The 72,089-nt window shown below is 35.6% G+C and overlaps 4 protein-coding genes, 1 long non-coding RNA gene and 1 pseudogene across 6 annotated transcripts; 3 read left to right on the forward strand and 3 right to left on the reverse strand.

Annotated features, from left to right (window-relative positions):
- Positions 1–6,602: 6,602 nt before the first annotated feature.
- On the reverse strand, positions 6,603–12,799 carry HB-7 (homeobox-7). Its single transcript, XM_086640262.1, has 12 exons — positions 12,578–12,799; positions 12,192–12,392; positions 11,891–12,066; positions 11,586–11,703; positions 10,883–11,071; positions 9,929–10,405; positions 9,660–9,761; positions 9,311–9,529; positions 9,061–9,229; positions 8,410–8,678; positions 8,182–8,277; positions 6,603–7,846 (listed from the first exon to the last, which is right to left on the reverse strand). The coding sequence occupies exons 2-12, from the start codon at positions 12,357–12,359 to the stop codon at positions 7,346–7,348; spliced, it is 2,484 nt and encodes an 827-aa protein (XP_086496388.1). The 5' UTR covers positions 12,360–12,392; positions 12,578–12,799; the 3' UTR covers positions 6,603–7,345.
- Positions 12,800–21,386: 8,587 nt separating this feature from the next.
- Positions 21,387–24,957, forward strand: LOC147536655 (Plastid-lipid associated protein PAP / fibrillin family protein). The gene is made up of 3 exons (XM_086641547.1): positions 21,387–22,083; positions 24,034–24,229; positions 24,470–24,957. Exons 1-3 carry the CDS (start codon positions 21,527–21,529, stop codon positions 24,779–24,781), a joined length of 1,065 nt encoding a protein of 354 aa, XP_086497673.1. The 5' UTR covers positions 21,387–21,526; the 3' UTR covers positions 24,782–24,957.
- Positions 24,958–32,824: 7,867 nt separating this feature from the next.
- LOC147536656 (binding partner of ACD11 1 pseudogene) lies at positions 32,825–33,707 on the reverse strand (annotated as a pseudogene).
- Positions 33,708–36,244: 2,537 nt separating this feature from the next.
- On the forward strand, positions 36,245–40,091 carry LOC147536657 (syntaxin-22-like). 2 transcript variants are annotated; one of them, XM_086640265.1, is made up of 7 exons: positions 36,245–36,868; positions 37,509–37,602; positions 37,835–37,974; positions 38,241–38,318; positions 38,909–39,066; positions 39,156–39,256; positions 39,690–40,091. In XM_086640265.1, the coding sequence occupies exons 1-7, from the start codon at positions 36,681–36,683 to the stop codon at positions 39,753–39,755; spliced, it is 825 nt and encodes a 274-aa protein (XP_086496391.1). In that variant the 5' UTR covers positions 36,245–36,680; the 3' UTR covers positions 39,756–40,091. The 2 variants fall into 2 exon arrangements, with proteins under 2 accessions (XP_086496391.1, XP_086496392.1); XM_086640266.1 differs by having other exon boundaries at positions 38,244–38,318.
- Positions 40,092–40,604: 513 nt separating this feature from the next.
- LOC147536658 (phosphatidylinositol-glycan biosynthesis class X-like protein) lies at positions 40,605–43,161 on the reverse strand. The gene is made up of 5 exons (XM_086640264.1): positions 43,081–43,161; positions 42,602–42,686; positions 41,893–42,265; positions 41,634–41,800; positions 40,605–40,967 (listed from the first exon to the last, which is right to left on the reverse strand). Exons 2-5 carry the CDS (start codon positions 42,677–42,679, stop codon positions 40,683–40,685), a joined length of 903 nt encoding a protein of 300 aa, XP_086496390.1. The 5' UTR covers positions 42,680–42,686; positions 43,081–43,161; the 3' UTR covers positions 40,605–40,682.
- Positions 43,162–52,442: 9,281 nt separating this feature from the next.
- Positions 52,443–56,256, forward strand: LOC147536659 (uncharacterized). The gene is made up of 3 exons (XR_015225962.1): positions 52,443–52,657; positions 55,564–55,666; positions 56,159–56,256. It is a non-coding gene; the product is annotated as an uncharacterized LOC147536659 (long non-coding RNA).
- Positions 56,257–72,089: the final 15,833 nt, after the last annotated feature.

A 72,089-nucleotide genomic window follows, 5' to 3' on the forward strand; every position in this document is an offset into this window, starting at 1 on the left:
GGAGAAGGATCATATGGATCGTGTACCGTATGCTAGTGCAGTTGGCAGTTTGATGTACGCTATGGTGTGTACTCGTCCGGATATTTCACAGGCGGTCAGTGTGGTTAGTAGGTTTATGGCAAACCCGGGGAAGACACATTGGGAAGCTGTGAAGTGGGTCTTGAGGTACTTAAAGGGTACAGTTAATACGGGTTTGTGCTTTGGTGGAGACACATGTCAGGTAAGCGGTTATGTTGACTCGGATTATGCTGGCGATCTAGATAGAAGACGATCTACTACTGGTTATGTATTTAAGGTACATGGTGCTCCAGTTAGTTGGCGATCGATGTTACAATCTACAGTTGCGTTATCTACTACGGAGGCCGAGTATATGGCTATGGCCGAAGGTGTGAAGGAAGCACTGTGGTTGTGGGGTCTTCTGGATGATCTAGGGATTAAGCAGGAGTGCGTAGAGGTATGGTGTGATAGTCAAAGTGCGATCCACTTGGCGAAGAATCAGGTTCATCATGCTCGCACTAAGCATATCGATGTCAGGTATCACTTTGTACGAGATGTCATAGAGGAAGGTGATGTTTCTCTCATGAAGGTACACACAGATGAGAATCCCGCGGACATGTTGACTAAAGTGGTGACGTGTAGCAAGTTTCAGCATTGTCTGGAATTGCTGCAAATGGGCTCGTGTTAAGTTGCCCGAAAGGGCGTAATGGCGACAAGGTAATCTTTATGTGAAGGGTTGGTAGAACTACGGTAGGCTTGATCCTGTAAAAGGGTACGTAGGCAGCCATTGTCTGGAATTGCTGCAAATCGGCTCGTGTTAAGTTGCCCGAAAGGGCGTAATGGCGACAAGGTAATCTTTATGTGAAGGGTTGGTAGAACTACGGTAGGCTTGATCCTGTAAAAGGGTACGTAGGCAGCCATGGTCATATGGTGCAGTCGGATGAAGTTACAAGAAGCAGATATATCTTACAAGGAGTATCCTGGTGTTCGTCCAAAATTTGAAGTGTATCAAATTGTGTACGAGGTGGAGAATTGTGAGAGGCGGTTTAGGTGACTTGTGGCGGTTTGTCCAATGGCGGTTTATGGAGCCAATTTGTGGCAGTTTCTAATTGTGAATTGGATTCACAAATTGGACCCGGCTTATATTATTATAAATAGGGGGTTAAGGGCCAATGTATACACACCAACACAAGCAACAACAACTCTTCTTTAGAGAGAGCTAAAGAGAGAGAGCAAGTGAGAGAGAAATTTGTTCATAGTTTTGAGCGGTGTTCTCGATTTTCGAAGATCTAGTATAGAAGGTTAAATTCTATACGGTACCATCTTGGGACGAACTTGCGGGTTGTGTTAGTCGTCTTCATCTATCCTTCAATAAAGATTTCTTGTTCGCCCGAGGACGTAGGCTTTAAAGCCGAACCTCGTTAAATTCTGTTCGCATATTTGGTTTTGACTTAGTTTTTCGATTAATCTTCATAATCGGATCAATTTCTAGGATAGGTTCGATAGCTTCCGCGACTTTTAGTTCTAACATGAACTAAATATTTCGCTAATTGATATATGATAAAAATGCATCACATCTAAATACAACACATAAAAGTTTGAAATCCATATTCCAATCAGGTTTAGCTAGGGGTGGTCACTTTTAATCACACATCAACCTACATTAATATAAGATAGGACAGTTTTATAGGCAATATCTTTTCTTGTTAAGGACAATCTTACTCAAGACAATCCCATAACTATCACAGTTTGGTTAAAGGTGTGAAAGTTCATGTGCGATGATAGATTAGAAGATACAAACTAAAATAAAGAACATAATAGTTTACGTGGCTCGATCGGAGGATCACGAACTACATTTACGAAGAAAGTCATTAATAGTTGTATTATATTATCTCCACAATCGTGGGATTGATTTGTTACAACTCGATAGACTCAATGTAACTCAATGATCTAAAATACATAGAGGTCACTTCTATTTATAGAGTGACTTGGTTATCTTAGTTTCCTAGGACTCTATCTAGGATAAATACAAGATAACTAAATAATATATGTTAAATCTTCATATATCTTGGACGCTTGATATTTGATATCTTCGGATCTCGATCCTTACAGTCTAATAAAAGACAACTTCAGAAAAAGAAAAGAAAAATCACATTGTTGGGTCCACGGGATTTAGACCCAAAATAAAATTCAAAAAGGGATTAAGGTCCAATCTTCCCAGAAAATAGGATTTTAGTCCTTTTCCCTTTTGGAAGAAACATTGTTAGATACATTATGTGTTATGTATGACACACATAAAAAAAATGAAACAAAATATGAAACTCACGTTATTTATGAAACAAAACAAGAATCAATAAACAGAAAAATACTGTGCCTTTGACATCTAGACATACTTTAACTATACTAAATGTATTTTGTTGTAGAAATATACGTAATTGATACTAAATAACGTGTATATTGTGAAAGGTTATAATGGGTTCTATGATTAAATAAAAATGATAGAGATCTGTTTTTTCTATAGAGATGGGGGAATTTGGACTAAATATCCATTATAATTATTATTTAGGCTTAAAATCCTATATTAATATTATGGTGGACTAAATGTGTGTTTAGGTGTAAATTTTTGGACTAGGAGCCCAAAAATTATTTGTTGAAATACTCAAATATCCTAGATTTGATTTTTTTTTTTTTTATATATATATATTTGTTCCAAAGCTTGATTCTTCTGGTCGGGGACCTCATGAAGTTTCATTGAACTCCTTGCCACAGACAATTTTAGTCCAGATTTGAATGAGAAGTTCTTGAATTTTCGAGGTCCAAGTCGGTCACACCGGCTAACCCGATTTTTGTGGACGCAGTTGGTGTATTCGTGTCGATTTTCCTCCACTAAATCAATATGAGTTCACTGTTTTATTTGTTGGCACACTTCTGGCATCTTTAGAGTACCTTTGATTAAGGAGGGAATTGTGGAACTTACACGGGTGGTATATCTGAAGGAATCTAGCAAGATAAGAACGAAATCAATGGTGAAATGAGGAAGAAAACAATTCTACTTATAGAGATTTTGGGGTTTGAATTTGATGATGTCTAAATTTGGTTGTAGGTTATCACTCAGGATAAAGAGACTATTCATTGAATCTTAAACAACTCCTCACGAACTGGGGGGCGAAACCTTACTCGGAAATCTCTCTGATGCTCAAGTCAGTACGACGTTCTGGTAGTTAAATTAAATGAGTATGAAGTTCCAAGTTTACGAAATGGATCTTCGATTGATTGCTTGAGAATTATCTTGTGATTCTATCTGTTTGAGGCGAGTTTGTTGCTTTATATAGGTTTGTTTAATCGACTATTAATAAGTAGCGTTGATGAGGCGGCGATAACCAACTGTCTTGAAGTAAAATTATTATTTCGTAGTCGTAAGATATTGAGATTCATTCTTTGAGTTTATCCCGTATATTTAATAGATTTAAGTTCCCTTATTTAAAGAAATTTGATATTTTGGATAGATCGTGTTATCGATTTTGTGTATTTGACCGTGAAGTTTCTTCCCAAGGGATCCTTGTACCCCAAGTTGTTTAAATACTTAAGATCTTTGCTGCCTAGAATCCTGGATCAAATTTGGGTTTAAATTGGGGAAGTATCAGTCACGCTTCTCCCGTCACTTATTTTGGGATTAAGGTATCGACCCCACTTGCGCATACCTCCTTTCTCTTTACCAAAATCCAAGGTATACCCAATTGTATTTAGAGCCAAAGCAGGGCTTAGGCGCTTGAGACACTTGTACCAACCCCCGTTCCCGAACTTCAGTGATAGAGCTCTTTCGGATTTACCTTCCTAATGACTTGATACGGGTTGATCCGTTGGGTTTGTCTTGTCTTGACTTATTGACATAGTCAACTGATGACCAATTTCTGTATCATAAGAATTGAACTTATTGGGATTCATTGCGATAAATGTAAAATTGTCCCGAGGATTGGGGGTTTGAATTGATCATCTTGATATTCGTTGCTATAAATGCAAATTTGTCCCGAAAATAACATCTTGAATTACCCATTCAATTTCTCCAGATAATTCAGCTTCTTGGAGTTGAAATCGTTGGGCTTAAACCGATTTTCTCTACGAAATTCGGCGTGACCCCACCAATTTCAACTTCCTAACTTATACTATGTAATTGAAAAATTCAATTTGGTCAGGTGTGATTAAATTTTTTAAACAAAATTGGTGGTAGCAGACCGAATACAAGCTCATGCTCCAATTTTTTTTTCAAATAACCTACAATATACCTCATCGAACATGATACAGTGTGTTCGGGAATGTTCATATAACTATTTGGAGATTGAATCATGTCCAAAATTGATTTGGTAGAGTATTTTGACGTTACCCTTTTTTTTAGAACTTCCTTTATTCCGCGTTGGTTTACAAAGAATGCACTTTGTAAACCTTGATGATTTCGGTGAGATGACGATGATGTTCAGGGGTTTGTGTTTTGGGAGATTTAGGGATTGAGATAGTTTTGAGAGAAATAGAAGAAGTGGGTGATAAACACCAATAAAGTTGAAGGGTATTGCCTTCACCATGCTTGGTCAACTTGTTTTAACAAAATTTTTGTTGAAAATCACATTGTCTTTAACAAGAAATAACATTGCTTATAAAACTTCCTATCAAATATTACCCATCGAGATGATTGACCTCCCATTATAGGCTTTGTTGAGGCCAGGAGGGGCATGCCCCATTGGTCTCAATTGTTTACTACTTTCAAACTTTTTATGGTGAATAACTAATCCAACAATTTTTTGTGTAGCTACACCACAACAAAATGGTAAACTGGAACTAAGTAATGAACCTACTATTGCTATTGTTCGTACTCTATTAATGTAGACGAATGTTCCAAAAATTTATTAGGAGACATTTGTTACGACTGCAGTTTACTTTTTAAATCATATGTCTTCTCGTGTTTTGACTTTTGCATGGTAAATCTCGACATCAACTTTTACTTCCTGATGATGAGATATTTTTCATTATTCGTAAATTGTGTCTGCATTGTTCATAACATGATGCATAGTCTCATGTCCTAGTCGTGATTAACTCGATCCTCGTGCATATAAATGTATTTTCTTAGGATTGGTACTAAAAAATTTTCATTTGTTATAGCCTTGCATTGAAACAGAATTTTGTTAGTACATATGTTTTATTTTTTGAACACGTGTCTTACTTTTCGAGAGAATGTAATTTCTTAGACACCATTCCTCGTCATAATGTAGTTGTCTCTCATCTTACTTTTGAACCGATTTTTTTTCCTCTGGTGACACCCAAACTCCACCACCCTCACCCGATATCATATCTACTCGTCGTCCATTATAAGTAGTTTCTCCTTCTCATGAGACCAGTGACACCATATCATCTCCTTCACCATTGTCTTCTGTGTCCAAGGATCTGCATCTCCTTACTAAATCCGATCTACATAGTGTTCTTTGTATTTGTTCCAAATAACCAATATCTCTTTATGTTTCTCTAGATATAATTTTTCCATCTTCTCATGTTTTTGTACCTAGTTGTCTTCTGTTTATGTTCCTAATTAGTGTTACAAAGAGGCTCTTGAGCACCCTTGTTGGAGAAGGCTATGCAGGATGAAATAAACACATTGAATTTGAATCACACTTGGTCTCTCGTCTCACGACCAACTGGTGCCATGGTTGTCACTGGGTATTACTCTGAAGCATAAACCAGATGCAACAGTTAGTTGTTTGAAAGCACGTTTGGTTGCAAAAGGATTCACTTAAACTTATGAAGTTGATTATAACGAAACACTTTCCCCCATGGCTAAGTTAAATTCCATCTGATTTCTCATTTCCTAGTTGCCAATATATAGTAGCCCCTTCATTAGCTTGATGTGGAGAATGTCTTCTTCATAGAGATCTTATAGAGACTTTATATATGGCGCAGCGTCCCGGTTTTGAGTCCTCTAGTCTAGTGACTTGGTTTGTCACCTGAAGAAAGTCATCTATAGTTACTTCTCATGGAATGATTTGAAGCCTTACTGACACTCACTTTTAGAATATAAGACACGTCGAGGTATTGTTATTTTACTCGTGTAAATAGATGATATTGTATTCACAAAAAACTGATGAAGAAGGAACTCTAATTTTAAAAAAATCATCTTGGCACTCACTTTTGTACCAAAGACTTGTGTAAACTCAATACTTTTTTGGTATCGAAGTTACTTGCTCAAAGCTCGGTACTAACTTGTCACAAGGGAAGTATATTTTGGACCTCCTAGGGAGCCGTTTACTTAGATTGAAACCCATTAACACTCGTACATATCAAAATTCAAAACTTATGTCCTTAAGCTGGGAAGATTCTTGAAGATCATGAAATGGATCGACGACTTGTTGGCAAGCTTATCTATGTTACTATTAAACAGTTGGATATCTCCTATATATATTGTTAGCGTAATTAGCCAATTTATGGATACTCCTTGTGTTTCTCCTTGGCCGTAGTTTATGATCATCGGAATATAAAAGGGCACACGGATCTTAGATTTAAAATACTGAACTTTTTTCTAGATTTCTTCTTGTTCATGATTTCTTTCAATTTTAACTCAAATCTAAAACAAAAACCAACTGTTTATAATCAATAAAAAGAAGATTGAAAGTCTTTAATTGTTTCATAACAACATTAACATAGATATTAAGTGTCACAACTTAACTTCTAGCAAGAACAAGAACAAGAACAAGAACAAAAGAACTAACAAGGGTAGTACTTAAACAAACAGAAGTCAATTCCCGAACCACCACCCTCTTATCTACCAAGGATCATAATTGGTGCGCTCTTGACTCCTTCCATTTTAACATTCATCTTCATAGTTCAAAAACAACAAAAAGGAAAACTTCAAAAGTCCTACAACATTTCTTCCATACCACTTCAACCTTCCCACATTATTACCCAAAACCACTCTTCCATTTCCCACTTCAAATAGGTTAACCACCACAAACAAAGTCCATATGGAATACCCTTCAAGTAAAAGATCATCAAAGGAAATACCCATAATAACCTAAAGTCTAATATTTAAGGATATTATCATCATTTTTCCCATACTATATTACCATGCAAATTTTTTATATGAAAAGACACATCCCCATTCTTTGTAATGTTGAATGTGCCTATCCATATAAAACTTTGCCATGATAAAAGTACTATCACCATCTCTTTTGTTTTCTAATTTATATTTAACCTAACTACATGCATTTAAGCTTGCTTCATGGGTATTCAAGAAGTGGAAAGTGAACTGCAAGGGCCCATTATCTGTAATCCGGCGACGGGAACGGAGTAAGTTTTGGGTAATTCCAACCTAGTGTTCAGATGCAGCAGTAGCAGTAGTAGTAGGCTCAGAACATGAGCCTCCTTCACCGGCATTACCTCCAACAAGACTGCCATTACCATTGTTTTTGTGTATACTGCTTAGAACAGCATTGATTTGGTGCACAGCATTGCATATATGATTGCTGATCGCTGTAATACTAGAAAGATTTAGCTTCGCACCTGGGATTGTGCTTGCTAATACTTGTAACCCAACTGTAAGTAGACAACCTGAAGTTTGTCCACCATTTTCTTCTCCTTCCGATAATGCATTATTATTATCTCCGTTTTCGGTGTTGTTGATGGTGTTGTTATTGACAGGAGTTATGACAAATCCGGCAGGTGAAATTGGTATATAAGAAGGATCGTCACCTCTCATTGCTAGCTGAACAGCATCGACATCAATAGTTGTGTATACTACCATACTTCCTGTATTGTCTGTGCAGCTTTCTTGTAGCATCAACTCAACATTCTGTGCCGAGTTACTCGCAGCCTGCATTGACACAGGACATAGAACATTAAGGGTTAGGATAAGTGGAACGATCGAATTGTGGTTCTTGGTACCTAGTTCTCAAATCACCCACATTAGCTAGGGTCCGACGTAAGTTAGGCAGGGTAATATTTTTGTTAGATACAGATGAAATAGACATGTTCGGAGCAGGGAAAATATACACAGGAAGACCCTTCTCGAACATTAGTGTGGAGATTGTCATCGAGTCTTTCGTTTTAGATAGCTAACAGAGAGGGTTATGATGTATGCTCTTGTTTTGTTCTAACCTCCACCCGTCACCGGCAGTATATGACAAAATGAATCTTAGGGTTACTTACATTTATACGGAGAAGAGAAATACAGTTCCCAGGATGAGCACCATTAGCAATGTGAGCTACCTCTTGTGATGAAGTCCCACCAGAGAGAACATCAAGCTGTTGAATAGTTGAATGAAAGCAAATACATTAGTTAATGTGTACTAATACGCCTTATAACTCGTTTTCATCCAATTAAACTCACTAAAAATCGGAACATCTAATTAGGTTAAAAATGGCAAAGTTACATACCTGAGATCTTTTGTGTTCGTCCCTCAGGAAATCAAAAACTTGGTGATGTGAAAACGGTAGCCAAGTCGTTGTAACACCGGCTAGAATCATGCCATTAGGTTGACCTGGTTCTACGTTTTTCCTTGTGGTTATACGAACTGTATCGATAGAAGAATCTTGAAGAGCTGTCCATGACTGACCTCCAGAAGAACTTATATTAAAGCAAAATGTTTTTAGGATTCTATGAGCTAATTTCATCAAGTTCTTCCTTGCCTCGGGTGAAGGTATCACTGCAATGTTGTAAGAACATATAAAAGAAGCTCAAACACATAAATATGAAATGGTTTGCAAGCGAAAATTAATCTAAAAAAGTGCATAATCTATCAATCCATCAATTGAAAAAAAAAACAATCGAACGGTCAATATGATAATCCCACAATGTATGAGTGGCCGAAGATAAGGCTATAGTTTATGGCTTATGGTTAGAACTCAAACTTAGTAAGTGCCAAGGCCTTTTGGTGGACTCACAAAGTATCCAACAAGGACAAAACATTGTAAGATGACTTTGAGTTTGTGCAGCAAAATTTGTGACAACGTCGGCAACTTTCGCTCTTGGGTCTTTAGAATAATCATTTTACATGAAATGTATAAAATGCACATAAAATATTGTACCTCCAAGGTCGGAAATATTTCTAGCCATGAGACTGGCAAACCTCTCGCACTGTTGTTGCAAAACGGATAGCCAACGTTGAGCCCCAAACGCCTGCCCACTGCTTACGAACTGATTAAATATCTGATGGATTGGTTTGTCTTCAACCTCAGAATGTTCTACCCATATCACCTATGTCAAGAAAGTTTAAAAGACTTATTAGATTTAAATAAGTGGTAAGTGAGAAAATCATGGAGCTATTTCGACACTAACTCTGGAATATCCATTGGGCATATCTTGAATAATACAACCCGAAGGCCTCCGTCGGTATCTCAAGGAAGATGTTAGAAGATGGGTTGTGTCTTGAAAGCTATCAACGGGGAAATCGACAATTGCCCAAATTCCAGCTTCAACATTTTGTTGGCAGTAACGAAGGAAATACACTTCACGTGTAGGAACCAAAGGCGAAAGAACTTGAAACTCCGCATGCATCTGTCAAAAAGCAAATAACCATGGAATAACTATTAAGTTTTTCGGTCTACGACTTGCTTGTTCAAACGTGTTTTCTTCATGAAATAACGAAGTTTTTAGCTCTATAGATTCTAAGGATTAAGAATTTTACCAGATGAAGTGAACCACAAGCATGATCAGTGAGGCCAGAGGTAATAATTTGAACAGTTCTTGCTCTTGAGACAATTGAAGGGAACAAGTCCATCCATTTGTTCTGTAACAAAACATTCAAGCAAGTATAAAATTGATCAATATCGATACGAATCAATGTTAGGCAAGAAACCTAAGGCAATATCTGTATGAATCAAGACAAATCAGATTTTTATCGGAAACCATTCTAAGAAAAAAAAAACAAAAAATGTAAGGAACTAAACCACTTACAGCATCTAAAAATGCATCGACAAGAGTGATGCTATTCATAATAACGACCGCACTGTCTCTGGTAGCTTCTCTCCTGAACTCATTTTCGTCAAACTGTTTAAGATTCATTGGCCAAGGAAACAACCTCGCGTGTTCTTCCAGATTAAGTACTTCTTTGTTTCCATTATTACATCGAATCCAGAGCGGCTCGGTTGCTTGACACATCTTGATTAGTTCATCCATGGCATTCATGGCAAGCTCCATTGCAAGAGGCTTCTCTTGTTCAAGAATTAGACAACATCCAGCTGTAAGTTGCAAGTCATGTTCTTGATTTTCTGGCATTGCCATTAGATCTGTGCAAGAACCAGTTGGTTCTTGGAAATGTCTTGAGTATATACCCATATCAAGATCTAATGAGGGTAGTAAATGAGGTGAATGCCCTAGTGTTTGTATCGGTCTAATGTTGTAGCGTTGAGTGATACAAGAGAGGCGTTCGAGCTGCATTAAAATGATTTAAAATCATTAATAGTAAGCCATGAAAATACAAATTAAATTATAATGAGAAGGTTTTTGATATCCAAAGTTAGTGCAAATGCTTATAATAAATGTAAAAGGATTAATATGGATAGCCCAAGTTAATAAATGAAACATGTATTAGGTTTACCAACAACATAACATTTCATCCTCACTTATCCAATATTCATGTTGAATTTATGCAAAGATACTTATTTTTCCGCCTTGTTGCTAATAATTATTATATTATTTAACGATTTGATAACCCTTGTAATTTTGAACAACTCGCCCATTGGTGACCAAGTTTGAAAGAAAGGGTTAGGGCGCAAAGCTTGCTTAGAGAATTCGAACTAGCGACATGTTTAACGTTTATTTTTTCTTCGTAAAATGTTATTTAAAGTAGCCCAAAAAACGAACATATATATATACACCATAGTATGTTACAAGAATAAGAAATGTTACCTCGTCTCTGAGGCGAGCATTTTCAAGGCGAAGATGTTGTTCATCAAAAGACATCTCTCCAAGAATAGCTGGACCTCCACAACTAGGACATATCACATTTCTTAAAGCCGCTTGTAACCGATAGTTGTCGTTCTTTAAGTTCTCATTTTCAGCTCTCAGTATCACATTATCTGTTCGATCTTGTTGAGCCTTAATAACAACATCACAAACGAAAATAAAAATAAATTACTATAATTTAATATTATGAAACACAATAATTACATTACTTTTAAAGTAAAATTACTAGCATTTACATTACAACATGATGATGGTTGATCTGCATGCCAAACTTCGACACCCGAATTTTACGTTTTTTATTTCATTAATCTTAGGACAAGTTTGTACACACTTCGTCTTCGACTAGTATATAAAAATATGTGACTTTAAAATGATAGGGCGCAAACCTAGAGTGCCCACATTGGTATTGTACACCTAATAAATATCTCATTTAATCTCACATACAATTTTATAATTCTTAACACTGCAAAAAATATTTAAGACCTTCTCACCTGTAAACAGAAACAAATTAAATGACACACTGCAATACTGCATCTATCTAAAGTACGCATGGTGACTAGTACCCACCAAGTGTTATTAGGGTTAGGGTTTGCATATTTGATGAAATAAAATTTTACTACTGTATATGGATTGCTAAAATGCGCACCTTCATTTGAGTTCTTCGATTTTGGAACCAGAACTTGACTTGACGAGGTTTTAATCCAAGTTCTTGACTTAATCTCATTCTTTGTTTATCATCTGGATGTGGGCATTCCTTGAATAACCTAAAAAACCCAAAAACCAAACATCAAATTCTGTTATCCATCACTATAGGCGCATGTTAGCAATCACTATAGGCGCATGTTAGCATCACTCGTACTAGTTTTAGAAGATTTTGTGTACAGTGTGTGAAAGTGAGTAGTTTACGTGAAAGCAAAACCCTAGCTAGAGAGAGAGAGAGAGAGAGGTTACGATTCCATTTCTTGAATCTGACGAGCAGTGTGACGATGATATCTTTTCTTTTTAGGTTTATTGATCTGTTCATCTTCTTGTTCATCTATTGATGCTCCACCATCTAAATGACCACTTCCTGATCCACTCTCCATAACTTCTTCCTCTTTTGATCGTAACCCTAATACTTCTTCTTTCTAGAGAGAGAAAGAGAGAGAGAAAGAAGAGTACAGTATATTTTTAGAGAGAGAAAATAATTATTAAGTTTCTAAACGGTGTATTTTAGCACAAAAAGGAAAATAAAAAAGTAAAGGAAACTTACTGGAATTATGGAAGAGAAAGGATTGAAAGGCATATTGGTCATGAAATTAAGATTATTATTATTATTAGGGTTTCCCATTGGAGATGATGAAAAAAGTGAATCAGGTGATGTTACTACGTTATTTCCTCCTATTGATGACATTACTTGACAATCTCCTCCTCCATACATGATGTTGATCTCTTTCTTTCTCTCTCTAGAATTCTCTAGTAAAGAAAAAAAAACAGATTATTACTAAGAAATGAACACTTGGGTATTACCTAAAAACTACTGAAAAATCAGTAGTGACTTTTGAGTTTCTAAAACCGCCATGAAAGTTGAATCAAAGAGTAGAAGAAGAAGAGAAATTAAAGAGGGGGTAGGTAGAGAGAAAGAAGAAAATTAAATACCTATGTCGGTGATTTTTGGAAAAAGGAGAAATAGAGAGCTGGATGATGTTCAAGTTTTCACTTTCTCTCTCTTAAAGAAGAGAAAAGGTTTTTGGTTTTGGTGTTTCTCTCTCTAAATTTTGATTTGATTTTTAGTTTCTCTCTCTAAATATCTTGGGGGTGGTCTATGTCTATAGAGTCTATGTCTCTGTCTCTTTCTTTCCTAATTGAATTTTTTACCGTACGGGAGGTGAGGGTGATAAATGCGACTTTAACTGCGATTGACAGGAAACCGATACGGTAGTAAATCCACCCTTTCTTACTGTTATAATACACGTGGTGATATCTTATTGGAGAATAGAATGTTCCTACAAATGAAAGTCAACCTTTCTTTCTCCAAAAATTCAACATTCAAAGTTACCCTCTTTTTGTGTCTCTCGTCGTTTGTGGGTGTGGATGTGGATGTCCCCACAACAAATAAGGGAGGCCCTTATCCAACTATGCCTCAACTACTCAACTATGCGTGTACCTATAGCACATGGAAGGGGAAATTAGATCCAAAAATTAGATCAACTTACTTTTGGATCGTCAATACTTGTTAGGCCTTCTTTTCATATGTTTAGGTCTCTTTCATTTTTTACATTTTGATAGTTCGTATACAAAAAAATTTAGCCAACTTGCTTCCATAATTTCTGGGTTTCTTTTTCATTTTCTTCTCCAAAACAAGAATTTTATTCTAAATCTAAGATTTTATCTTCCAAAACAAAAATTTTATTCTAAATCTAGGATTTTATCTTCTAAAATATTGAGTTAATTGTTTAGTCTAAAACTTAGACGCAGGTGAATGATAGAATAATATATTTCACGAGTTCGTGAATAGCGAGAGAGGAAGATCATTCGTTGCAATGCAATATTTGATTCATTCGAAATATCTTAATTCGTTACAATACTTCGTCTAAACCACAATGTATAGGGTTCTCAATGTTTATGATTTTATACGTGGTTGCGTATCCTCAATTCTTCATCCCGGTCCAAAATATCGTTATCATCATCCATACCTATTTCAACTTACGTCTTCTATTTTCCCACTAATATATTTTTTTTCACTCTAGAGACAAAACGATCATTAGTTACAATGCAATATTTGATTCATTCATCTGATGGATGTTTATCATCCAAATTCGACGGGCGAGAATTATTTTTTGTTCTCTACACATGTCTTTTTCATCTAAATCTAGAGAGAAAATATCATTGTTGTTCTTGACAGGGGCGGCCCAGGCCCAAAGCAGGCAAAGCGGTTGCTTTGGGCCCGACATACTTGAGGGCCTCTTACTTCGAAGTTCAATAGGCTTGTCCAACTAAGTAGATAAAATTAGAACTAGATTTTGGATAAAGAACAACCTATAGCTCGGTTGGTTGGAATTAAGTTTCTGTGGTGATAGGCAGAGGATCGAAAACGCCTTCAAGCAAGATGAAATTTTTTGTATTGTACTTTTCCTTATGTACCTAAAAGGGCCCCCATTTTTAAATTGGCTTTGGGCCTCAAATCAACTTGGGCCGCCCCTGGTTCTTGATGTTCTTATTTTTTCTAATCTTCAGACTAGTTTAGACTATGATGTTTATGGTTCTCAATGTTTCTGATTCTTGTCCCGACTTTGTGGTTTTTATTCTTCAAACTCGGTCTACTCAGTCTGTACCACAATGTTCAGATTCTCTATGTTTTTTATTTTATTCGTGATTTTGTAGTTCTCAATTTCTCATCGTGGCCCAAATTATCATTATCATTACCTGTTTCAACTATTTTCTTTCAACAAAAAAATAACTATTTTCTTATATTTTCTCACTAATATCCTCTTTTTGACTCTAGTGTTCATTAGATATATTGGAGCAAATTTTTGGAAAAAAATTCAACAAGAGTACCAGTTGAAAAGCATAAAAGCTTAATCGAAAACACTAGGGGGAGGGGGGGGGGGGGGGTAGTGGATTGGGACATTGGTAGACATTTGAGGATTCTCAAATGTCTGAGGCATTCAAATCCAGACATTTGAGAATCCTGAAATGTCTGAGGCATTCAAATCTAGACATTTACAAATCCCCGAATGTCTGTGGCATTCAATTATAGACAAAATGTCCGCGGACTTTGGTATGACTTCATAGTTTGATGGATTTTGTGAAGGATTTGAGACAAATTTGGAGGCCAAAATGTCTTCACAAAAACAAGAGACATTTGAAATCCCTCATGTGATCAAACAACAATAATAATATTAAAATAATAAATGACCACTAAATGTCCACCAATGTCCACAAATTTTCACAGATGTCTACGAAAGTCGAAAAAATATATTTTTGAAATGTAAGTATAAATATATCATTTCATGTGATTAAACAATAATAATAATATTAAAATAATAAATGTCTACCAAATGTCCATCAATGTCCACAAATATTCACAGATGTCTACGAAAGTCGAAAAATATGTTTTTGAAATGTTAGTATAAATATATTCTTTCATGTGATTAAACAATAATAATAATATTAAAATAATAAATGTCTACCAAATGTCCATCAATGTCCACAAATATTCACAGATGTCTGCGAAAGTCGATAAATATATTTTTGATATGTTAGTATAAATATATTATTTCATGTGATTAAACAATAATAATAATATTAAAATTATAAATGTCTACCAAATATCCATCAATGTCCACAAATACTCATAGATGTCTGCGAAAGTCGAAAAATATAATTTTGAAATGTTAGTATAAATATATTATTTCATGTGATTAAACAATAATAATAATATTAAAATAATAAATGTCTACCGAATGTCTATCAATGTCCACAAATATCATAGATGTTTGCGAAAGTCGAAAAATATATTTTTGAAATGTTAGTATAAATATATTATTTCATGTGATTAAACAATAATAATAATATTAAAATAATAAATGTATACCAAATGTCTACCAATGCCCACAAATATTCACAGATGTCTATGAAAGTCGAAAAATATATTTTTGATTAGTACAAATATAATATGCATTACACATTTTGTCAATGGACTCAAGATCTTGAAATGTCCCCAGGACATTTTGTCTATGGATCAAATGTCTTGAAATGTCTATAAAGACATTTTGTCTACAAACTTAATTTCTTGAAAATGTCTGTGAAGACATGTTGTCTACTCCCCAGCACATTCATAAGCATGACCACAACTAGGGGTGGGAATCGGGCGGGTTAGGTCGGGCTCGGACGTAATAGAGTCGGGCTCGGGCGGATCGGGCATTGCAATACATAGCCCGCAACTAGTTGTCGGGCGGATCGGGCCGGACAAATTCATCCAATCCAGAGTCCGTAGCCCGTCCGAACCCGTATGCCCGAGCGGGCCCCTGCGGACTCGGGCCGGACGGGCACAGGTTTTAAAAATTAATCAAAATAATAATAAACTAATGACAAATTTATATTCATTTACGACTATTTGGTTTCTTCAAAAAAATTAACAAAAAAGATCGTCTTCATCAACCAAACGAGTAATATATTTGCTCATCAAGCCAAAATAATTGATGTCCTCATCAGGCCAAAACAGATCCATGTCTTCATCAACCATAAGAGATCATTTTTTTTTCACCTTACTGAAACAGAACTATAAACTCCAACCTATCAACATCATTAGAAGAAAATTACGTTACATTTTTTCACTTTCCTGAAACAAATCTATATAGATCTTTTGTTCAAACAAAATCTATCAATATCATTACGAAATTACATCATATTTTTACTACATTCTGAATCTTAACTACATACCACATTCCATCAATATCATTACAACTTCATCATCCCAAAAAAAGTACATGTTATACAAGTCTATTGCATCTCTGAAACAGATTTGACTCAATAGAGTATATCTGTTTCGGAGAGTTCACAACTTCATGATATAAAAAAAAACAGAACGTAAGACTAAGAACGAAGTTGATGTTCGAAGGCTTCAACCGCTTCCTCTGATCCGTAGATCATCAGCGTACAACCAACAGAACATTAACTTTATATGCAAACAATATCGAATCACCAAAGATAAAGATGTCACCCTAAAGGGTTTCTTAAGTATTATACTAACCATTTTTGGAGAACATGAAGTTGAGGGAGACCGGAGATGCGACATCAGGATGCTTCGAACTTTAGTTTCTATTAGTTGATGATGAGAAGGTGTAATGGGGCTAATGATGTCTAGGGTTTAATGAAGTGTTCTCTGAGATTTGATAAGAATGAGAGAGAGACTAGAGATGGAGGCGGCAAGGTGTAAAGTGGGAGTAGGAATGTGAGATTAGGGTTTTTATAAGGATGAAGGGGTGTGTTAGGGTTTAGTTATCTGCCCTTTATGATCCAACGGCTGAGGTACGTCTTCAAGAGACGCGATACCTTGGTCGTTGGATCTTAAAATCCCTCGGGTTTTGAAATCGGGCGGTCATCGGGCTCGGGTATCGAGCGGGTTTATCGGGGCGGGACTCGAATTTGAACCCATGTTCGAGTTCGACCCTATAAGCCAGAGCTATCGGGCCGGGTAAGCCCGGCTCGGGTAGCACGCGGTCAGCGGGTCTAAACGGTCCGGGTCGGGTCTCGGTTTCCCAGACCGTTATTTTCCCACCCCTAACCACAACTGTCATTTCATTTGTTGTGTCTATTTATTTGGAATCATTCAAAACTACAATCATCTTGAACAAACCACTTTCTAGACAGATCACATATCTTGTCAAACATGGACATTTTGGAGACTAGTTGAATAGATGAGAACAACAATCACTTGTAAAAATATGTTTTTGTTGTTGAGGATCTGAAGATCAAGAATCACATGATTATTTATTTATTAAGGTAGCTCTAGAAAATTGAATTGAGTATGGAGTAGTTTAGGATGGAACTTTAAGATTAACAAGATCAACAAAGAATTGAATCAATGCATATTTCAACCTTCTGTTACTCTAAAAGATTTCAATTTAGATACTTTTGTGCATACTTGTGGATCATCAGAGCCATTCCCTAAACGTTTCTAGAACTAGACAATTGAAGTCTAAGGGTGTCTTGACGTTCACCATCTGCATACTGAAAGGTGGTGGCATCAATTTATCCAACGAGGTAGCTTCCTTCTTAACCATGATACACCCGAAAGGTTGCAAACTCAAACAGAGGGGCGTCAAGTAATAAACCTGATAAGATCGCGGTCGATCTATGGAGATAGGAACGTAATTTGGATATCGAGGCGTTTAGTTCACCAGTATAAGTGTCACTAGCTATCTTAGACTGAATCAGAAATAAACAAAGTAAAAAATGGAGGGTTTATGATTAAAAAGACGTAAAACAAAATTAAAGTGCGGGAAAATAAATTGATTGAGAGGGTTGCAAGAAGAGTCAGGTGAGAGTCGAGTGAGGGAGTCAGAGGAAGACGGGTGAGAGAGTTGTCGAGGTTCAGGAATCCTTAATGATGAACCTACAACTATGATTAAAGAGGCGTAAAATGAAATTAAAGTTCATGAAGATAAATTGATTGAGATAGTTGCAAGAAGAGTCGAGTGAGGAAGTAAGAGGAAGACGAGTGAGAGAGGTGTCGAGGTTCAGGAATCCGTGATGATGAACCTACAACTATGTACGGGTTGATCAAATGTGTCGATGCAAAATCTAAGCTCTACTCATAAAAGAGATGTCTCTAAGTGCTACGTATATCGGGGGATCATACACAGTCTAGTCGGTTAAAACTGATTCATCGAGGGTGTCGTCTAGTCGCCTAACTATACAAAGTGCATGATAAGAGCCATGAAATTTTGATATAGACTATAATCGATATCGATTACTTCGCATCATCAATTAACTATGTGAGGTGTGTGACAAAATACATGAAAATATGATTGAAACGATAATCGAAATAAAAAAAGTACCGATTCGTAATCAAAACATTAGATCATAACGTACACAATTATAAATTTCATCACAAATTCATCGCATAATCGACACGCAAGAGTTAGCTAAACATGACGAAACGAATAATAAACGACAAGTACATAAAGAAAGAATCCCCCTTTCCCGATGTGGCGCGATGCTAGGATCGTCGGAAAGTATAAGTATTTAGGAGTAGTCGATCTCCCTTTAGCGTATCCTGGATTTCCTTTAAAAGTGCAAAATGGGTGTCAGCAAGCAAAATTCGGAGTTCCCAATAGCAATCAACATCATCTTCTCCATTTTTACTCAACCTCCATGAAAGCTTAACTCAAGTTTTCTCTTCATTTCCTATAAATGTGATTTTTCTATATATGATATCACAACTTATCCAAAATACAACCAAGATGTGCTTGAAGATCTGACCAAGACCGACCAAGATTCCTTGTGGTGCTTTCTGGTGTTATGCCATCCCTTGTTGTTGTGCTAAGCGTCACGAGCTTAGCTTCTTCCCGCTCGTGCTAGCTAGGTTGAAGGATCTAAGCTGCTCTTAGTTAACTCTGTTTGTTGCTAGTTTTTGGACCCGAGCCGCTGGGTTATTCCCGTGGCGGCCTAAGCCTTGTTGACCTAGTGTGTCGGCAGGGACGGGACTAGTAAGGTGCATGTGGGGTCACATGCCCCAACAAGCTCCCAATACCTCCCATTAGTATTTCTCCTAATTGAAGGCTATTTTTATTTTTTAATAAGAAACCTACCGTTTAGTTATTAAAGGGAAATCCATTTCTTATATGTAACAACCACAAATATTAAACAATTATAATTCAAGTCCATTAAAATAGTGTAAAATCCATTTCACTATAATTTCATTCTTCATACGTGAAATGATATATATAAATTTTTTTGTAGTTTACTTTCCTCCTAAACCTAATATGTTGAGTAATTTTCTTGCATAACATTTACATTTTCTTAATGTGTTAAATTAATAACCTAGCTTGATTATTTACTTAAATAAAAAGGTAACCACTAAATTACAATCAAAATAGAACGTAAAACATTCTAGTAAAAAACGTGATCGTACATAGTCAGTTAGTTGCCTTAGAAATCAAACAAGATAAAAATGTGAATATATATATATATATATATATATATATATATATGTTTACCTTTAGAATTTTGAAGCACGTGTAAATTTTGTCCACTAAAAAGTAAGTGTTATTTTTTGCTTCCCTTTGTATTTATATTTCTATATGAAATTGTGTAATTCTTTTTCTTTAAAAATTTGAACTAAATTACTCTAAAAATATAATTAAGAACATAATGAAATTCACCTACGTATTTCTTAGGATCATTCAAAGAAGATTAAATAGCAACAGGTTGAGTGGAGGAAAAATTTCGTCCAAAATTATTGTTTTCTAAATACTATGATAAACTATAGTATAAGACGAATCGCATTTTTATTGAGTCGGTCTAGAAGGTATTCAATACAGTAAATTAAAACATAATGTGTCAATATATATTGTTTGATTTATTAATTTATGTGGATTTCTCTTTTTAAAAGTGCCCAAAGAAGAAAATTTCTAGCTTCGCCACTGTGTGTCCGTTGGCCAAGCTTGGCAGAAAACTCCTTCTTTTTCTTTTTCTCTCTCTCCCTTTCTCTTTCCTATACCTAGCTCTCCTTAAGAACTTTCCACCACACTCAAGTTATTGATCATTTTCTATCTACTCGTCGAAGCTTAATGTGTAGGCTTAGAATGGAATTATCCAACCAGAAGGAATCAGGCCAGAGAAGCATAACCTGCAGAATCAAATTTGATCAAATAAACAATATAACATACAAAAATCAGAAAGAATTAAATTGACTCTCACGGGATTTACACCTGAAAGAACCAACTCTTGCTCACAATTTAATTCTCCTTAACAAACTGTCTAAAAAACTTTTCGAGTTTTCAAAATAGATGAAGATTGTGGAGTTTGAAGAGATAAAAGATTGGGGAGAATCAGTTATGTTAGGATAGATTAATAATCTTTTATACTGATAAAACAAAGAGAGATAGAGCAACTTTCTTACCCACATTTTTTTTCTCGTAAGAAACCGGTTTTCTTACTCTTGGATCCTATCAAACAACAAGTCAATTTTCTCGAGAAAACAACTTTCTTACCCACATTTTCACATGTATCAAACGGACCCTAAGTGTTTTCCTCTCTTTCCAAAGAAATCGAGACAAAACTTACGTTGAATGAGAAGAGACTGAAATGCCTGTAAGAAAAGTGTGATTGATCCCGTAATGGGATTTGGGTGTTTCGGAGCAGGAAGTAATGTATGTAGTAAAGAGAGAGAGAGAGAGAGAGAGAGAGAGAGAGAGAGAGAGAGTGTGTGTGTGTGTGTGTGCGTGCGTGCATGCGTGTGTGTGTTATACTCAATGACACAATTCAAATTCCCTAGTCAGCTTTTAGAAATCGAAATAGATAAATTGTCCAGTAAGCTGATTATATATATATACTCTATCTTGCTACAATTCAAACGTAGGATTCAATTTGTTTTACAAAAACTCTATATGAACCGCCCAAAGGAACCGCCACCCAAACCGCCTGAGAGAGAAACAGGTCTCTCAGGCGATTTGGGTGGCAGTTCTTTTAGGCGGTTCACCTACCCTCACTGTTTGTTTTAGCACTATATAATCTAATAGAAACTTATCCAAGAGAAAATAAATCCATGTATCAAAAAAAAATGAATAAGATAGAGAAAATGATGTATCCACCACACAAAAACCTACTAAAAATGATGTATCATCTAAGCTCAAAAAAAAAAAAAGACGTGTAAAAATCACTTTTTGACTTAGGTGGATTGAGAAACAAAATTAACACACAAAAAGATCCATAAGTATGTATATACACAATTTTTTTTGTTTGTTTGAAAACCCCTACCGCATGACCAGACAAATAACAAATACAAAGAAAAGAGGTGAAATAAAATCAGCAAAACAAGTGATCACACCCACTCCAACTTTTAAGTGGAGATAAATCTCTGAAATTCAATCGGAAGAAATGGCCTTCTTCCTCACCTCTAATATTTCTCTTCTCTCTCCTCAAAACCCTAATTTCATCCCTCGTCTCTCTTCCAATCAATCCCCAATTCTATCCATACCCTTTTCCTCCTCTTCCAAGATTTTAAAAAGCCCTAGATTTCCTTCTCTCCGAATCAATTCTTCATTTTCCACCGGAGAAAACGAACCAAATCCATCCGAAACTGAAAGCTCAACTAGTAAGATTGTTGATGAATGGGGTGAGAAATCAGAACCCGAACCAGTGTCGTCGTATACGAAGTTTTCAGAATCTGATCCACCGAAAGATGAAGATGAATGGGGAGGAGAAGATGATGTGAGTGTTCCGGTTAATGGGATTCCGGAGGTGGTAGTTGATGATACAGTTGGGGATTTGAAAAGATGTTTGGTTGATACATTTTATGGTACTGAATTAGGGTTTAAAGCTTCATCTGAAGTGAGAGCTGAGGTTTTGGAACTGGTTAATCAGTTGGAAGCATTGAATCCTACACCAGCACCAACTGAAGCTTCTTCTCTTCTAGATGGGAAATGGGTTTTACTGTAAGTACTGATTAACTCTTCTATGGTTTTTCTTTCTGAGTTTTAGGTTATAGTGTAATGATAGTAAACTTCATTATTGTTAGCTTATGGTACTTATATCATGATTCTTACATTTTAGCTACCATGAAAATACTAGAAACTGTGATATGTAGAATTAGGTTGTGTTTTATAGCTAGGTAATGAGATGTAAGGGAGTGGGTTCATTTCCCTCGGTTCCACGAAGTTAGTATTTGGGGAAAGCAGAGAACTGTCTTCGGTTGATGTGTATTGAAACCCCACTTTTTGTCACATTCTTTATGTTAATAAACCCACACTTCCATGGCAATCTAATTGCAATGGACCAACAAAGAGTGACAGCATTTCTTTAAAACTCGCCCTTGTTCTGTAGAATTGAAGGATATCAGACACAACCTTACAGGAATTTTCCATTGAGAATAAGGCAGTTAGTTTAATTGAGGTTGGATCCTTAATTGAGTTGGAGAAAAAAATAAGAAATAAGCATAAGAAAAGTGAGAACCTTGAGGTGGGTTTGTGGAATTACATAACATGACAGAAATTGGAGTTGTATGCTTAAAGATATCAATTAATGGTGTTGATTATCATAAAGGTGTAAATTTTGTTTTGGAAGTGCAAAATGTATGTAATAGGCTCGATTAAGGTTTCGATGAGAATTAAAGGGTGTAAAAATAAATCCCGTAAGTGATTGTTCTGATGGATCATGGAAGTTCTTTGGGTTGCAAGAATCAAATAACGCTCTGTGTTGCAACAAAATGGGGATCACTCGTGATAATGTGGATTGAGGTTGCGTGGGTATACGTTTGATGCCTTTATGTAAGAGACATATTGTGGATGAAACCAAATAGATCATTTTATTTACGTCCCAGTGAAATTATGTTCTTGCTTCCATGAGATGGATCTGAAATATTTCCAATTGGCAATTTTGGGCGTAAAAATGACAAATTTGGTTGAGATAATCTATGTTGTCAACAGCTCGCCTTTAACCCTAAAGGTTATGTCATATATAATGGCCTTTCTGATTTAGCGCTCGTTTAGGTAGAGGAGTGGACCTCGGCATTTGGCATTTCAATATATGTAGGATAATCTACTATACTGATTGACTAACATATCGCTTGCATCATATTTTGTTAAGAGATTCATATACCCGTATGCATGTGTTTATATTTTTAATGGACGGTCCATTCGCCTCTACCGCAGGTAGTTTGATATCCATCTTGTCAAACGGTTTTTCCCTGTGATAACCTTGCTTCCAAAGTCCAAACATTTATTCTCCCCCTTGTGGCCCATATGCCGAAAAGGATTTTTGGCGTGTGAGTTTATCCATTGTTGAGCACCTTTTAAATGCAGATTTGGAACCTTGTTATCTACCTTATTTTTATTAGATCCATTGACTTTAGAAACTAAACTCCAACGACTCAAAAGCACCGAGTGGTATATTATCTGGGTGGTGTATTTATTATTGATTGCATGAGTAGTTGGCCCATTAATGTCCATTTAACACAAAGCAGTCCCGTAATATTTATACAAGTGTTGTCCCCAGCTCCATATGCTAGTAGACACATTGTATTTGCTATTACCACCACCGTCAGCCTACTTTGTAGAAAACACCACCTTAGTCATCTCTATTAGGTTGCAGAACTACGGAAGTATTCAACCATATCAATGCCGATACCTGGAGTTTAAGCCGGAAAATGAATGACTAGAGTACTCCAATACTTGGGTCAGGAACTGGACATGCTTGTAGAGAAGGATGTAACGAATCTCGCATTGGAGACATGCTAGTCAGAGAACCAGTTAGGCGATACTCGTAATGGCGGGACTAAAATGTTGTGGGATCTCCACGGTCTCTTAAGCAGTTTGATCTTCTATGGATCTGTAGTTTATTAACTTTCATATGTTAGTTTTGATCCTCGATTTTGTTCTTATATCCAGATACACAGCATTTTCTGAGCTTTTGCCCCTTCTAGCTGCTGGTACGTTGCCACTGGTGAAGGTGGAAAGTATATCACAATCTATTAATACTACAAATCTCACCATTGACAACTCAATCACTCTCTCCAGCCCTTTTGCAACTCTCTCCTTCAGTGCATTGGCTACTTTCGAAGTCCGAAGCCCGTCGAGAATACAGGTAAACATCAGTATGCTATTTGCGTTTAGCCTGGTCGAGTATTTGTGGATGTACACATTAGGGCGGCCGAGTCCATCGGCCAGAGTAGTTTATTATCTATATAAAGTATAAACCCCTGTCTCTAGAAATTACTTGTTCCACTGTTGAGTTTGATGCAAGTCATGTATGTCTATTTGGAAGCCATAATTTATCAATTCAGCTGTTGTTTAATATTTGGGAATATGGTTCTGAGATATACAGGTCACTTTCAAGGAAGGGTCATTTCAGCCTCCTGAGATATCATCAACCGTTTCTCTCCCACAAAACATAGACATTTTCGGGCAGAACATCGATTTATCACCTGTTCAGAGAACTCTCAACCCTTTGCAGGACGTTGTAGCTAATATTTCTCGAGCCATCTCAGGCCAGCCTTCACTCAAGGTTCCCATCCCGGGGGACAGATCCAGTTCTTGGCTTCTGACAACTTACCTCGACGAAGATTTGCGGATTTCAAGAGGGGACGGTGGGTTATTCATTCTGGCCAAGGAAGGCAGCCCTTTGTTAGATCAGTAAAACCCTAAACTTTTATAACTGTTGTTTTTCTTTCATCTTCTTCCCTTCAAATCTTGAACTGAAACTTGTATTCTCAAACTACACAACAGTTTCCTTTTAGTATATATACACTACACCCATTCTTGTAACTTAATCAAAAAGAGGAAATAAATTTGTTTCAGGTTCAGTTATTAAAATATCCCGAATCAGATTCTCAATGAATCTGAATACAAATGACTATAGTGTATACATATAAGATAACGAGACGAAATCACATTTTAACTCGATTGAAGTGGCGCCAAATCAGTGGTAACTCTACGAGACTTCATTGTCGGAATCTAATCGTCTGGTCGCAGAATTAAATCATTTAAAAGATTTTAAAAAATATAATATGCATCTTATAGTTTTAACTCTTTTGGGAAGTTAATGCTCAAAACCCTAATCTTCAGTTTGTAACATTTATGTTGAGAAATGGGGACCCTTTATAATCTTATCTCTATCACCTTCCACTCATAATGAGGATTGCAAGATAAGCTTTTCTTCAAGATTCTCCACACATCAGGAAAGATCAACTGACTGCCTTCCTAGGTAAGACATTATAAAGTCAAATGATCGGAAGGTAGATGCTTAAACATTACATTTCCATCATTACATTTACTAGTAAGGCCACAACAGATTTTCTTAAGGGTAGCGGATGGAGACAATAGTCACAATCTATGGATAAAAATTCTTCTAAACATTTCAACATGTTTTTATGTAACGGACGAGACATTGAGAGTTTGAGACGACAAGGTTTTAGAAGATCAGGTTTTGCTTCAGCCGATTCAGTCAAGGTCGTGCACTGACCTTAGATCGAACATATGAGATTAACTAATGCGATTGTCTAGGCCTAGCCACTTATTCCTAATTTACAGGCGAGTAATTCGGGCGGTCACCTTTGGGTTCCGGGACCGTTTTCCCAGCCCTAACTGCCTATGATAAGATTTTCATTGTTATGGTCTATTGAGGGTTGATAGAAGAACCAAACAAGTTAGATGGAGAAAGTGGAAGAGATAACTCGGATGGGGAATACCAAATTACTGACTGTGAGTCTGTGACTAATAGTTGGAACAGTCAATTTTAGTGATGTCTCTCTTTCTATAATAAATCATAGGATACTGAAATGCTAACTGCACAAAAAGGACCCTATTCCTATTTAGCCCTCATACTGTGATCAATTCACTTTTTGATCCTCATCTTGACAAATTCCAAATATACTTTTCTCGTTGATCATTCCGCGAGTTAACTTTTAAGTCAAGGCTTTTGTCCTTCCAATTTTACCCTTTAATTTATCAATTCAGTGACCTATATCTCTAGCCTTAGATCATCATGTCTAAAATACATTTTCTTTGTTTGGATTAGCCTCTTAGAGGTATAAAAACCCACCTTACAAAAGAAAGACATTATCGGTTAATGGGAGTAGTAAAGGACATTGGTTAGTTATTAACACTACCAGAAAATCAAATGGGATACCCAAATTATATCTCATACACCAATGTTCACGAACAACAATAGTCTAATTCAACAACTAAAAATTTAAATGGTGAACTTTTTGAAGCAATCTTACACCTTTGATCCGAGCATGAAACCCTTATTGTTCCTCCCAATAGTTGTACCATAAGTCGATTTCAAAGAAAATGTGACATGGAATGGCTCAAGAAAGAGATGGTTTTTACCCTAGAATTAGTCCATGAGGAACCTTCCTCGACTAGGAGCACCTTGTGTAGCCCGTTACATACTACAATCAATTTCTTTAATGGGATTCAAAGTATTTTAATAGCTTCTAAATAGTAGCAACCAATATTTAGTAAGATCAGGATATTTAAAGTATTTTTTTTTATAAGTTTCTTGTCGTTCTAATTTCAATTTAGGAAATTGGAGTTGTAACGAAATAAGAGGCCCATCCCCCTTTAGGGTTGGCCGAACTTTATATAAACGAGTCACCCCGTCTTTATTTTACATCATCAACTAATATACATCTTGGTTGCATATATTAAAATTCTTAACTTTAGAGAGACTGAGAGATAAAGAGAGAGACCCTTCTCCTTTTTCTCTGCGGGGTTAAAAGAAAAAACGAGGATTTCCCCTCTTTTCCAAGGCAACGGAGAGAGAGGGAGGTAACCCCTTTCTCTTGATATTACGAGGAGATAAAGTCTGCTTCATTATTTTTTGTTAGATCTTAAAGATGAAAAATATGTTTCTTTTTTCTCTCTTCAATTTACAAAATCCACAATAATCTTGAAGAGAGAAAACGAGTTTCCCATGTATCTTTCTTTTCTTCAATATAAAGAGAAAAAGGTGGGAGGTTCTCTTCTCCCTTTCTTTTGTTCGATCACGAACAAGGCCGACCCTGGCCCAAAGTTAGAAAAGCGGTGGCTTTGGGCCTCCAATTTTAAAGGGTCCCAAAACGAGATTTTCCGTTTATTTTGTAACTTCTTTGCAAATGATAACATGAAAGAACGGTTAATAGATTGGTTTATAGTTTGCAACCCAACTCATCAAGGTTCGAGTTATAATGAGTCAATTTTTCTTTATAATTTTTTATCAAACAGTTGAAAGAACACACGTTAAAAAGACCCTCAATATAAATGTGTTTGGGCCTTGTAGGTAGTAGGCCCGACCTTGATCACAAAAAGATAAGGGACTTCTTTCTTATTTAGATTTCACAGCTTTTGTCCGCAAATTGGGGAAGGCACCGCCCCTCTCTTTTTGTACTTTCATCCGAAAACATTAGAAAAGCAATTAAAAAAAAAAGAAATATCTCAATATAAGACATAACTCAAACAATCCGTTAGTTAAGGGACCAAATTTAGAATTGGTAAACCATGAACCCAAATCGAAAGTAACCAAAGAAATACAAAGTATATACGGAAATCAAGATACAGTAAGGGTAACTATGGAAATACTACAAAAGTTGTCTTAAATAAAACCCAGAGCCAGCTCCTACTCACTCATCTCTCTCTCTCTCTCAACTTTCTCTCCCTCTCTCTCTCTTCTTTCTTTCTCTCTCAAGAAAATCATGCAACGGCAGTCTCTCGGCGGCTGCTCGCCTAGTTCGAAGTATAATCTGTGTGGATCTAAAGATATACTACTAAAACCAAATGAAGAAGAAGAGGTTAAAAGAAAAGGAGTTGTTATTATTACAGATGACGACGAAGAACAAAAGAAGATTGAAAAAAAACCTAATCATCATCACCACAATCATCAATCAATACATCTTATTCCGATCTTAACTATCTTCTGTATACTCATTCTTTATCTCTGTTCTTATGATCCTCCTCAAAATGGTAAAACAAATTACTACTTCTTTCTCTCTCACAAAGTCAGAAAGAAAAATTACTTCCTATTTTTAATGGATTCTCACTTTTTTTTATTCGATTTTGTTTCTAGATTTAGCAAATATTGATGGATTTAAAAGGATTTCAAACCAAATAGGTAAAATGTACTATCTTATTCATGATTTTTTTCTTATTAATTATCTATATTTCCTTTTTTGATGTTTGATTTTACTTTTTTTTTTTGTAGATACATCAAGTGAGATTGGCGATTTTAGAAGGTTTTCAGAGGTTGAAAGAGGCGATGTTTTGGCGATTCGAAGTCACAGAAGTTTGCATGAAATACGAAAGGACAATCGTAAACCTCGTTTCAATAGAAAAATCGGCGATTTCTAGCAAATTAATCGTGTTCTCTTTCTCTCACTCTCTCTCTAGTGTTTACCGTTAGGTCATCGTTCTCCGTGTAATAAGCACGTGTGAAAATCTCGTGAGAGGCTCTTCTTCGTACGTGTGAAAATGGTTACGCGTGTTTACCGACATGTACTTGTTAAATAGCTAACGTACGCCTCTTTGGTGTTTTTTTTTTGTTAACCTGCGCTACTATTACTGTACTCCAGCTGGATAGCATGAGAATTAGGGTTTACGCTGTGCGCACTGTTTGATACTGGTTAATAGTAACAGTCGGCCCCCCAGGTAAAAAGTTAATTGGGTAACTGGTTCATTCATTTTGTACTTATTTTACATATTGGAAATAATTCAAGTTCTTGTACTCGGCGATTATTTTAAAATTTGTGAACAAATCGTTTTGTTTGACTAATTACTCGGCTGAAATTAATTGGGTAACTGCGTCATGATGATCGTGATCATCATTTTGATCACATGGAGCAAAATGATCTATCATCACCTTCAAATATCCAACTGTTAAATAGTTCAGAATGTGAATGACACTCGAAACGGTCCCACTGATAGCATGTGAATGGGGACCCATTATTGATGCTCTTTATAGTTTTTTTTTTTTTGATGATAATGCTCTTTATAGTTAGTCACTGTTTATGGTGCATCGCGAGATACAGTAATAATTGTCTTGATAAAATAGTCCTACCGGTCGGTCTGAGTACGTTAAATTGGTCGAGGGTTCTATAGGCGCCCTGGTGTATTGTTAGGCGCCCTGGTGTATATGCAAATCTCCTCCCACAACATTTGGCTATGGAGGGGCCCCTACAGAAGTAACTCCGTGCGCCTTTGGAATTTTTCAAATTGGTTTTGTTTCAAGGCAGAGAGGGGTGGAAATCAAGCAGGATATGGAAATCAAGTCCCAGAGCCCTCTACCTAGCCTAGAACATCCGAGTCCAATGGACCAATGAACTAGCCTTGAATCCTGAAAGGCGCATTTCCCATTTGGCCCGATATATTTTCATGGGCGGGGGGCGGGCTTGTGTAATCTCTGGGTTTTGCTTAACCAAACATAAATCCCGAGCATCATTAAGCTTGAGAAAGAGAAGATGACTTTCATCTATTCAAGTCTTCAATTTTGTACTAATCATGTTCATGCAGGAGGCTCAAATCTCTCCGCCCGTAGCAGTCTCTACAATAGAAGATGATATGCCTGTTACCGAACCCCAAAAAGACCATTATGTTTCACTATGCGTCTCTACAAGATATTTTTGTTTTTGCCCAACCCGTACCCGCGAGTCTATTTTTCTTAGAAAGATAGATAGATGAAGTTTAAACAATTTTTCATCACTTAAAATATTTCGAAAACCATGAAGGAATACTGCGTGAGAATACCCATTGTAATGTTTCATGCCTACTTTATCTTGTGATTCATGTCTTAAATTTGTTTGTTTGTTTGTCAACCGTCTACACTGACTTTTTAATATGGCATCACATACGGTTGCCACTTCTCTCTTGTTTGACTTTTTTCCCATTTGTTTTCCTTCTTGGTTGTCTTTCATTACGAGGGATTGTGCCAAAGACCTAAAGCAAATGGCGAATATCCAATTATCCGAATAGGGGAAAAACCCTCTTTCAAAGTGAAATAAGTGGCAGATCCACATGGTCGGAAATACATTTCTTAGAGAAAATAAATGAGAGAGAAATTATAAACAGAAAAAAGTCATTGACGTGTCACCAAAGAGAGAGAACAAAGAAAGAAGAGCGGGTGAGAGAGAAATGAGAGTTACCCGTGGCAAATATCTAGTAGACTTTTTTGTCTTTTAAATCTTTCAACATCACCGACAGTGACAGTTTATCTGCAAACCTTTCTCGACATAAAACAAAGTGGTGGTGAGGTTAAATGCGAGATTTATAGCATCTCCAGAGGACACACAAACTCTAAAATTTAAAGTGTCACGTAGAAGTTTAGAAATTGTGCCAAATCATCCCAATGAGATACTCGGGTGTGATGTGGAATAGTAATTTTAGAAAATCTCGAGGAGACACTCAATATTGATAGAGTTTTTTCTTTAAGTGTCTCAAAATGGCCACTCACCAAACTTTAAAATTTAAATCAATAAATAACTTCATTTCTTAACTACTTTTCTCTATCAAAATATGAGTGACATGTATAAGTGCTTCAAGGGCTAACAACTCAAACAATCTGTGGGATAAATTTCATCGATCAACAGGTTCGGTTACTGCAAGAGGACAAGATTATGCCCAAAGTTTTAAATAATAGTATTTTAGATATCTCTATTAAAAAGACTAAAGATTTAGGATGTCTCTATTTTGCTACTTGAGAAAGAAAATATTATTAATTTATACATAAACACTAAAACTTTTGGGGTTTTGTTTTAGTGTCACATTGAAGATATTCTTAATAAATAATTTTTTTCTCGCCGAAATCTTGGATGCCCTTTAACTAAAACGTTGTTCCCCAAAACATTGACGGTATGAGCAAGGCACCAACAAAATATAATTTAAGTTGGTAAAGATATAGAAAAATTCATGTAAGCCTATTATATCTAAACCTTTGGAGGAAGAAAACTATATATTTCTATACTAGATGGAAGAACACTATTGAATTATTTTAATTAGCATGATAGTGATAGAAATAAAATAAGATTTTACACTAAGATGAAGAGTTTCTTTTAGCAATATATAACATTATGATAGCATGGTTTACGATATTGATTTTTCTCTTTATAAATGATTTGATATATCAAAGATGACAATAATAACAATAATATATACGGAAAGAAGTTTGGTTGGTCCATATGTAACTCAATTATTGAAACAACAATAGGTGAAGACATCGTTATCTCATTTATTTGTTTATCTATTAGCAACTTTTCTTTTTAAAGAAGAAAACAATTTCGGCATAAAATAATAATTTATGAACTATAATTATATTGAATTTGGTGCTTCATGTACTGAAGGAACCATCCAGAGGAACTATAACATTTCATGAATAGGTAGAAAAATGTCAATGTCAAATTTCGCAACCTATTAAGTTCACCCTTTATTCGAGAAGGAAACACTCTTATCTATCGATTAATGAATAAGGACGATGTTATTTGTAGTTTTGCCTATAATGTACAGAGATCACTTGGGTTTTCTATATAAGACTAAGATGTTATCTAGGGCGCCAACTCCGTATGAACACCGGGTTCTACGAACTCTAGAGACAAATGGAGTTAGAAAGAAATATTAACATACTAAAGACATAGCAACCACAATAGCTTATAAACCCTAAGTTGATTGTGTCAATGGATAGAATAGTATCATAATTATTGGAATACCATTACACTAAAATAGTTTTTTTTTTTTTTGAGAAAGAAATATCATTATAAGATTAAGAAGTAGGTAGTATGTTAGTTTTCACTTAAATTATGGCCTCACTTCTTAGGCCCCCCCTACATAAATATTTAATAGTAGCATCACCATAAACTTCAAATGTGTTACCTTCTTATTGGATTCTTTAGAAAAGACATTGTAAAGTTTTAAATACTTTTTGTTGTTCTTGTTTCTTACTTGGCACTACAAGAGAACTAGAGAAGATACACATTTCACACCAAACAACATTAGGATACAGACAGAAAGGGCATTCACTATCACCACCACCGACAGTTCATTTATTTTGCCCTAAAAAAATCAATCAGGGACCCGGCATCACAAATTAGAATATTTCTCCATTTTCTTTGACAAGGGTGCTCCAAAGGCACCTGTCCTTTTGCTTCTTAGCTCAGCTTTCTCTTGGCATTCTGCCTGAGCCACAGATTGATTAGTCTGAGGTCCACAAATTGAGCTCCTCGAACTGGGGCGTAATCGGCATCGTTCGAGCCCACACAGATTAGGGTCAGTGTGAGAGGCCTCGGACTGCCCCGACCTGTGGGACGCTAAGAGAAAGGGAGGCGAAGAGTAAAAAAGAATGGGCTCCTAATCAGTCATAATCCACGTAAGAAAGTTCTATAGGCACCTCCAGAATTAAGAGAAGAAAAAAGATGATGAAAGTTCATATTCCTGCCTGAAAAGAAGGGAAATGAGTCCTAATTGACTAATGAATAATGATGACTACAGTGGTTAGAGAAATTGAGTTACATGAACATAAAATGGGGTAGATAAACCCTAAACCTAAATCCTAAATACATTGCAGAATCAACAAGACTCTAAAATGCAGCAAAATTAGTAGAGGTACTAACCTTATTAATAAGAAAATGCAAATCATTTACTTGAACAACCTCAACAAGAGATCAACCCTATTCTAAATCTTTAACCACTGTCACTGGTGTAAAAAAAAGAAACAGTACTATTATGAATTATCGACGATGAGATGACAACTATTAACATAGCTATATAAAATCAAAGGATCAAACCTTGGGCGCGAGGGTAAGGGCTTTGAAGGATGTTCATTGTCTTTTTCAACTCTTGGAGATTAAGAGAGATGAATCCTAGCATAGTCATCCACCATTTCTTGTATCTGTTCGTCTTCGACTCTTCAACGATGTCAACTTTCTCTATCGTCTTCTGCCCAACCTCATCAGCTGACTTAGCAACCTTATTGAATGCACCTGTTACCCATGAAGCCCCCGTGAATACATATCAGTTTTCCATTATGGCTGAACCAGCATTACTAAACCGTCTGTTTAGCTGTGGTAAGTGCTGATTTAGTCTTGCGAAATTCTATTCATCCCTCCACTTCCACTCCTCCACATGATGTGGCGACATATCACTTGAGAGTAGAGCACATGGAGAGAGAACGGTGAGAGTATATGCTCCAGTGAGACGTCGCCACATCAGGCGGAGGGACCAAATGGAGGGATGAATAGAATTTTTGGTTAGTTCTTTCCGAAGACTTGAAACTTCTAGTACTTCTCGTCAGCTACTCATGCACCGATGGTTACCTTTTACGTGAGTCCAATCTTTTGGTTTAAGGACACAACGTTGGCCGTAGCAGTAGACGTTAATTGGTGCTTCTAGTCGAAGGTATTGGCTTTGTTAATAGCATTTTTCCCTAAGATGAAGCTATTCGCTATCATGCTACTCACGACATCTTCTGCCACCTCAAACTTTGATTTCTCTTCCCTAAATAGATAAAAAAAATGTTCGGGTTAGAGATTGTACCACATCCCCTTGGCAACCTTTTTCTTGCAAGCTAGATTTCGAGGAGACTTGGGCCCAATGGACCTCACCATAAAACAGAACAAGTACTTTCAGGGATGAGTCGGGTATATATTTGAATGGTGAGGCGCAACCGTGAACTATTGGTTGGGTAACCATAGTGAAGGTGTGATTAAAAGGGAGTTTACGTCAACTATTGGGCTGAAACATGAACTTCCATTAGTGACTAAACCTATTTATATGGGCATCCACATATATAACAATGTCAATATGCAAGGGTAGCTCCCCCCGCATCTAGTTCTTCTGCTTCCTCGCAGTAATTTCAATATTTGGTCATGTGGGGGAACGTGCCGCCACGGCCCCTACATGGGCTCGCCCCTACTCATGCATGTAGTATTTGTCTCCATCTAGATCTTAGTCTCTGAATCAACTGTTGTAGATTACTAAATTGGGGACATGTTCGGCCAGACGAAAAACCCACCTTCTTAAATTGTTGTACGATCCTTTAGTAAAACTTAGAAAAAATACAATAACATGGTAACTAGGGGGGGGGGGGGGGGGGGGCGAGACTTTCACAGACTTTCATAGACAAAATGTCCCGTAGACATTTCAAGACATTTCGAATTACTTATTATAGACAACATGTGTTCATAGACATTTTCAAGACATTGAAGTTTGTAGACAAAATGTCTTTATAGACATTTCAAGACATTTGATCCATAGACAAAATGTCCTCGGGACATTTTAAGATCTTGAGTCCATTGACAAAATGTGTAATGCATATTATATTTGTGCTAATCAAAAATATATTTTTCGACTTTTGTAGACATCTGTGAATATTTGTGGACTTTGATGGACATTTGGTAGACATTTATTATTTTAATATTATTATTATTGTTTAATCACATGAAATAATATATTTATACTAACATTTCAAAAATATATTTTTCGACTTTCGTAGACATCTGTGAATATTTGTGGACATCGATGGACATTTGGTAGATATTTATTATTTTAATATTATTATTATTGTCTAATCACATGAAATAATATGTTTACACTAACATTTCAAAAATATATTTTTCGACTTTCGTAGACATCTGTGAATATTTGTGGACATTGATGGACATTTGGTAGATATTTATTATTTTAATATTATTATTATTTTTTAATTACATGAAATAATATATTTATATTAACATTTCAAAAATATATTTTTCGACTTTCGTAGACATCTGCGAATATTTGTGGACGTTGATGGACATTTGGTAGACATTTATTATTTTAATATTATTATTGTTGTTTGATCACATGATGGACTTCAAATGTCTCTTGTTTTTTGAAAGACATTTTGGCTTCCAAATTTGTCCCAAATCCTTCACAAATCCATCAAATTATGAAGTCCACCAAAGTCTGAGACATTTTGGAAGACAATCGAATGCCTCGGACTTTCATAGACTCTCAAATGTCTGGATTTGAATGCCTCAGACTTTCTTGGACTCTCAAATGTCTGGATTTGAATGCCTCAGACTTTCGTGGACTCTCAAATGTCTGGATTTGAATGTCTCGGACTTTCGCGGACTCTCAAATGTCCACGAAAGTCGCAATCCAATCCCCCCCTAATTTAGTATTTTCACAGATAACAAACCAGCCTTGATCTATATTTTGGAGTTCACTAATACTCCACTTGTCGAGTTGACTTATTTTAATATTTTATTTGCACCCACAATCACACTGAACCAAGAAACACATGTTTAATTATTTATTAAGAATTATTTAGTTCATAAATATTTTTCTATGATAGTCTCTCTCCTTTTTCCAAGTTGGAATAAGATGTAATAAAAAAAAAGTTGGAATAAGATAGTTAGGTATAGGAAAATGGTTCGGTCTAGTTATTCACAATAATCACGCGCAATGGTACTTAATTTTCATTTCTTTTAAATAACTAGAACATGCCTCTTTGATCTATTTTTGTCAGGCTCTGAAAATGGAGCCGAACCTTAGAGATTGGATTTGCTCTAAAAGCAAGCCTAGTGAGGGTCGGGCTGAAGTCAAAATTTCAAATTTTTAGACTCAGTCCAGCCCCAAACGACTGCTTCAGTCGCCCCTAGCATTAGGGGTGACTGAAGGTCCCCAACATGACCGTTGGGGACTCCTAACGGTCATGTTGGGGATGATCTTGGCCGTTGGAAAAAATCCAACGGCCAAGAACTTCTCCTATTTTTTTTTTCGTTTTTTTTAATGTAATTAGTTTTAATTTTTTTTCAACTCTAAAAAAACTTTCACACTAATAACTAAAATACATTGAACGAAAGTGTCAGTCCCCGAATAATATTTCAACCTTGGAAAAAAAAATATTATTTTGAAAATAATTCAAACACGTGTTTTGTATATACACAAAACCACACACGTTTCTCGCACACAACAAAAACGCCGCACACACATTTCCCACATAAACAAATTTTTGGCTTCAAAAGAGACTGGGGTTGGAGCTGAACTTTTTTAGACTGAACTGAAGCTGAAAATTTTAGGTTAAAAAATAGTTTTTTCGACCTAAGACATACTGCCATTGGAGTTGCTCTAAGGTAGAATAAAATAGGGATTAGCTTGGTTTTTTTTTTTTTGTTGTTGCAAAGAGGCGGAGTTAGTCACATTGTCCACAAGAATCACGCGCGATTCTACTGAATTTTCCTTTCATTTAAAATAACATCCAACCTCCCCCACTCTGAAGTCTGACCTGTTTTTATTTTGACGGGATCTTCTCTCTCCCTCTTTTATCTTCTCTACTTTTCTCTCTCTCTCTCTCTCTCTATCCAGCAAATTTTGTTCCCTCCAACCTAAGGGAAAACCCCAAACAACAATCCCTTTTTAACCCTGAAATTGTGGCTTTAATTCCTCTTTCTCGCCTGAATCGATCTTCTCAATTCTCTGTGAGATCGGCGCCGGATTATTATTATCGGCTCCGATCTTAGCGAAATTCGGCTTCTAAAGGTGAAATCAGAAAGCTAATTAAAATTTCCTTTTTGAAAAATTCTAGGGCAAAAAAAATGAGCTTTCAAGATCTAGAATCTGGTCGTTCATTGTCTTCCAGACGTGGATATATTAATGGGAAACAGGATCCGACACAAGCCGTAGCATCTGGTGTTTTTCAGATAAATACAGCCATTTCTACTTTTCAACGTCTTGTTAATACCCTTGGTACTCCTAAAGATACGCCTGAGCTCCGTGAGAAGTTGTGAGTTTTTAATTCCTTCTTCGCTTTCAATCTCTTTATTATGTGTTTGATATTCGTTAGGGTTTTGTTTGATTTGTCGACGATGTAAAATTCTGGTGTTTTGGGTACCTGAGAATTTGATTCGAATTCAAATGAATGACTTTTCAAGTTTTTTTTTTTTTTTTTTAAAGTTCAATTTGGTTTTTAGAGCTCCATTATGAATTTTTCTTCTTTTAAACTTCAATTAGGGTGAGAATTATCTGCACATAAAGAACACACCGTGTTAAGCTTTAGTTTCCTAGGCAAATCACCGAACTGAAACCCATTTTCTGTAATCTATCATGGGTGTTAAGCTTTAGATCATCTGGTTTGTATCTCTAACCTTGACCATAAGAATTACATTATCATTGTTGTTGTCTTTGGAATTCACATTGTCTTTCGACTTCCCATCTTTTTTTCCGCCCGGTACATAAAGTTTAGGTCAATGTCATGGTTTAAAACCCGCAATCACACAGCTAAGAATTTCAAACTCAAGAACTACTTCATTAAAATCTCAGCCACTATTGGTTACTTTTTTTTTACATTTAAAACGAATGCCTGAAGACTCTCTCGATAAATCATGGTTTTTTTGTTCTAATTTTCTTGTTTTTTATCTCGATAGGCGCAAGACAAGGCTACATATCGGGCAGTTAGTAAAGGATACTTCAGCAAAACTTAAACAAGCCAGCGACACAGATCAGCATACGGAAGTTAGCGTAAGTTGTGGACCTCTGTAGGGAGAATTACTATTAAAATTGTGTCACCCTTAGATAGAAATTGCTATTAAAGTCTAATTCTTACTTCGTAGCCCGATGTTATCTGTGGATTCTTTGTAGTCTTGGGCCTATATTAGCTACCTAAGAGCTGCCTAAAGGTTATGATTGATTTATGAGTCTATGACTACACATGATTGTGCTTACATCTCCAGTAACTTCCATCTAACTGCAGACCAGTAAGAAGATAGCCGATGCTAAGCTTGCTAAGGACTTCCAAGCAGTTTTGAAAGAGTTTCAGAAGGCTCAACGTCTTGCTGCTGAAAGGGAAACAGCATACGCCCCTTTTGTTCCTCAAACAATTCTTCCATCTAGGTGATTATTGTTTAAATCCTCGAAATATTCTGTATAACAGTCTAGATTGGCTTATTTACATGCGCTAGAGTTGTGGATTTTGAACTATCAATACGTGTTGTTAATTAATGTTTGGTACTTTGGTATGATATATATATATATATATATATATATATATATATATATATATATATATATATATATGTGTAGCAAACATTTGGTTTTGAGCGCATGGTATTTCCTCCTTGAATCATATATATATACCTAAAATTTTAGCTTTATGCCAGCAGCTACACTGCGAGCGAGCTAGATGTAAGTTCAGACAAGAACCTTGAACAACGTGCTGTCCTTGTGGAATCTAGAAGGTAATTATATGTTTCTTTTACTATACGTTTATATCTAATAATGCAATACCTCTTTTGTAAGAACAGGTTAGGATATCTTTCTCCTTATCTATTTTTTTTATACTTGACCTATGGTTCGCATATCATGGGGTCCAAGCTACCTGTCAAAACTCAAAAGAATGAAAAAGAACGACAGGGATCAATAATGCATTATTAGATGGATGGTGGGTCTAACTTGCATATCAATGTCACATTGGTGGCTGATCTTTCCAAATAGGATGATGCGAAATTGAAACAACTTTTTTGACACACTGCTTCACATAAGATCATCTAGCCGTTCATGCTCAACACTTTGTGGATACATTCATTTTCAAATCTCGAAAAGACTAGAGACAGTGGTTTTGATTATTTCTATTTTTCATTTTTCTGTCAAGAAAAACCATGTCAAATCTATTCGTAGTGTTCCATTTATTACAGTAGTTATATGTGTTAGGCCACATGTGTAGTTTTCAGCCGATTTTTAAAGGGAGAACAGGATAATACAAGTTGGCAAGCATCAAATTCTGAATGGGAGATTCTAATGTCCTTTACTTCTTGTATTTGTGATACAGACAGGAGGTTTTGCTACTGGACAACGAGATTGTCTTTAACGAGGCCATAATTGAAGAAAGAGAACAAGGAATCCAAGAGATCCAACAACAAATTGGTGAGGTAAACGAGATATTCAAAGATCTTGCTGTGCTGGTCCACGACCAAGGGGCTATGATCGGTAACAGATCTTAACTCAACTCTCTAGCTTCTTCTCGCTGTTAGTTCTTAGTATTTTTGTACCTAAATGACATGAAAATTTGACTCCAGATGATATTGATTCAAACATTGAGAGCTCATATGCGGCAACGGTTCAGGCAAAGTCACAACTTGCAAAGGCATCCAAGTCGCAGAAATCAAATTCATCTCTGGTAAGAACTTAGGGATCTATGTTCTGTTAAAGTAGTAAAGAAAGTACTAGGATAACTTCCTTAGCTACCTCCTATCATCACAGACCGAAATGATTTTGTCTAGTTTTTTTTTCCACTACCTTCATTGAGTCAACAGTCTAGACCAATGTTTTGTTCCATATAACCTAGTTTTATCCTTGCTTATCTGGCGACCGCAAAATTACCAGCCGGTCAAAGCCTCCGCAGGCGAAACGGGGATTCCAACATGGATCCGTAGTGTTTTTCTCCCCTTGACACACTTTGTTCGGATAAACCTGTGTGAATTCACGTGTGACCTAAAAAGTTGGCCCCACCATGTTCTTTGTCTCCCGTCTTTTCGTTCTCGCTCTACTTATCTTTAGTTGCCATCTGCGCACTTCTCATGCTTCGTTTACATATTTGCTCGTAAGTGCAGACGTGTTTGCTCTTGGTGATATTTGGAGTCGTTCTTCTCATTGTGATTGTTGTCCTGACTGCATAAGTAACGCCCTTGCTCACTCAAATCAACAATGGCATTGTCAAATTCAGAAGACAAATTTGGCGGTCCATCACGCTACACTGTGCTGATGGTCAAATGGGCTGTCGCGGATTTATTGTTGCTTGCTGGATCTTGTCCTAAGTTGCATTGACTCATAGTACTAGTACATATAAGTTTGGGATCAGTGCTCTCTCTCTCTCTCTCTCTCTCTCTCTCTTTCTCTCTCTCTGTCTCTCTCTATGCATTTGTATGAGGTTTTCCTGTTTGGGTTTGGTGTTGCCATCTTATGTTATTCTGTTCCCCTTCATCATCAATGAATTCAATATTCTTTCTTTGTCATATATGCCTTCTAAACTCTTGTACTTCTTTTTAGGAGTTACTGATTATTGTCCATTAATGTCCTCCGGCATTTTTTGCAAGACTAAAGTTTATTACTTGTATCCTCAGTGACAATCAGATCATTTCCAGATAAGCTCCACAGCTTAGAAACTCAATCTGCTTTCTCACGGCCAAGTGTTCCCCTCCATCCATAAATGATGGAGGTAAACGTAATAACTAAGATGACTGACATGCCCATGGTACGGTATGGTAAGATCAAAATTCACTTAATCGTATGGAATGTTGACATGTAATTCACTTAATCGTATGGAATGTTGACATGTAAACAACATAAATTCAACATGAACGAGACTCAAACTTGGACAGGCCGAGGAAACTACCAAGTTGGAGCTAGCCCAAAGATAGAAAATATGCAAATTATGATATCAGCAGGTCTACCTCTTCCTGCATATTAATTCCTTCGTCATTAGAGAAAACTTTAACATCTCTACTCTGATATAGACTGATGTCATACTATGAACAATCAAATAACAACAATAACATTAAACAAATGGTTTACATAACCTATTCACCAATAACTGCAAATCGAAGTTATGATTTCTTCGAGTTTCTAGAACGATTTGAGTCTGATGAATATATGGTGGCTATAACAATTAGAAGAGTGGATAAGAAAGCTGAGATAAATGTAAGAGCTGATACAAATCGAGAATGTGCCTTGTTCCCTGAAGGGATTTTCCAAGTAACAGCATCAGATGGGGATTCAATGCGCTCGGCTTTTTTCATCAAAAGACAGTTTCCTTTTCGTTCTATGCTGCATTGGATGAATAAATCCGGAATGCCCATTTCAACACTAAAATACCCTATTTCTCCCAGAGGCTGCAAAAGAGTACTAAATAGTTAGAATATTAAAATGTAGGAGAGATAATTATACCTACTAATTTAGAAACATGTCGAAGTTTTATAAGCACAAGATGTATGATACTCTATCATGATTACCATTACAAACTAGAGCTATAGAAACTACTATGGTTGTTTCTTTTGACTCCTCTAATGTCTGAATTCTACTCCTTCAGTCCTTTGAGATGATTACAACTCATTTCAAAGATAAAATAGATAATTCAACTGGGTTAAATGTTTGTTTCTCTATTCGTACTTAAAGTAGTGAAATATTATAGATTTGGTACTCTAAACCCTAAACATATAATAAATCAGGTAGGGAACGAGAACCTAGGCTGATAATCGATATAGCTTGGGGGAGGGTCTGGAGTCTGCAGCAATTGTTCGATCAAGCTTAGTAAATCTCGAGGCCATCTGGATGGGCATGTCGAGTGTTCGCACTCCTCGCGAAGAAAATACCCTGCACCAGTTAAGCTTCGTTGTGGACAGCAAGAACAGGGAATATATCGGCCATTGCTAGGGCTTGGGTCCTCACATAGACCAATTGCATGACCATACACTTAATTTTAGATGATTCTCCATTCAGATATATTTAGAACAGTTATTCTGTGTTTCATTATACTTTACGTTTTACTTCACACTCACCGGATATCGCGCATGTAGTGGAAGTTCCACCTTGATTTCAGGATCATCTGTGTGCCCTGACAAAGAAATTTGACCAATGTCCATATGAACTTCAACGATCGATCGGTTGGAAAGTGCTAAAGGTAATTCCAGATTTGTATCCCCAAAAACTGCAGCATCAACTAACACTGCAAAATGGAGTTTGTGAAGCTAATTTTAACAGTATGCAACACGAATAAAATGCAATTTTCTTTAGAAGTTTTAAGAATAGACGTCTTACCACCGCGTTGAACTAGATGTTGTAACTCAAATGGGTCTGCAAAGACTCCGGGAGGCAATCTTTCAAGAATTACGGCTTTACAGAAACATGAAGTTAATCTCGATATCGCCTCTGGCTGGATATTGAATTTTATTGAAGAAGATAAGCGCCGATGTGAACCTTCACCAATCAGACGCCGTTGAAGGACTGAAATCGTTACTAGTGAGTTCAGATTATCTAATTCTTTACATGAAGCAAGGGGAAGTTCACGGTCCAAGTAGCTTTGGAAATCTGAATCAAGTAAGGAATCATGTTTATCAAAGTAAGATTCAGAAAGGTATTTCTTTGACCACAATTGATCGACGATGTCTGAAGTGCCATTGTACTTACAAACCTGAAATTAAGAGGTAGAAAGATGGAAAGAAAAGACGCAAATGTTAAAAATGATTAAAATCGAAGCAGTAATGAGAGTCACCTAGAAGATTATGTGAACACACAAAGTTCCGCTAGCACTGGAAAATACTTTACGGCCATACTTTTTCCTTTCAACTGCCGTGGAATTATAAGTCGGGCAAATTCATTGTTTGCAAGCAAATGAAAATGGAAAAACCAAAAAGGAAAGTACCAATGTACCATCAACTAGTATTGATTTGGGGCAACTTCTCATTTTCGGGTAACATAGAAAAATAATGAGAAGTTGTTATTAAGGGGTAAGAAATAGGGTACTTACAGCTATAGATGGAAGAAGAAGAAGAAGAAGTGTTGATAAAAGTATCACATACTCGTGCAAATGAATCTCAATTTCCATGGAATTACTGAAACATCAACAGTAAGAGAACAATTAATCTAATGGTAGTAACTTATCAATTCTTGTAGTGGTACTAATCATTTAATTAATGTAGATTCAACATTTTCTCTCTGTATCTCTGGGTAATTGGAAAAAATGGGAAGTAATCAACCATAGGTTATTGTTATAGTACATAAAATTAGAATAAAGATGAAGTTTTTGAGATCATTTCTGAAACAAGGGATTGACCCAGAATCTTAAAAAAAAAAACCCTAATTGAGTGTAGGAACAAATGTTATTTCAAACAAATCCAACATAATTTTAACCCTATATGAATCAATTGAAAATATATCAAATCTCTAACTTGAATTACCCTATGCATTCTATAAACAAAACTTAGAGAGAGAGAGAGTTATGATTGCCTGGTTTGCTTTTCACTATGATGGGTACTGTTGGATGATGCCTTAGAGAGAGAGAGACAGATCCAGAGTTTGAGAAAGAAAGGGTGTGCTTTCAAAAAAAAACAAAAATAAGAACTTTCTCATGGATTGATCCGTTAGCGTCTAGGTCTTACCTTGACTCATTGAGTTAGTCAAGTAATGAACATAAGTGTATGTTCGTTTGGGCCCTATTGGTGTGGCTTAGTATTTGTGTGACACCTATAAAAGTCCCAAAATGAATTAGTTGTGAGGGAACCAACTAACAAGACCTTTTATATAACATGACCTTAAGCTTATAAATTACATAAAACTTTGCAAGAGTGCCTGGTATGCCTTATTAGTTGTGAGGATTGTTTCCCCTTCTTCTATCAAAATCTATCCAAAAATGTTTTCTTGTAAGACCTTTTCTCTTGTGCATCCCGTCCGTTCTAAAATTGAAATGTTAGAGAAAACTAAATAAATAACCACTCGAGTCCTTTTCGTCATTTTTTTCCCTTCCACTATCTTCGTCACATGTATTGGATTCAATTGAATTAGATCGACCCTATTTCGTTTCAATTTATATTTTTCTATCTTCAACTCGACACACAAATTGATTAGGCCTTTGCCATGAACATGATTAATTAGAAAATTTAGTGATTGCATCTTCACATATCTATTGGAACCAAACACAAGTTTAAGGTTTACTGTTATATTTAGATTAGTTGGTTGTGAGAGTTCTACTTAACAAAACCTCTTATGCTCTAAAATAAGAGTAAGATTCAATGGAATAACAAGATAGAGCTTCATAATAGAATTTGGTTTAATGAATCATTGAACGAACAAATGGATGAGCCAATGAGTAATGGTATTTGAGAAAGTGCAGATTTAGTTGTTGCGAAGCTAATGCAGTTATGTAGTTTATTCTAAGTACATGTTTCCCTAGAAACAAAAGTAAATCTTTCTCATTGAAATGATTATGTAGAGAGAAATCTAAACCTTTTTTTTTTATTGTTGAAACCTAGGAATAACATTAATGTATCAAAGTTCTATTACGATAGAAATGAAAAATTAAAAGTGGAACATCATTTCAAATTCTATCTTTATTTTGAGTTCTAGCCCATTTTGCTAACTTGTGTCTGCTGGAATGTTCTGTGATAGGTTGATATAAGCGACAGAAATGTGATGAAACCGTGGAAGTAATTTCCTTATCTGTTGGATGTGATAGAGGGATTGCCACTGCCTTTGCTCTTTGCGTCTTGAAGGTGATAGATGATATAGAAAGTGACAACCAAAAGCTCGAAACAGAGAGAAATCTAAACCTAATAGTCAAACCCGATCATCCAATCAAAAAGTACTAAGAGTCACCATCTACACTAAAGACAATTATGATTTCACAGGATACCACGAATTCCACAAAGTAGTAACCGAGAAAAATGGAATGAAACACGAAAATTCGAACCAAATAAAAAACATATCATTTTCTCAATACAAAACCGAATCTCTTTCTTTCTCATTCTCCGGTTTCAATTCAAGTGGGTCAGGTTTCAATTCAATTGGGAAAACCGATTTTTACCCATATTAGATACATGCAATGAATTCACATACCTTATGATTGGCACTGCACAAGTAACGGGATAGTACTATTGATAGAGAATCTAATGAGCAATTTCGTTAATAGAAACCAACCTAACTTCTTATACAAAAATGTATCAGCGATTCTATTCTTCACATCAAACAAGAAAGAAGTCAATACACACAGAGATTCAACAAAACATACCATTTTTGGGAACTACCATAAATAAGTTATCAGCAAACAACGAAAGCGATATATTTCAAGCAATGACATACTCTTTCATCCATCATAGTAAATTCCAATACCCATGGCATCACCTTTAGTTTGAAATTGACCTAATGAATTCATTTAAAAAAACATGTATTGTAAGGAAGAAAATCAGTAAGATATCAAGTTCTCACAGATGATGTATTCATTTGATCTCAAGTTCTAAATTTGAACAAACAAAGAAAAGAAGATTCATACCAAATTAAAACCTAGGGTTGGTTAAACTTTAACAGCTTCCTGCTCTAACAGTCTATTGGCACATGAATCCATCCCTCCTCTTCAGTTTTAAGGTATTGGCTCCAGAATCTAAAGTAGACCTAATCGCTTAGTTCTGGGTTTAGGTGACATAGCTCTTTCGGGGAGTAAGGCGACTGAGACACTCATGTCGACCTCTTAGTTCTGGGTTTAGGTGACAGAGCTCTTTCGGGTTTTACCTACATCCTTAATTATTTTCCGATCATCATCTGTTTCGCTTGTTGCTTAACTCGGATCTTTCCATTCATCAACTAAAGGCAAAATATTGTTAATACATTAAGGGAAGATAAACCTTTTTTTTGGGAAATAGACTACGTTCTACGTTAGTCATTATATGACATTGATACATCATCAAGATGTATTAAGCACGATAACGGCGGATATTAAATTGCTGTAGAAAGGGGCCCAAAGCCCAACAACATAATAAAGAGCCAATAACCATGGATTCCACCTTCTCTCATAATCGAACCTAGGATGTCCACGATTTTAGAATTTACGTCAATACTTTCAACCACTTGGGCAACCAAGTGTTAACCCAAGGTTAGGATTTTTCATACCTAGGACTTTACCTGCAATGCCTGTCTTAATTTGCTTCAGCGAGCACTTCCCATGTGCTTTTTCCACCGTAGTTCCGAGAACAGGTTCACAAACTCGCATAGGATACTTTTAATATACACGGGTATCTGATGTCTCTCCCTAGGACTTCACATTCGTTATTAACTTCAGATACATGAGAGAGAGGTGTATGTTTGGACTTTGGACCCTATCAGTGTAGCTTAGTATTAACCCAAAATGAATTAGTCCTTTTTTTTTGTTGAAATGAATTAGTTGTGATCAAACAAACTACTAATATTTTTTATATAACATGACCTTAGGCCTATAAATAACAGACTTTCCAAGAGTGTTTCTTATGCCTATTAGTTTTTTTTGTTGAAACCGTATGCCTATTAGTTGTGACAACAAACTTATCCTTCTTGATTTTTTTTTTTATTATTTTCCTTACACATTTCATGATTGAAATGTTGGATTTCATGATTGAAATGTTGGAGAAAACTAAATAAGCAACTATGCGATCCTCATTACATAGATAATAAGGAGATAGTAAGACAACAAGAGAGAGAAATATAAGAGAGAGGGTGGATTACACAAGCTAAGATATTTTTATTCCCATCTATCTTAGTATGTTTCTTTATCGAGCCAACTGAATCAGTCGTTTAAATGAGTCAGACATTACGAGGGATAAAAATCTAAAATTTGAGTCGAGTAAATCAGTATCGCAATCATCTTTTGAAGAAACTAGTTGATGAAGAGGAAGCATTCCCACAAGTATAAAATTTAAGTTACATAACATGAGAGTCAATGGAATAAATGATAAAACTTCAATTAGTTTAATGAAACAATAACCATGAGAGTCTAACAATGCCATACTTACTTTTTATTCTAAAACCATGTTTCCCTAAAAACGATGATTTAGCTGTTCTTAAGCTAACAATGTTATACTTACTTATCTCATCGAAAAAAAATGTCATACTTACTTTTTATTCTAAAACCATGTTTCCCTAAAAACGATTGGACAGAGAGAAATCTAAACCTAATAGCCCAACCTGAGCACCGAAGCAAAAAGTACTAAGAATCGCCATCTACAACTAAGAAAAATCTAGCAGATAACAAGAATTCCACAAAGTAGTAACTATAGGAAATGAACTCAAGGGGGGAAATTAGAACCAAGAAAAATCTAAAACATATCATTTTTTCCACTACAAGACGGAATCTCTTATTTCCAGTTTTCGGGTTTGGGAAAACCGATTTACCCAATACCCATATTAGATACATGCAGTGAATATTCATTCACCTACCGTATGATTGGCGATGCATAAGTAACGGATAGTACTACTTAGAGAATCTAACGAGCAGTTTCGTTAATAGAAACTAGCCTAACTTCTAATACAGAAAAATATCAGCGATTCTATTCTTCACATCAAACAAGAAAGAAGTCAATACACAGAGATTCAAGAAAACACGCCATTTTTGCGAACTGACATAAATATGTTATCAGCAAACAAGGGAAAGCGATATATTTCAAGCAATGACATACTCTTTCATCCATCACAATAAATTAGAATACCCATGACATCACCTTTAGTTTGAAATTGATCTAATGAATTCATCTAAAAGAGCATGTACTGTAAAGAAGAAATCAGTAAGATAACAAGTTCTCAGAGACGATGTATTCGTTTAATCTCAAGTGCTAAATTTAAATAAACAAAGAAAAGATGATCCATACCAAATCAAAATCTAGGGTTGATTAAACTTTACCCTATATTGAGTGTAGGAACAAATGTTATTTCAAACAAATCCAACATAATTTTAACCCTATATGAATCAATTGAAAATATATCAAATATCTAACTTGAATTACCCTATGCATTCTATAAACAAAACTGAAAGAGAGAGAGTTATGATTGCCTGGTTTGCTTTTCACTATGATGGGTACTGTTGGATGATGCCTTTGAGAGAGAGACAGATCCAGAGTTTGAGAAAGAAAGGAGAGTGGATACGAGAAGAGAGAGTGTGTGCTTTCAAAAAAACAAAAATAAGAACTTTCTCATGGATTGATCCGTTAGCGTCTAGGTCTGACCTTGACTCATTGGTGTGGCTTAGTATTTGTGTGACACCTATAAAAGTCCCAAAATGAATTAGTTGTGAGGGAACCAACTAACAAGACCTTGTTCAACAAAAAAATAAAAAAAACTAACAAGACCTTTTATATAACATGACCTTAAGCTTATAAATTACATAAGACTTTGCAAGAGTGCCTGGTATGCCTTATTAGTTGGGAGGATTGTTTCCCCTTCTTCTATCAAAATCTATCCAAAAATGTTTTTTTTGTAAGACCTTTTCTCTTGTGCATCCCCTCCGTTCTAAAATTGAAATGTTAGAGAAAACTAAATAAATAACCACTCAAGTCATTTTTTTCCCTTCCACTATCTTCGTCATATGTACTGGATTCAATTGAATTAGATCGACCCTATTTCGTTTCAATTTATATTTTTCTATCTTCAACTCGACACACAAATTGATTAGGCCTTTGCCATGAAGATGATTAATTAAGAATTTAATGATGAATTTTTGGGCTTATAGTCTAAAAAACGGGTCCTAATAGTAGATATAATCCTCTCTAATCCTATTATTTCATAATCCCTAATCTAACCTTTCCATATTTTATAATAGATTTATCTTCGAAATCTATGCATATCTTTTTCTATATTTATCACCCATATTTCTCTCCAATCATGTTTCTATTCAAAGTAAGAATATCTTCATTATTATCTCCCATATTTCTCTCCAATCATGTTTCTATTCAAAGTAAGGATATCTTCATTATTTTCAGTAACGAAAACTTTTCATTTGATCTCTCTAAAACCGATTTAGTTGACAAACCTCCATTAAACTCAGAAAATCTTCTTCTACTACATTATATTGCTGTCCAAATTCATCATTTATCAGGTTTAATACTTTCGAAATCTTTATAAACACCATTGTTAATATCTAATATTTCTTCTTATAACTAAAACCCTAATTATTTCGCTCTATTATAAAACGTATCAGATTTATGATACATATCTATAAGATCTGTTTACTAATTCATTAACTTCGAATGTATGATGTTTATTTTCTCTCTCTAAAATTTTCATAACTGTTTAAGATCTTTATGTTTATTCCTTATTCAATGATTCCTTCAAAGTTAGTATGTTATGTTTGCATCCAGTGATAATATCATATTTCTTTAGATTTATGTTTAATCTTCTGTTGTTTGTGATATTTCGTGAGATCAGATTATCAATCATCAATCGAATGTTTGATGTTTATTTTCTTTCTCTCTCTTAAAATTTCATTTATGTTTTTGATCTTGATGTTTAATCCTAACTCGAGTTTGACATTATTGCAATCAATCATCATATCAGATATCTTTAGATTTGTAGTTTAAGCTTAATGATATTCTCATTTTTTTTCTTCAGATCTGGTTTTCAATCCATATGGATTTATGAAACATTTGTTCTTTCGTACGGTTACTCATAACAAAATTTACAGTACATGTACTTTATCGTAAATTACCACAATTTATAGTAAATTATGGGTAATTTATAGAACATTACCCGTGCTTTAACACCAAAACAGTACTCATTTCATTAGTAGAAATACTTCGCTTTACTATCAAATCTCGTGTACTTTGCAATAAAGTATATATAATTTACATATATCTTCATATTCTTACCATTATGTATATAATTTACGTATAAGTGCACATAAATTGTGTATTATTTATTTACCATTACGTGTACTTTTCAGTTTTCACCCAAAACAGTAGCCTTGATAAGTTTACCAAACTACTCAAAACCTTCAAATGTTTTCAAAATTTGACAAACATTATATATAATTTACGAAACTGTACATGTAGTTTATAATACAATATATGATTATTTTTTTTCTTTAATGTATGTGTATTTATTTGTGTAGATTTGATATACCAGATGAAATTTCAAAGAGAATCATCAAATCAAAGTGAGTCAACGAAACTAATGGAGACTACATGGATGGGCACCATTTTTGAACCAAAGAAGATTTTGTACTTTTTTTTTGTAACAGAATGTAAAGGATGTGTAATGTAAAATAAATTATGTGTAATTTATTGAACAAGACCCACATACATTTGATAAATTATGTTGTATACTTGACCAATGATGGTTTCCTCGTCATAAATAATACATAATTTACGTATTTGTATCATAATTTGTATTCTATGTTTATTTACGTATGAGTAAAAACGAAAACATATGTTGCTTTAATGTTCCCAGAAAAATATACTATTTCCAAAACTGAAAGTTAAGTGAGAGAAAGTGATATATATGTTTTGTATATTAACCCCCAAATCACGCTAAATTGATCCTAGAAAATATACTATTTCCAAATCTGAAAGTTAAGTGAGAGAAAATTGATTTGAATCGAAAAAAATTTACATAGTAAGAGAGAAAAAATTGATTTGGTTTCCAAATCTGTAAAAAGAGAGAAAATTGATTTGGTTACGATTTTTGTTTTGAATTGACTTGGAAATAGTTTTGCTTTCCAAAACGGTTAGAAGACAGAGAAAAATCAATTTCGGATTTATACGTTAGTTGCTTTAAATCCCCTAAATCACGCCCACATTAGAAATATTCCAAATTCACCCTGGAAAATTAAAAATCCCGTGATTTTTGTAGGAGGGACATTGATGGTAGTTCTCTTATAAAGAATGGGTTATTATGTCCATAATGTAAAAGGACTAAATATCCATGTTTTGGGAAGATTGGATCATAAACCTTTTTTGATTATTATTTTGGTTTATATACCCACGGACCCTTTAATGATTGCATCTTCACATATAGAGAGAATCTAAACCTTTTTTTTTGTTGAAAGCTAGGAATAACATTAATGTATCAAAGTTCTATTACAATTAGAAATGAGAAATTAAAGGTGGAACATCATTCCAAATTCTATCTTTATTTTGAGTTCTAGCCCATAATATTCAGGGCATTTTGGTGGGCCGAAGCGAAATCCAAAAATGTGGCCCTTTGTATTATCCGCAAATTCAAATTCTACCTTACACCTCTACGAACCTAGGCCGATCAAGAGTCCATTCTATAGAGTCCGTATAAAAGCTACACATTTTTGCCCTCATTCAAAAATGTTTACATAATATAATTTCTATCAATTTAATCGTGTCAAGATCCATCGTAATAGTTCTCGGACAATGTTTAGTGCCTAAAAGTAGGACCTATCGTTATAAGTGTATAACATATTTGGAAGTCAAGTGGCAACAAATTTTTAGTAATGTGTTTGTTGTCCTCCTGGAATAACATCTTAAAACATTGAGTTGAGATGAATGAGATCTTATATTAGATCAAAATGAGATATACCCCGACAAAGATGGTCATTTAGATTCATCTCAGATAAAATAAAATTTATTCAACCTAAGTTATTTGAACTTTTGTTAACTTGGTTACAAATAAAAACTATTTTATATTTTATATTTTACATTTCCAGAGAGAAGACCACAAAAGTTTCGTCACAGGGCCAAAACTCTCGACCTCTCCTGATGAGAAAAATCTGAAATATTTATAAAGAGGTGTAGTATTTTGAAAGATTGAAAAAACTTAATTTTTTGTAATTTTCGTTTGACACAACTTTAGTAGGGCGAAAAATGATGGAAACCATCGAAAATTGATATTCAAATTAATTCTACATTAAAAGTATGACCGGATAATTTATAGAACTCAACATATAATAACCTTAATATTTTTTTTTGTTCAAACAATAATAACCTTAATATGTTTTCTAAAAAATAAAGCCATATATATTTTCAATAAAATTATAGGATTCCAAAAAATGTGGAAGAGATAACACACGTTTGCCGTCTGCCACTCAGCTAATTCCACTGCTCGGAGGGTTTTTTGAGGAGAGAGAAAGTCCCAAAATTTCTCCCCCCTTTCCACCCTACCCGATAAACTCTCAATCTCCAATCTTCCTTTCTTCAACCATTTAACCTACTATCTCCCCATCCATGAAGGTTTGAAGACCCAAACCAGCAAATTGATAACATGCACCATTTTGGCTGAACGAAGCTCCTTCAACACCCAATTGTAGAAACCCTAGGTTTAGCAAATCACCCACCATAACCGACATTCATCCCAACCCTAATTTCTTTCCAGACAGTCAAGCTCTTACATCGACACCACCTATAAAACTAATTGTTTCGACAAATCAACTCAAGGAAGCATTCAAATCTACAAGAGGAACAACCAAGTCTGGAGGGGTTGGTCATAACAACAATAGTACTGTTACTCTTAGGGCCTGCAACATCAATCCATCAACCAGGGAAGGTACACTCCATCACTCTTTCCTTTGATTTGATTTACTCTTATCTTTCAGCCAGGTAAACCTAATTTACCTTTTGATTTAATTTCAATGGCCATGGGAGTAACTTAGTGATTGTTTCTCTTTACCTAGGTGCTATGTTGGTTCCCAATTTCTGTTTGCATGTGGTAATTTTTTAGTCTATTTGTTTCTTGGTCGGTGCAAGGAAGTAAATCTCGCCCAGAATTTTCTTTTTTGGTATTCATTACTAGGCTATTGTTCCTCTGTAATGCATGTGAGTTTCTCTTTCATTTTATTAGGTCTTAAGGTTTGATATATCCTTACTTTGTCTCTTTTAGTTCTTCTACCTCAGTTGGTGTTTACGTGAAGTCTATTACTTTGCTTTCTTTTCTTCATCGTTCGTTTCGTTTGTTTTGTCTAGCTTTGTTTGGTTTGTTTCGTGTTCTGTTTGGCTTTGTTCCTGGTTTCTACAGGTTTTGGTTTAGGATTTGTGACCCTCCCCAGGGGCGACAGACCTCCCCTTCCCAGCAATGGAGCTCTCTATCTTAGCTTGGAACGTCCGTGGTTGTGGTAATTTTGCTAATCGTAAACACCTCAGCAGGCTCATTAAAGAGCATAATCCTGATTTTTTTTTCCTGTCTGAAATCAAATGCCTCAACACAAACCTTGACAAATTACTGAATCTGACTAGTATTTATGAGAAATATGCGATAGACCCGATTAATAAAGCAGGTGGGCTCGCTCTATACTGGTCTCCCCAATTTGACATAAAGGTTATCTACGCTGACAATAGCATGATTCATGTGCAAGGTACACACACAGTCAAGGAAAACATCTTCATATCACGGGCTTCTATGGAAGCCCGTACAGTAAGGATAAAATGAAACCGTGGGAAATCTTGGCCCAACAAGCCCCTGCTTCCCACACCTCCTGGCTTGTCTAGGTGGCTTGAACTGCATTTTTGACCAGTCTGAAAAACTAGGAGGCAAAGAGGTCTCTCAGACTTCACTTATCCAAAGTAAACAGACTATTAATGATATGGGTCTTCAGGACATAGGCTTTGTGGGCTACCCCTACACCTGGTCTAACAAACAATTTAGTGGTAACCTCATCCAAGAGAGACTGGATCGCGCTTTAGTGAATTACAATTGGCTTACCACTTACCCCCACTCTAAGCTTACCCATCTTCTGACTCTAGGTTCTGATCATAACCCCATTTTTCTCTCCACCAAGCCAAACTCCTCTCTTGGGCGTAAACCTTTCAAATTCATTCGTACTTGGATGTCCCACCCAAATTGTGTGCACTTCATCAAAACTAACTGGAGTACCATTTCCACTCCAATCCAAACCAAACTTAACTCCCTGGCTATTAAACTTTCTAAGTGGAATAAAGAAGTCTTTGGACACATTGAAAATAACATAAAAAGCCCCACTCAGCAACTTCAATCCATTAAAAATGTTGATAGGTTCAAAGCCACCTTTACCCAGATTGAAACTCTCCTCCTCCAGCAAGAAAGCCTGTGTAAAGAAAAATCGAGAATAGCCAACATCAACTTAGGTGATCGAAAGACTCAATACTTCCATGCTAAAGCCACCACGAGCAATCGTAAAAATCAAATCCATTCCATAAAGACGGTTGATAACTCGTGGACCAATGATGAAGTTGAGATATCCACTGTCTTCGTTACTCACCTTCAGAATATTTCCTCTTCAGTTGGTTCCACCTTATCAAACAATCTCATAGAGTGTTTCAATCCGCAGATCTCTCAATCCCAAAATGAAGCTTTAACTGCCATTCCTGAGTTTGAAGAAATCCGTAAGGCCACTTTCTCTCTGAAACCTGGTGCTGCTCCTGGCCAAGATGGGTATCCCCCTCTCTTCTACCAAGCCAACTGGGATACGGTCAAAGATGACCTCCTCCATATGGTTTCCATCTTCTTCAGAGAAGCCACTCTCCCTACGATGTTTAATCATACTCACATCTGCTTAATCCTCAAAACCAAAACTCCCCAAACTCCGGCTGACTATAGACCGATAAGCCTTCTCAACACCACCTATAAAATCATCACCAAAATTCTGGCCAGCAGGCTCAAACCCACCCTTACTGAGATTATATCCCATTTCCAAGCCGCTTACGTTCCGGGTAGGCAAATTACGGACAATATCATCATAACCCAAGAGCTAATTCACTCCTATAAGAAAATCAATGGAGCAAAAAGCTATTTCGGCCTTAAACTCGATATGTCCAAAGCTTTTGATCGTATTGAATGGCATTATCTGGAGAGAATTATGCTTCTGATGGGATTCTCTCCTAGTTGGATTAAGCTCGTTAGTACTCGCCTCAACTCTAGCTCCATGGCTGTCCTGGTCAATGGGCGCCCCGGTTTAACTTTCGATGTTAGCTGGGGGATTAGACAGGGTGAACCGCTTTCGCCTTTCCTTTTCGCGATAGCCATGGAAGGCCTTAGCCGTCTTCTTGATAAGCAGAATAACCATACCCCCTTCATCGGCTTCCCTATTTCTAATTCGGATCTTACTATCAACCATCTGCTTTTTGCTGACGACTGCATTATTTTCGATCAAAATTCACTAGACAACATCCACAATCTCAAAAATATTCTGAAAGAATTCAGTGATGCATCCGGTCAGATGATAAACTACTCTAAATCCAATATCTTCTTCTCTAAAAACTCGCACCCGAAATTCAAGCGTGATGATAAACTACTCTAAATCCAATATCTTCTTCTTTAAAAACTCGCACCCGAAATTCAAGCGTATGATAATTCGGGAACTTAAAGTTCATCAATCCTCGGCTGGCGATAAATACCTCGGCACTAATCTTTTCATTGACAGAAACAAAAAATCTATCTTTCAACCCCTTCTCACCCAAATTAAAAATAAACTTGCCAAATGACAATCCAACCTCCTCTCCCAAGCTGGTGGCTCGGTAGTCATTTCAACTATCGCAGCGGCGGTTTCCCGATACAAAATGCAGTTCTTTGCCATCCCAAAAGGCATATGTAACAACATTGAGTCCATCCAAAGGACTTTCTGGTGGGAAAAATCCAAAACTTTCCACACAATCAACTGGTCTACTATTTGCAAACCCAGGAAGCTAGGTGGACTTGGGGTGCGCTTCCCTCTTCTTGATAATTAGGCCTTTCTCAACAAGATCAGCTGGCGCATTATCAATAATCCTAAAGCCATATGGGTTCGCGTGCTCAAAAGTAAGTACTATCCCAAAATCCCATAAGCCCACTCCTCCCAAAGCCACTCATTCCTGGCCATGGAAATCGATTACTAAGCAATATAATCAAATGACAGATCTTATTTTCTGGGATATCAATAAAGGAGTTAACATTAACATTTGGCAGGATTTTTGGATCTCGAACCACCCCCCTCCCATAACTAACCAAAGTGGGCGTAACCTTAAATGGGTTTCACAACTTATTACTAATAACAGTTGGAATTTTCAGATTTTACAGCAATGCTTTAACAATGAGATATGCAGATCAATCCTGAGCATCAACATTCAGAATAATCAAGAGGATAAACCGATGTGGACGTTAACAAAATCAGGTAATTTTTCAATAAAATCTATGTATAATTATTTAATAACAGTAAGCACAGATCATATGCAGGATCAAACAAACTGGTTCTTTACATGGAACAAGAATACTATCCCTCGAGTTAAACTATTTATATGGAAGTGTTGTACCAATAGCTTACCCGTAAAAGCTATGATAGGCAATTTCATTGGAGACTCATACTCTTGCATTAACTGTGATGAAAACGAAACTTTAGATCATGCAATGCTTCATTGCACGTTTGCAAAAGCAATATGGTTTCATTTTCGGGTTAGAACAGATCAAATTAGCTCTACTAATCAATGGAGAAATCTAAATGAGGATATCACCAATCAATATGCCAAGACCCTTTGGTTCATATGGAAAGCTCGTTGTGAAAACTGTTTTAACACGAACAACAAAACCCGAGACAAATGATTGACAGAATAAATAATGCTTCTATCACTCCTCTCAAGATTGAGACTGTTATCACTAACAAATGCAGGAAGAACACTAAGCAACAAACATGGAGACCTCCATCGACACCATACTTAAAGCTGAACGTCGACGCCTCTTTTACCAATATTACAGATCCGGCCGGAATATGATATATCATTAGGGATGAAGAGTCTAACTTCATTATAGCAGCAGCGGACTCGGTGCGGTGCCAAAACGTGGAAGAATGTGAAAGCCTAGCCATCCTTTCCAGTATCCAGTGGGCGTTACAAATTGAATATCACTCACGCTCATATAGAAAGTGATAATCAATCTCTTGTTAATTTCATCAACGGTCAAACTGTCGGACTCCACTAGCAAGCCATAAAGATTATGCAACAAGTAAAGGTCCTTATAGATAAATTCGAGGGCATCATCTTCACCTTTGTTCCTAGAGACTGCAATGCTCCGGCAGATGCGCTTGCAAAATGAGAAGAAGAAATGAGGATAGAAATGTGTGGAATTTTGTACCTTCTTTTATTTCTGCTTTACTCTAGTAATTTTGTTTGTATGTTATATGTTTGTGGTTTCGTTAATGCAATGTTTTCTCATAAAAAAAAAGGATTCCAAAAAATGTTAACCAATGGAGTACATGGTAACATACTAATAAACACATATGGGTGATCTTCAACAAAAAGAAAGAGAAAGGCAAGAATATATAAAAATGTAGAGAGATGAACATGGAGTTGGCCGGATGGGGATGGGAATGGGGTGAGAAATAGTGACCGAGAGAGAAGTCAGAGTCTCAGAGATTAGAGGGAGAGATTGAGCCGAGAGGTACACAAGCATGACTTTTTAAAAATAGACACGTGTAATTAAAATTCTGGTGAGGCCGGATCAACAATAATAAAGCCACCTTACTGGTGGGGCCCACTTGTTACAAGAGTTTAAAGTTTAAGTTAATTAGTCACGAGCTGATCCTGGTGTAAGACATTTAATTGGTTGAATTCTATAGACACCACCATAAATGTGGTCCTAAGAATTTGGTGGCCCAAAGCGAGCAATGATTCTATAAACACCATCTTAAATGTGGCCCTAAAAATTTAGTGGCCCAAAGCGAGACATTGCTCGCTTTGAGCCAGGGTCGTCTCTGCGGCCATTTTGCTAACTTGTCTGTTGGAATGTTCTGTGATCGGTTGATATAAGCGACAAAAATGTGATGAAACCGTGGAAGTAATTTCCTTATTTGTTGGATGTGATAGAGGGATTGCCACTGCCCGCTCTTTGCATCTTGAAGGTGATAGATGAGCTTTTGGTTGTCACTTTCTATATTGACAACCAAAAGCTCAAAACAGAGAGAATCTAAACCTAATAGCCAAACCCGATCATCCAATCAAAAAGTACTAAGAGTCACCATCTACCCAAAAGACAATTATGATTTCACACAATAATACGGATTCCTCAAAGAAGTAACATAGAAAAATGGACGGAAACACATAAATTCGAACCAAATAAAAAACATATCATTTTCTCAATACAAAACCGAATCACTTCCTTTCCTGATTCTCGAGTTTCAATTTAAGTGGTTGGGTTTCAATTCAATTGGGAAAACCGATTTTTACCCATATTAGATACATGCAATGAATTCACGTACCTTATGATTGGCACTGCACAAGTAACGGGTTAGTACTACTGATAGAGAATCTAATGAGAAATTTTGTTAATAGAAACTAGCCTAACTTCTTATACAAAAATGTATCAGCGATTCTATTCTTCACATCAAACAAGAAAGAAGTCAATACACACAGAGATTCAACAAAACATACCATTTTTGGGAACTACCATAAATAAGTTATCAGCAAACAACGAAAGGGATATATTTCAAACAATGACATACTCTTTCATCCATCATAATAAATTCCAATACCCATGGCATCACCTTTAGTTTGAAATTGACCTAATAAATTCATTTAAAAAACATGTATTGTAAGGAAGAAAATCAGTAAGATATCAAGTTCTCACAGATGATGTATTCATTTCCTGCTCTAACAGTCTATTGGCACATGAATCCATCCCTCCTCTTTAGTTTTAAGGTACTGGCTCTAGAATCTAAAGTAGACCTAATCGCTTAGTTCCGGGTTTAGGTGACAGAGCTCTTTCGGGTAATAAGGCGACTGAGACACTCATGCTGACCTCTTAGTTCTGGGTTTAGGTGAGGTGACAGAGCTCTTTCGGGTTTTACCCACATCCTTAATTATTTTCCGATCACTATCCGTTCCGCTTGTTGCTTAACTCGGATCTTTCCATTCATCAACTAAAGGCAAAATACTGTTAATACATTAAGCGAAGATAAACCTTTTTTTTTGGGAAATAGACTACGTTCTACGTTAGTCATTATGATATTGATACATCATCAAAATGTAATAAGCACGATAACTGCCGATATTAAATCGCTATAGAAAGGGGCCCAAAGCCCAATAACATAATAAAGAGCCAATAACCATGGATTCCACCTTCTCTCATAATCGAACCTAGGATCTCCACGATCTTAGAATTTATGTTAATACTTTCAACCACTTGGGCAACCAAGTGTTGACCCAAGGTTAGGATTTTTCATACCTAAGACTCTACCTGCAATGCGTGTCTTAATTTGCTTCAGCGAGCACTTCCCCTGTGCTTTTTCCACGGTAGTTCCGAGAACAGGTTCACAAACTCGCATAGGATACTTTTAATATACAAGGGTATTTGATGTCTCTCCCTAGGACTTCACATTCGTTATTAACTTCAGATGCATGAGAGAGGTGTATGTTTGGACTTTGGACCCTATTGGCGTAGCTTAGTATTAACCCAAAATGAATTAGTCCTTTTTTTTTTCTGTTGAAATGAATTAGTTGTGATCAAACAAACCAAAATTTTTATATAACATGACCTTAGGCCTATAAATAACATAGACTTTCCCAGAGTGTTTCTTATGCCTATTAGTTTTTTTTGTTGAAACCGTCAGTGGCGAGGCCAGAAAATTTTATGAGTGGGGGCACTTTTTTTGTTATAGTTAGTGAAAGAATTCCATAGTATACGATCAGGCTAGAATCAAAAAACAAAATTTCAACAAAATTTTATTTATAGTTTAGATATTCCATAGTAATTTTGATGTACAACAAGAAATAATTTTCTCATCAATATGGTTTGGGATCTTTCCCCCAACTGCATTCCCAAAAAATATTAAAATAAAAAACAAAGGAAGGATGAAGAGATAGTGGTGAAGATTACGAAAACGATGGTGGAGATGATGAAGAGCAAGTGATCGTAATGGAAAAAAAATAAAGATAAACTTTTCTTTCTAATAACATGTTTACTATAACAAACGTGTAAAAAAACAATCTTGAAGTCCAAAATACAAGTCACTAGAAAATCAGACAGAATCAAAATTAAGGGAGTTATTTAGAAAATTCATCATCTCTACGAAGTCGTGTTATTAAGTTGGTCTCTTTGAGGAGGCCAAAATGGAATTAGTTGAATTCATAAGAATCAATTTTAGACCAAACATGCACTTTATAAAGTATTTTCAATAAGCAGTCATTTTAAACCAAACAATACTTTCAACTAATGTAAATAGTAGACATTCTACGAAAAAAATGTAAGTAGCGGAAATTCAAGAAAAAAATGTGTTGTGTGTGGGTCGAACCCAAGACCTCCACAATGTAATCCAAGCATTTCACCACTTGAGCTAGAGAAGAATTTTGTTTATAACGTGGAACTGTAGATACATAATATAATGACAAGTGTAACTTAAAACATACGAGTCACATTAGGGTCGTGGGGGCACGCGCCCCCACGGGCCCCTATGTGGGCTCGCCCCTGGAAACCGTATGCCTGTTAGTTGTGACGATAGCTAAACTTATCCTTCTTGATTTTTTTTTAATTATTTTCTTTCTTGATTTTTTTTTTAATTATTTTCCTTACACATTTCATGATTGAAATTTTGGAGAAAACTAAATAAGCAACTATGCGAACTTATCCTTCTTGCTTTTTTTCTAAATTATTTTCCTTACACATTTCATGATTGAAATGTTGGGAGAAAACTAAATAAGCAACTATGCTATCCCTTTCTTGGCAATTGGCGTTGTTGGGAAAAAACTAAATAAGCAACTATGTTATCCCTTTCTTGACAATAATGATGGTAATGGTCATCCTCATTACATAGATAATAAGGAGATAGTAAGACAACAAGAGAGAGAAATATAAGAGAGGGTGGATTACATATTTTTATTCCCATCTATCTTAGTATGTTTTTTTATCGAGTCAACTGAATCAGTCGTTTAAATGAGTCAGACATTACGAGGGATAAAAATCTAAAATTTGACTCGAGTAAATCAGTTTCGCAATCATCTTTTCAAGAAACTAGTTGATGAAGAGGAAGCAAAAAGTACTAAAAACGATTAGACAATCTTTTTCATTGAGATGATTGGACACAGAAATCTAAACCTTATAGCCCAACCCGAGCACTGAAGCAAAAAGTACTAAGAATCGCCATCTACAACTAAGAAAAATCTAGCAGATAACAAGAAATCCACGAAGTAGTAACTGTAGGAAATGAACTCAAGGGGGGAATTAGAACCAAGAAAGATCTAAAACATATCATTTTTTCGTTAATAGAAACTAGCCTAACTTCTAATACAGAAAAATATCAGCGATTCTATTCTTCACATCAAACAAGAAAGAAGTCAATACACAGAGATGCAAGAAAACACGCCATTTTTGCGAACTGACATAAATATGTTATCAACAAACAACGGAAAGCGATATATTTCAAGCAATGACATACTCTTTCATCCATCACAATAAATTAGAATACCCATGGCATCACCTTTAGTATGAAATTGATCTAATGAATTCATCCAAAAGAGCATGTACTGATGTACTGTAAAGAAGAAATCAGTAAGATAACAAGTTCTCACAGACGATATTTGTTTAATCTCAAGTGCTAAATTTAAATAAACAAAGAAAAGATGATCCATATCAAATCAAAATCTAGGGTTGATTAAACTTTACCCTATATTGAGCATAGGAACAAATGTTATTTCAAACAAATCCAACATAATTTAACCCTGTATGAATCAATTGAAAATATATAGTTTGAGAAAGAAAGGCGAGTGGATACGAGAGGAGAGGAGAGAGTGTATGCTTTCAAAAAAAAAAACTTTCTCATGGATTGATCCGTTAGCGTCTAGGTCTTACCTTGACTCATTGAATTAGTCAAGTAATGAACATAAGTGTAGCCCTATTGGTGTGGCTCAGTATTTGTGTGACACCTATAAAAGTCCCAAAATGAATTAGTTGTGAGGGAACCAACTAACAAGACCTTGTTCAACAAAAAAATAAAAAAAACTAACAAGACCTTTTATATAACATGACCTTAAGCTTATAAATTACATAAGACTTTGCAAGAGTGCCTGGTATGCCTTATTAGTTGGGAGGATTGTTTCCCCTTCTTCTATCAAAATCTATCCAAAAATGTTTTTTTGTAAGACCTTTTCTCTTGCTCATCCCCTCCGTTCCAAAATTGAAATGCTAGAGAAAGCTAAATAAATAACCACTCGAGTTCTATTTTTTTCCCTTCCACTATCTTGGCCACATGTATTGGATTTGATTTATTTAAATAAATGATACTCATAATTGAACAAACAAAAAACCCTAATTGAGTATACGAATAAATGTTATTTCAATCAAATCCAAAAGAATTTAACCCTATATGAATCAATTTAAAATACATCAAATCTCTAACTTGAATTACCCTATGCATTCTATAAACAAAACTTAGAGAGAGAGAGAGGGCTATGATTGCCGGGTTTGCTTTTCACGGTCCTCCTGCTTTGGTATTTAGTCTTGTGTTTCAAGATCACTCTGCCGCCGTACATTGATGACGGTGATACCGGAGAAAGTGAACGGCGTGAAGATGACGGGCAAGATAATTTCAAATTCTGTTTTCAGGAAAAATGAGGTTTTATTCCAACACATAGCATAGAAGAGAACTCTCACTGTATCACCATAAATGGTACTGTTTGATGAGGACTTACAGAAAAAGAGAGACGGACAGATCCAAAGTTTGAGAGAGAAATGAGGTGGATACGGGAGGAGAGAGAGTGTGATTTTGTGAGAGTGGGAAAATAGTTCCGACTTCTTTTTTCCATGGGAAATCGGTTTTACACGTTTTGGTTAATAAAAAATTCAAAATCATTTTTTCCACCCTGCTTTCCCACATATCAAACATACCCTAAAGGCTTTCAACAAAAAAAAGGGTTAATTCCGTTTAGGCCCCCGATTTGTGACCAACTCGCTGTTTTGGCCCCAATAAGTGTCCGGCAGTTCGTTTTGGCCCCAAAAATTTGTTAATTGACCCCAAGTTTTTCCAACCTCCCAATTCTACCCCCATGGCATTTCTGTAATTTGTTTTTTTTTCTTTTTCTTTGTCCACCTCAACTAACAATTACCACATCACCTCTGTCCACCTCACCCTTCTTCTCTGGCGAAAGGTTGCCGGCCGGAATAAAAATTACGGCCGACCACCTTTAACAAAAAAAAATTCTCCATTTCGCTCTCTTCTTCTTCTTTCTTTCTCTTCCTCTTCTTCTTCTTTCTCTCTCTTATTCCGGCCGGCAACATTTCGTCGGAGAAGAATGGTGAGGTGGAGAGGGGGTGGTGTGATGGAGGAGAGATAAGGTGAAGTGGATGACAAAGAAAAGTGGGATGTAGCTTTTTTTTGTTTTTACCCTTTTTTTATAAATAATTCTATTTTGGTCTCCGAGGATAATTTCGTAAAAAATTTGGTCTTTGGGACCAAAACGAACTGCCGGATACTTATTGGGGCCAAAACGGACTTATTGTGGCCAAAACGGCGAGTTGGTCACAAATCGGGGGCCAAAACGAAATTAACCCCCCAAAAAAGAAACAAACCTTAATCCACCAGAAACAAAATACAAAATTTGAAACAAATTTTTATATCAATTATGAAATGAACATAAACAAATTAAATACAAAGATACAATCAAATGAAATAAATAGAATTATATATATATATATAGAGAGAAAGAGAGAGATGAAGTAGCTTCCGATTTATTGGGTTGATCGGTGGATCAAGCATAAATGGAAGAGATAGTAAACTCCATACTTTTAGTTCTCCATTTTCTCTCACTTTCACTTTCCCGTCATAACTGGACTCTTAGGCTATGTTAGGCGGGCGGTAATAACGCGGGAACGGAATGTGGTTCCTAGGAATCACAATCCAAATGAGTGCCTTCTTCTCTAGAGTGTCTTTATGCAAAAGAGGTCTTCTGGGGCGCGTGTAGAACCTCCCACATCATAAAAAGAGAAGTGTAATAGGCACACTAGGTTTTTACACAACCCGGTTAAAGACAAACAACCTCATTCTGGCGTGTTTAGGCCCAAACATGTTATTAGAACACACCACCACATTTAAAAATGATCGATGTTTAGGGAAATAAGAAAAGTTTTTGAGGAATAAAATATCAAAGGGTGGAAAACTAAAAAATTTCTCCTATACACACCATTATTTTTATGTCGTTGGTACAGTCGACGGCCAGTGAAACTCGCCGAAGTTCTCCATCTTCTCATATTTCTCTTTGTTTTCTCTCACTTTTCTCCCTATCTTCTATCTCCATTCCTCTTTGCCTTTTTATTCTCTTTGCAAATTCCTGCGACGGGGTGGACCCCTTCGCCGGATCTCTTCGTCTGGTTTTCGAGACGAAGGTAGTCTAAATATGTACTTCTGGATCTAGTTTTACTAGATGAAGCTTCGTATGGTAGAGTCAGACAACATGTCTGGTTTTGCAAGCGATCCTTCGTGTGGACGAGGGTTCCAGCAAAGGAACCCTCCCCTTCGTCGGGACATAGGTGAGAAAAGAAGAGGGATAGAGAGGGAAAGAGAGCGAGAAAAGAGAAGAGAAGATAAGAAAAAAAAGGAAGAAGAGAGAGGAAGAAATGTTATCCGAGTTGATGGTGGAGCTGTCACCAGAATTGGTGTTGGAGTTCGCTGAAGTTGATGGTGGTAGTGGAAGATGAAGAGAAGGAAGATTAAGTTGAAACTTATAAGGGTTGTGGTGTTTGGAGGAAACAAAAAGTTCCAACTTTTTTTTGTTTCCACCTAAAACTTTGTACCCCGAAAAATTTCTTTATTTCCCCGTATCACCGACCTCAAAAATTAGATTAAGTGAGCTCGGACAAAGGCGCCGCCCAACTGTTTCTCTCTCATCCTCACCACCACCTTCATCGATCTCCACTATTGCAACCACCATCCCACCACCACAAATGTGGCTACTGACGACAAATACCATCACCGCCATCATTTTGTCGCCTTCACATTTTCTTGTTGAGAGAGATAAATGGTGGCGGCAAGGTAGTTGTTGGTGGCGTTGGCTGTTTAGCGGTGGTAGAGGCTTAGGTAGAGGTGGTGGCGGTGAAGAAGATGAAAATGAAAGTCAACGTATGTTTGTGTGTGGTGCGTGACTCAGAGACTGACTCAAAAATGGCAGGATCGAGAGAGATAATGGTGATGGTGGTAGTTGATGGTGATGGTTGATGGCTTCGATTGATGGCATAAAAAATATATATTTTTTAATAATTCATCAATTGACATAACCCACTCACTTCACAACACAGAGGTCCCAAATTCAAACTTATGGTAGTGTTAAACCAAGATTTATTAAATTTGTATTTAAATAAAGTAAGTTAGTTGGGTTTTAAATAAAGTAAGAGTTAAAATCCAGGCGGTTATCGTGCTTATCACATCTTGATTATCAATGCCTTGCGAAACTGGCCTAGGCCCAAAACCACCTAAAAAGGTGGCTATGAACCTCGTAGATGAATCGGTGAAGTGTGGTGTGTTTGTTAAAAGGTCTATTGTTCCAACCACCACACCGACCTGCTTTATCCTTTTTCTCAATCTCTCTGGTTCATGTACTTGATATCTATTTAAACATCAAGATTAACATAAAATTTAGTAAATAGTTTTGTAGTTCAATAAATTATGTTTTGGTTATGTGTAGTGGAGCGGGACTTTCACAGACTTTCATAGACAAAATGTCCCGTAGACATTTCAAGACATTTCGGATGAGTTATTATAGACAACATGTGTTCATAGACATTTTCAAGACATTGAGAGTTTGTAGACAAAATGTCTTTATAGACATTTCAAGACATTTGATCCATAGACAAAATGTCCTGGGGACATTTTAAGATCTTGAGTCCATTGACAAAATGTGTAATGCATATTATATTTGTGCTAATCAAAAATATATTTTTCGACTTTTGTAGACATCTGTGAATATTTGTGGACATTGATGGACATTTGGTAGACATTTATTATTTTAATATTATTATTATTATTATTTAATCACATGAAATAATATATTAATATTAACATTTCAAAAATATATTTTTCGACTTTCGTAAACATCTGTGAATATTTGTGGACATTGATGGACATTAGGTAGATATTTATTATTTTAATATTATTATTATTTTTTAATTACATGAAATAATATATTTATACTAACATTTCAAAAATATATTTTTCGACTTTTGTAGACATCTGTGAATATTTGTGGACATTGATGGACATTTGGTAGACATTTATTATTTTAATATTATTATTATTATTTAATCACATGAAATAATATATTATACTAACATTTCAAAAATATATTTTTCGACTTTCGTAAACATCTGTGAATATTTGTGGACATTGATGGACATTTGGTAGATATTTATTATTTTAATATTATTATTATTTTTTAATTACATGAAATAATATATTTATACTAACATTTCAAAAATATATTTTTCGACTTTCGTAGACATCTGTAAATATTGTGGACATTGATGGACATTTGGTAGACATTTACTATTTTAATATTATTATTATTGTTTAATCACATGAAATAATATGTTTATACTAACATTTCAAAAATATATTTTTCGACTTTCGTAGACATCTGTGAATATTTGTGGACATTGATGGACATTTGGTAGACATTTATTATTTTAATATTATTATTATTGTTTAATCACATGAAATAATATATTTATACTAACATTTCAAAAATATATTTTTCGACTTTCGTAAACATCTGTGAATATTTGTGGACATTGATGGACATTTGGTAGACATTTATTATTTTAATATTATTATTGTTGTTTGATCACATGATGAACTTCAAATGTCTCTTGTTTTTTGAAAGACATTTTGGCTTCCAAATTTGTCCCAAATCCTTCACAAATTCATCAAACTATGAAGTCCACCAAAGTCTGGGACATATTTTGTCTACAATCGAATGCCTCGGACTTTCATAGACTCTCAAATGTCTGGATTTGAATGCCTCAGACTTTCGTGGACTCTCAAATGTCTGGATTTGAATGCCTCAGACTTTCGCGGACTCTCAAGAGTCCGCGAAAGTCTTGCTCCACTACCCCCCCCCCCCCCCCCCATAAATTAACATGTAACATTTTTCTTGTTTGCACCTAATTTTTTTCTAAAAAGTACCATAGTAGTTAAATCCACTAAACTGACAGTTATAATAGCCGGTAGTCAGTAAAATTATAGGCTCACGAACTTTTAAAACTAGTATTCTATTCGTATTTAAGTTACTACAAAATCTAAAATCTTCTTGGAACACTAAACTACTTAAAAGAATTTTTCCATTTTTCTTCTTCATTTTCATAGGTTCAAGCGAGAAAAACCAAATCATATCTTTCAGATTAACGAAAGGGTCTCAATTTCAAAATTCGATTTACGCCTACTGAAATCTTGAGGCGGCCTTGATGCCTTGTAATGACTAGCTTAGTCCATATATCCAAAAAGAGTAATTGACTTAACCCCTATAGACCAGGTCAAATATGAATGCATGAAGTTGAAACTTGGGTGAGCACGGTAAAATTTGAGGGTTCCTGTAAATAGGCCACCATAGCCACCGACTGGTGTATTCTTCTCGGTCAATTTGATTTGAAACCCCATTAGTGTGACTTAGAGCTGGGGCATTCAAATCTAGGCATTTGAGAATCTTGAAATGTCTGAGACATTCAAATCCGGACATTTGAAAAATCCTGAAATATTTGAGGCATTCAAATTCGGATATTCGAAAATCCTGAAATGTATGAGGCATTCAAATCTAGACATTTACAAATCCCGAATATTTGTAGCATTCAATTATAAACAAAATGTTTGCGGATTTTGGTAGACTTCATAGTTTGATGGATTTTGTGAAGTTTGGGACAAATTTGGAGTCCAAAATGTCTTTAAAAAAAACAAGAGACATTTGGAGTCCATCATGTGATTAAACAACAATAATAATATTAAAATAATAAATGACCACCAAATATCCATCACTGTCCACAAATATTTACAGATGTCTAGGAAAGTCGAAAAATATATTTTTTAAATGTTCATACAAATATATTATTTCATGTGATGAAACAATAATAATAATATTAAAATAATAAATGTCTACCAAAATGTCCATCAATGTCCACAAATATTTACAGATGTCTAAGAAAGTCGAAAAATATATATTTGAAATGTTAGTACAAATACATTATTTAATGTGATTAAACAATAATAATAATATTAAAATAATAAATGTCTACCAAAATGTCCATCAATGTCCACAAATATTTACAAATGTCTACGAAAGTCGAAAAATATATATTTGAAATGTTAGTACAAATATATTATTTCATGTGATTAAACAATAATAATAATATTAAAAAAAATGAATATCCACCAAAGGTCTATCAATGTCTGCAGACATTCACAGATCTCTACGAAAGTCGAAAAATGTATTTTTGATTAGTACAAATATAATATGCATTACACATTTTGTCAATTGATTCAAGATCTTGAAATGTCCCCAGGACATTTTGTCTATGGATCAAATGTCTTGAAATGTCTATAAAGACATTTTGTCTACAAACTCGATGTCTTTTTTTATTTGAAGCCTAACTCAATGTCTTGAAAATGTCTATGAAGACATTTTTGTCTATAATAATCACCCGAATTGTCTACGGGACAATTTACCTATGAATGTCTGTGAAAGTCCCAATCCACTACCCCTCAGTAATTTCATTGACACCCTAAACGCCTCCAAATGAATTTTTTTTTGTTGAACTGCCTCCAAATGAATTAGGTATGATAAAACAAACAAACAAGATCTCTTATTTGGCATGACCTAAGGCCTATAAACAAATTGGGTTGTACAACAGAGCTTCTTTCTCATAGAAAAAGGTCACTTGTGTTTTTTTTGTTTCCAAATGATTTTTTTTTCCAAATGATTTTTTTACTCTTGAGTTCTCTTACCATCTCAAAACTAAAAACATGATTGAAATGTTTGAGAAAACTAAATTTATAATATTTTTGTTCTTGTTATATTAACTCGTAAATGTGATTAAATTTATAATATTTTTGTTCTTGTTATATTAACTCCTAGACGTGATTAATAGATTGTAAAATTATCTTAATCTGGGTTATTACGGTGGAGATGCTGAGATACATTATCTACATGAATAAACATAGGATTCACATATTTGAGCTCCACCGAACAATCATGCACAATTTCCCGTTGCCAGTCTTGGTTCACCATTTGCCGCCAAGTGATTTTTGGATCACATTTGGGGCCACAATATCATCTATAATTTCATCTTCCTTTTTTTCGAGGCCACATAGACACGACTCTCACGTGCTCAATACGCTACTCCACTTCAAGTTGTGACGCTGAAAAACCAGATTACTTCGTGTTTGATTGAAACGAATATACAACGGTGTTTACTTATTTTAAGCATTAAAAGAATTTTCATTTCTAATGTAAAACATATATGCCCTTTTGTTTCTTTCTTTTAAATTTTGTGAAAGGTTTAAGAGATTTTCCGATTCTATTAGGACATTGGTTATAAAAAAAATGAATTCTTTTCTCCCCTTTGTCATTTCAAATATATATCTTCACTAACTAAACAAAAAATTATATATAACTTAAGTCAAAATTAGTTGCCTTAAATTTGTTGGAAATACTTCCATAGTCTAGCACAACCCTTTGATGTAAATAACTTTTTGTGTCCTATGGTCTTTTATTTTTCCAATTCTAGTATGTGTTTGCAGCTCCATTAATATAATGAATAGAATGAATGTAGATTCAAATTCACTTTTTCTCTCTCTTCCATTATCTTTCCCTGAGTAGGGAAGGTAGAGACATAGAGTATACATCTCGTGGTAACATTTGTTTTTTCTGGTTAGTCATTTATAACCATCAGATGATTCAAATAAATTAAGGAGAAGCGATAAATAATCTAACATAATTCTTTGGCAACTGTAATTATTATTTTTTACTGTTTGAATAAAATTTCAGGGACAAACTCACCTTAAGGCTAGGTACTTTTTTTGTTGAACTTAAGGCTAGGTAATCTACCCAGATTCTAGCATAACAGAGATTTCATGGTTCCTACCATGGTCATAGTATTGGTACAAAGTGGCCAAAGGATGTAGTTGGTAGTATTGAACACCCAAATATTCCAATTTCACTGGTGAATTCTCCCAAGACTTTATTGATTTTCCTCTAATTCTTTCTCAGCGATAGGGTTTAACTTAAATATATTCTTCATTTGTTATTTTTCTATCGCTTTCTAATTTCTTTTCCAATTTCAAAGGGTGTAACTTAGAGCTTGCAAAGAAACTTCTATATTTTTTTCAGTATAAAACAACTAAATTCAAGTTCAACAAAAAATAAACTAAATTTAAACCACGATCTTCTGTTGAATAAAAAAAATATAAGGTTATTTCTCAAATGGCCCATACTTTATGACCAGCTTCCCGCGTAGCCCTCTACTTTATCAAAAATACCCAGACGGCCTCTTTTATCTATTACCGTCACATATCCGTTATATTTTTTCTCCCTCCTCCATCTCATCACCTCTCTCTGCCACGTCATCTCTCTCGCCACCTCATCATCTTCTCCAATAAGGTCGTCGACCGGTCAAAATTACTGGCGACCTTTATACCGGAAAAGTTTCTGGACGGCGACCTTTGTCGGAGAAGAGAGGGGTGAGGTGGAGAGAGAAAGAAAAAAATTAAGTATGAAGGTCGTCGGAAATTTTGACCCGCCGACGACCTTATCGGAGAAGATGATGAGGTGGCGAGAGAGGTAATGAGATGGAGGAGAGAGAGCTAACGAACATTTAATGGTAACAGGAAAAAAAGTCATCTGGATATTTTTGTTAAAGTAAGTGAGCTACGCAGGAAGTTGGTCATAAAGTAGGGAGTCATTTGGGAAATAACCCAAAAAAATCACTTAGGGAATCAATTGTTCATAACGAACTCAAAGCCAATCTAAATCAACTGTTTAGATGAGTTAGACATTGCGAGAGAAGAAAACAAAGATTCTGAATATGCTCGGATCAATTGAAACCTCAAATCATTTTTCAGATGTGACTTAGACAAAAGAGAGACACTTGTCTTACTCATCTAATAAAGAAATTTCCTAATGAAGATGAAACATTTCCATAAACATAACATTTAAGCTACCCATTCAAGCACAATATGGTATTGATGAAAGCCCCTCTGCTTTCTCCACCGTACTTTAGACGAGAGATTTTCACATTTGCTAAGGATGTTTTTTCTATATAAAGGGATATATATACATTTTTTTTTGTTGAGGTACAACCGAATTATCTAAAAAACATTATACAACTCCTGCGGAAGATCTAATAAAGAAAGCCACAACCATGTTCCTTTGTTCCTTCTACTCCATTTTGCCAACTGGTCCGCTTTATAGTTGCCTTCTCTGGGGATATGAGTATATATCACCTTGGTGAAATTGGCCTCCAACTGTTGTACTTTATCTATAATCTTTTCAGTATGCCACGTTATGTCTGTTTGTTCCTTGTTGAGTTTTTGAACTATATTTAGGTTGTCACTTTCAATGTGGAGGTAAACAATCTTCTTTTTAACAGACCATTCGAGAGCTTTGAAGATGGCACCGCATTCACATTCTTCAGCATTTTGACCCCGAAAAGTGAAAGCTGCCGCCGCAAGGAAATTTGCCTGGCCATCGTGCATAATACACCTGATGGGCCTAAAAGGTTACCCTAAAAGGTCTCCACCCGCAAGTATACGGGCGTCAAGTAATAGTTCCGGTAAGACCGGTTCGTTCCTCAGAGACTAAGTTAAACTAAATTCTAACCTTAAAACTATTGAGATTTAAAATTGGTTTGATGGTGGTAAAATAGAAATAAAATATAAAACTCAAAAATAAATAAAGAAATAAGTCGGTATTCAGAAAAAGGGAACCCAGGGTTTTCGAATCCGTCTTCCTAATAATTCTAACGACAATTTAATTTTGATCTAATTAGAGAGTTCTTTATATAACTCAAGTTTTAGTCCATGAACGGTCTAAAAACCCGGAAGATTTTATCGTTAAAATGGTAAAAACTTTAATAAATTTATCGTTAAAATAATTATTATGAATTCATCTAAAACCCTAGATATAAAAGACTTAGCTACTCATGCTAGAAACGATAAATATTTGAAGTAATATAAGAAAAAGAAGAAAGAAACTTAACTTTTCTGCGATTTTCCCACCAAACAGAGCCTAAGGAAGTGATTTCCTTCTGTTTTTTCAAGAATCTGCCAAACGTACCCTCTGGGAAAACGATTTTCTCGTCTTCCCGGAAATGGATTCCTTCTGGGGAAATAATTTTCTCACCTATTTTCTCGTCTTCTCCAACTCTGTTTCTCTCTTTCTCTTTTCTTAATCTCTCTGTTAATTCTCTCTCTCTATCTCTCTCACAAAGACAGACTAATTATAATCAAAGAGATATAAAATTAAAATCAAAGAAATACATCCATTAAAGCTCTCGGGTCTCTCTCTCTCTACAATCTCCTTCTCTGTAAACTCTCTATCTCTCTGTAATCTTTCTATCTCTCACAAATAGAGAAACTACAA

Source organism: Eschscholzia californica, unplaced genomic scaffold, assembly GCF_041429995.1.
Source record: "Eschscholzia californica isolate CP2 unplaced genomic scaffold, dmEscCali1.0.p SCAF_5, whole genome shotgun sequence".
Classification (NCBI taxonomy): domain Eukaryota; kingdom Viridiplantae; phylum Streptophyta; class Magnoliopsida; order Ranunculales; family Papaveraceae; genus Eschscholzia; species Eschscholzia californica.

Bases quoted from the DNA above. Each gene is read 5' to 3' on its own strand.
- HB-7 (XM_086640262.1), bottom strand. From the start codon at position 12,359: ATGTATGGAGGAGGAGATTGTCAAGTAATGTCATCAATAGGAGGAAAT. The intron at 9,230-9,310 runs GTTAGTGTCGAA...TTCTTGACATAG, and splicing joins TGCCCAATGGATATTCCAGA to GTGATATGGGTAGAACATTC. The intron at 8,278-8,409 runs GTATGTAACTTT...ACTATTCAACAG, and splicing joins ACGAACACAAAAGATCTCAG to CTTGATGTTCTCTCTGGTGG.
- LOC147536657 (XM_086640265.1), top strand. From the start codon at position 36,681: ATGAGCTTTCAAGATCTAGAATCTGGTCGTTCATTGTCTTCCAGACGT. The intron at 36,869-37,508 runs GTGAGTTTTTAA...TTATCTCGATAG, and splicing joins CCTGAGCTCCGTGAGAAGTT to GCGCAAGACAAGGCTACATA. The intron at 38,319-38,908 runs GTAATTATATGT...TTTGTGATACAG, and splicing joins GTCCTTGTGGAATCTAGAAG to ACAGGAGGTTTTGCTACTGG.
- LOC147536655 (XM_086641547.1), top strand. From the start codon at position 21,527: ATGGCCTTCTTCCTCACCTCTAATATTTCTCTTCTCTCTCCTCAAAAC. The intron at 22,084-24,033 runs GTAAGTACTGAT...TCTTATATCCAG, and splicing joins GATGGGAAATGGGTTTTACT to ATACACAGCATTTTCTGAGC. The intron at 24,230-24,469 runs GTAAACATCAGT...TGAGATATACAG, and splicing joins GAAGCCCGTCGAGAATACAG to GTCACTTTCAAGGAAGGGTC.
- LOC147536658 (XM_086640264.1), bottom strand. From the start codon at position 42,679: ATGGAAATTGAGATTCATTTGCACGAGTATGTGATACTTTTATCAACA. The intron at 42,266-42,601 runs GTAAGTACCCTA...TCTTAATTTCAG, and splicing joins TTCTTCTTCCATCTATAGCT to GTTTGTAAGTACAATGGCAC. The intron at 41,801-41,892 runs GTAAGACGTCTA...TCCATTTTGCAG, and splicing joins ACATCTAGTTCAACGCGGTG to TGTTAGTTGATGCTGCAGTT.